General features: G+C 41.3%; 4 protein-coding genes across 7 annotated transcripts; 3 read left to right on the top strand and 1 right to left on the bottom strand.

Moving 5' to 3' along the window:
- Positions 1-35,919: 35,919 nt before the first annotated feature.
- Positions 35,920-42,898, top strand: commd3 (COMM domain containing 3). Of its 2 annotated transcripts, none has more exons than XM_038973098.1 (8): positions 35,920-36,058; positions 37,144-37,255; positions 38,692-38,755; positions 38,859-38,893; positions 41,032-41,092; positions 41,193-41,249; positions 41,340-41,402; positions 42,679-42,898. In XM_038973098.1, the coding sequence occupies exons 1-8, from the start codon at positions 35,920-35,922 to the stop codon at positions 42,736-42,738; spliced, it is 591 nt and encodes a 196-aa protein (XP_038829026.1). In that variant the 3' UTR covers positions 42,739-42,898. The 2 variants fall into 2 exon arrangements, with proteins under 2 accessions (XP_038829026.1, XP_038829025.1); XM_038973097.1 differs by lacking the exon at positions 38,859-38,893 and adding an exon at positions 38,395-38,489.
- An 870-nt stretch (positions 42,899-43,768) lies between these two features.
- Positions 43,769-52,805, top strand: bmi1a (bmi1 polycomb ring finger oncogene 1a). 2 transcript variants are annotated; one of them, XM_038973095.1, is made up of 10 exons: positions 43,769-44,092; positions 48,069-48,199; positions 48,468-48,564; positions 48,797-48,852; positions 49,162-49,212; positions 49,635-49,743; positions 50,224-50,269; positions 50,851-50,949; positions 51,219-51,299; positions 51,574-52,805. In XM_038973095.1, the coding sequence occupies exons 2-10, from the start codon at positions 48,082-48,084 to the stop codon at positions 51,904-51,906; spliced, it is 990 nt and encodes a 329-aa protein (XP_038829023.1). In that variant the 5' UTR covers positions 43,769-44,092; positions 48,069-48,081; the 3' UTR covers positions 51,907-52,805. The 2 variants fall into 2 exon arrangements, with proteins under 2 accessions (XP_038829023.1, XP_038829024.1); XM_038973096.1 differs by lacking the exon at positions 43,769-44,092 and adding an exon at positions 47,154-47,271.
- A 3,007-nt stretch (positions 52,806-55,812) lies between these two features.
- Positions 55,813-56,897, bottom strand: LOC120027946 (type I phosphatidylinositol 4,5-bisphosphate 4-phosphatase-A-like). Of its 2 annotated transcripts, XM_038973040.1 has the most exons (2): positions 56,083-56,897; positions 55,813-56,049 (listed from the first exon to the last, which is right to left on the bottom strand). In XM_038973040.1, exons 1-2 carry the CDS (start codon positions 56,869-56,871, stop codon positions 56,041-56,043), a joined length of 798 nt encoding a protein of 265 aa, XP_038828968.1. In that variant the 5' UTR covers positions 56,872-56,897; the 3' UTR covers positions 55,813-56,040. The 2 variants fall into 2 exon arrangements, with proteins under 2 accessions (XP_038828968.1, XP_038828967.1); XM_038973039.1 differs by having other exon boundaries at positions 55,813-56,897.
- Positions 56,898-66,793: 9,896 nt separating this feature from the next.
- Positions 66,794-70,741, top strand: spag6 (sperm associated antigen 6). The gene is made up of 11 exons (XM_038973341.1): positions 66,794-66,818; positions 66,952-67,047; positions 67,214-67,380; positions 67,717-67,900; positions 68,075-68,280; positions 68,497-68,670; positions 68,836-68,988; positions 69,591-69,782; positions 69,963-70,079; positions 70,407-70,552; positions 70,678-70,741. Exons 1-11 carry the CDS (start codon positions 66,794-66,796, stop codon positions 70,739-70,741), a joined length of 1,524 nt encoding a protein of 507 aa, XP_038829269.1.
- The last annotated feature ends 1,348 nt before the right edge of the window (positions 70,742-72,089 follow it).

The raw sequence follows: 72,089 nt of genomic DNA, 5'->3' as shown, positions 1-72,089 counted from the left end.
ATGAAAAGATGACACACTGACTCTCTCACTATATCGTTAGCTGTCTTCTCTCGCTCTAGTGTTTAACAGTTTCTGCATGCTCATTTTATAGTGGTCCAGGGTCCCTTGCCCCGGCACATACACACACACTGTGCTCCCCTGTCCCTGATGACTTCCTGCTGCCTAGCAGCGTGTGGGTGTGTGTACAATTCTCCTACATCTGTTTCTGCTCGGGGAAATTAAAAGCTCACTTTCCCCTCATCTCAGCCCCCCAGCAACTCTTAAAACCCCCTCTTCCGCACACCCTCTATCAGCCCTGTCACTCAAGTCCAGGCTGTTTAAACATGCCCCCTCCCTACCTCCTTGTCTACCACTTTCATTCTCTCCTCCCCTGTCTTTCTTCTCGACATCACCCCTTTCTCCTCTCCTCTCCTCCCTCTCATTCAATCCATTCACAGCATTCCCGTTCAGGAGTGGGAGCAGAGCTGGCGTCCATCATTGATAACCTCCCAGCAGCCACTGCTTCCCAGGAGGGGGGGGGGGGGGGGGGGTGTAACAGCTGAGGGAGGACAACCATGCTGGCCAAAGAGATGCCTGATCAAAAGTCAAACACTAAGCTCCAGAACATGAGGGGTGCAGCTTCACACACAATTGAGCTTTTTAGTCCAGGAGGCGGCTCATCTGGGCCCAGGGAACTCCCCAAATGTCCAGATGAAGAGCTTAAAAGAAGTCCTAAGTAATAACAATTAAACATGCATTTAGTAATTTATTTAAACAACAGTTATTCAAATGAAACATTAATTTAGCCATTCAAATTAATCATATAATTACCAGTTAGAATAACTTGAGTGCGGCGGAAAACCATTAGCAGCTGCAGTTTGGTTTAAATCATTATGGGATGGGAGTCGAGAGGGGGATGACCCACTGAAAACTGCCTGGCCAAGATTCCTGTTCAGAATAGAACCAGATCACTCTGACAGAGGTGTTTAGGGCCAGGAACAGAGAGATGGAGGAAAGGAGAGGGGAAGGGGAGGAGGAGGTGATAGAGGGAAAAAGGAGAGTTGAAGAGAGGAACGCACTGAAGCCTTCGGGAGCAGCTGACGGGATTCCCATGGAATGTTGCCGGCATCAGACGTGTGTATGTGTATAGGCTACCCCCCACAGGTTCCTCTCCTGTAGGATAATGGCCCTGAGGAGAAGCAGCAGGATTCTCCCTCATCCCTCTTCACACACAGACAGTCTGTATTCTTCTGCTGACTGACACTCCTTTGTCTATCCCCCCATCCTACCCCTCTCCATACTCCTCTCTTCCTATACAGTTGAAGTCGGAAGTTTACATACACTCAGGTTCGAGTCATTAAAACTAGTTTTTCAACCACTCCACAAATTTCTTGTTAACAAACTATAGTTTTGGCAAGTTGGTTAGGACATCTACTTTGTGCATGAAATAAGTAATTTTTCCAACAATTGTTTACAGACAGATTATTTCACTTATAATTTCACTGTATCACAATTCCAGTGGGTCAGAAGTTTACATACACTAAATTGACTGTGCCTTTAAACAGCTTGGGAAATTCCATAAAATGATGTCATGGCTTTAGAAGCTTCTGATAAGCTAATTGACATCATTTGAGTCAATTGGAGGTGTACCTGTGGATGTATTTCAAGGCCTACCTTCAAACTCAGTGCCTCTTTGCTTGACATCATGGGAAAATCAAAAGAAATCAGCCAAGACCTCAGGAAAAAAAATGCAGACCTCCACAAGTCTGGTTCATCCTTGGGAGCAGTTTCCAAACGTCTGAAGGTACCACGTTCATCTGTACAAACAATAGTACGCAAGTATAAACACCATGGGACCAAGCAGCAGTCCTACCGCTCAGGAAGGAGACGCTACAAAACCGCCATATAAAAAGCCAGACTACGGTTCGCAACTGCATATGGGGACAAAGATCATACTTTTTGGAGAAATGTCCTCTTGTCTGATGAAACAAAAATAGAACTGTTTGGCCATAATGACCATCGTTATGTTTGGAGGAAAAAGGGGGAAGCTTGCAAGCCGAAGAACACCATCCCAACCGTGAAGAACGTGGGTGACAGCATCATGTTGTGGGGTGCTTTTCTGCAGGAGGGACTGGTGCACTTCACAAAATAGATGGCATCATGAGGGAGGAAAATTATGTGGATATATTGAAGCAACATCTCAAAACATCAGTCAGGAAGTTAAAGCTTGGTCGCAAATAGGTCTTCCAAATGGACAATGACCCCAAGCATACTTCCAAAGTTGTGGCAAAATGGCTTAAGGACAACAAAGTCAAGGTATTGGAGTGGCCATCACAAAGCCCTGACCTCATCCTATAGAAAATTTGTGGGCAGAACTGAAAAAGTGTGTGCGAGCAAGGAGCCCTACAAACCTGACTCAGTTACACCAGCTCTGTCAGGAGGAATGGGACAAAATTCACCCAACTTTTATTGTGGGAAGCTTGTGGAAGGCTATCTGAAACGTTTGACCGAAGTTAAACAATTTAAATGCAATGCTACCAAATACTAATTGAGTGTATGTAAACTTCTGACCCACTGGGAATATGATGAAAGAAATAAAAGCTGAAATAAATAATTCTCTCTACTATTATTCTGACATTTCACATTCTTAAAATAAAGTGGTGATCCTAACTGACCTAAGACAGGGAAAGTTTACTGTCCCTGGATTAAATGTCAGGAATTGTGAAAAACTGAGTTTAAATGTATTTGGCTAAGGTGTATGTAAACGTCCGACTTCAACTGTAACTACTACTAGTGTATGTGTCCTGTACTTCTTCCCCTCCATACACACACAGACTTCTGTCATTTCTAGCTATTTACCTATACGACTGAGTGAAGGATCTTGGTGTGTATGTACAGTACAAACAGTATGTGATGCTTCCATCTGACACTCATCTATCTCTCCTCTCTTTTCTTAATCTTCATCTGTCAGTAGTCCACTCCTGAACCCCAGCAGGCCTCTTCCAGAGCTGGGGGATTTCCCACCCACTCTGCCTGCTCAGGGCTCACAGAGTGGGAAGAGAGAGTGAGAGGGGAGAAGGCCTCTATCCCTACTCTCTCATTCTATAACATCTAGCAACAAGAAACATAAATTGTAAGGGTTGTCAATACTTGTAATTTTTAGAATTTGTTGAAATATTTAGGAAATGATCACTCAAAACCTTGAGGATGTGCCTTCAATTATTAAGCTTTGTTATTGGACAAATACATTTTACAAACACTAAATCTAATGATGTAAACTCAATTATAATAGGCCTATTTTAAATATCTTAGTGAAAACAAATATTTTAACTTTGATATTTTTCCTGGCAAAAGTCTAAAACACATTCACGGTAAAGTATGCATTTAGGCTGTATTAGTTGGATTTCTAAATAGGATATTTTCAGAGTGCAACGTCTAAATTTAACGTAAAATAAACACATACATTTCAGAACAAAATTTCTGGTTAATTGTAAGGCTCTGTGGGCTACTTTAAATCACAGTTTAGTGGTGTGTTTTTCCATTTGTCAGCGGGGTGGAGTTGGTCTATAAACCGAGCGAGGTGCAGCAGACTGGTTATAGCCCACAGCCGAACCGTTGACTTCGGGTCCAACATGGAAAACGAGACACTGAAGACCGATCACCGTTAGTCAGTCCGTGTCTAAATTGTCTCACAGTTTAAAACAGAGGTGCACTTTAAACAAGGAACATATATTCTAAAAACACTATGTTTGTTTTATTTCTGCTATTCCCCATCGCAATGGGGAAATACAGGCAACGCGGTAAACACAAACGTGAGACAACGCACTGTAGAAGCAGGTTAGGTACGTCTCTAGACTGAGTTAGCCAACGCTACACGCATCTATTTATAGGCATTTTCATTAACTGTATCTACTTTGACTCTGAGCACTCTGACGAGATTATATTAGGCTACTTTTTTTGTAATGCTTTCACGTTTAGTTAAGGTCTAATGCAGTCCAGAGCCCTTTATTGTAGAAGGCTCTACTGTAGTCTATCAACTGATGAAGATTTCAAATAATATTCGAAGGGATGGTTCAGCTGAATTACAAATGTACATATTTCTTTCCTTACCTTGAAATCAGTCTATGGACAACGCAAGACTGAAATCCATGCTTTGGTTTTGTAGGCCCTACCATAGTGTTTCCTAACCAAAAACCAATGCAAGTAAATGTTAGCAATAGCATGCTTTTAAATTCTCCCCTGTGAGGATCAACATTAATTGATTAATCAATTGATTACTGTGTTTGGTGGATAAATAGAACGTATCACATTATGAAGTCAGTGTAGGCTGCATGGGTGAATGGGTCTGTTTACTGGGTCTGGTCGGGCTGTGTATTTCTCGGTTCAGGATCAGGATGAAAGATGGACTTTCATGACCCAGACACCCTAGGATGGCAGATATTAATGTAATCCCGCATGGTTATGATGAATGTGACAGGATATAGATCTGAGATCATCAGGTAAAAATAGACACGTCATTGGCTCATTACTGGACTCATAATAATGAATAATATAGCCTAGTCCAGGAAGGGCCTGAGTCGTTCCTATAAGGCTATGTTAAATAATTCCAGCTGTAACGGATGTCAGGGGGATAGGATTTAAATTGGCTGTAATCTCCAGACACGAGGAGGGCCATCCATTTTAGTCAGGCACCCGCAGGCTGCACCAAGCACACAGAGACCCATTCACCTGCAGAAGCGTGGGAGTTCATTTATTATGGAGATGCAGGGAGGCCCTGTGTGTATGTTTTGGGTTTTACTGTCCTTATGGGGACCTGAATTCCTGACAAGGATAGTAAAACAAGGAAAATACATTTTGCCGGTCCCCACAATGACAAAATGTCATTTTAGGGTTAGGGTTAGTGGTTAGGTTTAGGGTTAGGAAAAATAGTATTTTGAATAGGAATCAATTGTTTGGTCCCCACAAGGATAGTAAAACAAATGTGTGTGTGAGAGAGAGGGAGTATTGCTGTGTGAATAGATTTTGTGCATAAATGCAATTTTCCATGTTTATTTTGCAGCCTACAATCTAGGCCTTGTAACACCCCCTCTCTTCTCTCTGACCCCTCCCCCATACCCTCCACCTGTCACCCGACTCTGTTCCACCTCAAGGGTGGGGAAAGGCAGCACTACACGAGGTCCAGTGACCCCAACACATACACACAAATGCACAGAAAGAGAGAGATAGATACTGAGAGCACAGCGCTGAGAGTGGAATGTTGTCAAAAACGGGGGAGGATCAGTAAAGAAAGGACATGAGGGAGAGAGAGAGAGGAGGGAGAGAGAGAGCAGGTGTGTGTGTCTTTAAAGACATTAGTTATTCTAATTAACTCTTTGTAACTTCCATATTCAGGAACTCAGGCTGCCCTTTCTGTATTCCAGTATATCGCTGTCCTTGATGAGTCAGCCCTTCCAACAGTATGGTTGTGTCACGTTGGACCTTGACATCTGTTAGCATACAGAAGACAAGCGCTATGGTAGAGAAACACTCACATCCTAATCATGTTCTCCCTCCAAGGACACACACAGATGATGGAGATAGAGTGAGAGTTAGGGTTGGAGAAACAGAGAAAGAGAGAGAGCGTGTGAGAGAGAGCGAGAGAGAGAGAGAAAGAGAGAAAGGAAAGAGAGAATCAATGCCATAAGGAAGAAAGAACACACCAGGCCATGCAGGCTTCTAGAGGTTAGTGTTGATATTTGTTCTTCTTTGACTCTCTGAAAGGCAGCAGTGTGTTTAGGTCAGGTTAGCTGGATTAAGATGACCTTCAGCCCAACTGAGATTCTGTATCACATCCGACCGTGATTGAGAGGCCCATAGGGAGGCGCACAATTGTCCCAGCGTCGTCCGGGTTTGGCCGGGGTAGGCTGTCATTGTAAATAAGAATTTGTTCTTAACTGACTTGCCTAGTTAAATAAAGGTTAAATAAAATACAAAAAAATTATACTGTTGCCTCCCTGTGTCACTTCACTACCACAGCCTCCCCCAAGCCTCTCAACAGACATTAACGGTAAAATCGTATCATTAAGCTTGTGTCTAATCTCTAAATATTCCCAATTCAACAAGGGGGTTAATGGAGGACGAGGGGGAGAAAAGTAATCTAAGGGCACCAGGTGGACCTTTTGTCAACATAATCTACAAGCCCTTGAGACCACACAAGCATGCAAGGACATACACACATACACTTCAACTGGACTAAGACCAGTGGATCTCTCAGACAACCATGGACACTAATCAGTAGAGAACCTGGGAGTTAAAGAATTGAACCAAACCACAGATCCTGAAGACTCACCCTCCAATTAGGAAGATTCAATGAGAGCTGGAAAGTGCATTACTCAAATTAGAAGTTTGATATTGTAACGTGTGTGTGTGTGTGTGTGTGTGTGTGTGTGTGTGTGTGTGTGTGTGTGTGTGTGTGTGTGTGTGTGTGTGTGTGTGTGTGTGTGTGTGTGTGTGTGTGTGTGTGTGTGTGTGTGTGTGTGTGTGTGTGTGTGTGTGTGTGTGTGTGTGTGGGGAGGGAGGGAAGGAGATGTATACCATGTATTATTTGTATTATGTGGGAGAGTGCAGGGCAAACCTGAGGAGGAGAGGAGAGCAGAGTGAGAGATGGGGAGAGAGGGAAAGAGAGAGAGAGAGTAGTGGCCTTTCAATGGCCAGACAAAGGGAGATGGGAGTAGGGGGTACCAGAGGGGTGGAGGGGAGGGGGCGTGCTGCTATGGGGATGTGATTGCATAACTTATTAAACAAAACGGCACTTCAAGGAGAACAGTCTACTAATGAGAGATCATCAGATAGAGAGAGAGAGAGAGAGGAGCGAGAGAGAATTGAGAGTTACAGTTGAATCTTTCAGATGATTCTGAATTCTGTGTCTTATTCATTATTTTAAAGACGCCACTTCTGCACCCCCACACCCACCAGCCAGGTCAACCGTGATACCAGTCAGTATTCGACGTCTATCCATGTCTGAGGACATTGGGAGATTATGTGGAAACCGGCCACCAGGGGCAACAGTGAGTGTTGTGGACAGGGATGGTGCATAGGTGTAAGCATCTGCTTCTGATTCCAAAGGTTGCAAAAAATGTACGATTCAAAGGTTGCTCGTTCGAATAACAAGCAGTGATAGCAAGTTGTTTTAGCAAAAACAATGTTTTAAACCTATCCCAAACCTTAACCCTTACCTGAACCATTCGGAGGTAATGCCTAACCTTAAGATTCCTTAGTTAATGCCTAAACTTAACCCTAACCTTCAAAATTAAGAGTTAATGCCTAAAGTTAACCTTATACACGTCAATATCTGATGTTTGCAACAACTTTGAAATTTGACGTTTGAGAAACATGGATGAACGTCTAATTCTGACATGAAACTGTGAGAGCTAGTTGCACCCGCAGTCAGTTGGTTAGTCAGTAAGTCAGTCCGTCAAGGACAGAGCTGTTTCTTATTGTGATTTATCATTATTTGCGCACGCACACACACACACACACACACACACACACACACACACACACACACACACACACACACACACACACACACACACACACACACACACACACACACACACACACACACACCCAACAGCTGGTTAAGCAGGGAGTAGAGGCGTGGAATGGCAACGAGGGGAGTCTCTATCACCTCAGATATAGAGCCAGAGAGAGACAGAGATCGAGGGCTTAATAGTAATGCTTCTATTCACAGTTATAAGGCTTCATAAAGGCTTCGTAGGCTTTGAGCTGCTGGAGCTACAGCTGTCTTTAGCAGCCGTAGAGCGTGTGTGTGTGAGGCAGAGAGAGAGAGATGGGGGGGGTTCCTTTGTTCTGTGAAGGACTTACCCAATCAGAGTGTACAGTGTGTCAGGAGCACACAGGCATATATCAACTTCAATCTCTTTTTAATGAAAAATCCTGCCCTCTCTAATATGTGCAAATTAACCTCCTCTCCTCCCTCCTCTCAGAGGCCCCTTCACCCTCTCCTTTCTTTTTTTCCTCTTCCACTGTCCCACCCTTTCTCTCTTTTTTTCTCTCTCTCACTAGTTCCCCCCTAATTCTGTCTCTCTCACCCCACCCCCACCCCCCACCCCCACTCCATAATCCATCTCCCTCTCTCTCATTCTCCACTTTCTCTCCACTTGCTGTCTCTCATTCAGGGGTGGAGAGTAGAGAGATTGACAGAGGGGTGAAGATTGGAACCCAGGACTTTTAAGAGGGAGGAGGAGAGAGAGAGAGAGCATTTGCACATTGTGCATAGGCAATGTGCAAATGTATATAACATGTAACATTTTAAAATGTTTCTCTTTTAAAGCTTTTGTGATTGTAATTTTTACTTTTCATTTCTGATTGTTTATTTCACTTTTGCTTTGTCACTTGCTTTGGCAATGTTTTATTTCACTTGCTTTGGCAATGTAAGCATATGTTTCCCATGCCAATAAAGCCCCTTTGAATTTAAATGAGAGCGAGAGAGAGAGAGCGAGAGAAAGAGAGAGAGAGAGAAAGAAAGAACCATTTTTTGAAAAGGAAAGGGGCTACCTAGTCAGTTTCACAACTGAATGCATTCAACCGAAATGTGTCTTCCGCATTTAACCCAACCCCTCTGAATCAGAGAGGTGCGGGGGCTGCCTTAATAATCAATATCCAAGTCATCAACGCCTGGGAAGCAGTTGTTGTGGTGGGTGGTTAACTGCCTTGCTCAAGGGCAGAACGGCAGATTTTGGTTCCAGGTAGAATCCTTTTTGGTTCCATGTAGAACCGTCTGTAAAAAAGGTCTCTGCATGGAACCCAAAAGGTTTCTACCTGGAACCAAAAGGTTTTTTCCTCAAACCAAAAATGGCTCTTCAAATGGTTCTCCTATGGGGACAGCTGAAGAACCCTTTTAGGTTCTAGATAGCACCTTTTTCTGAGTGTAGAAGTTACCCTTCTTCACAGATCTAAGATCAGCTTACTCTCCACCAAACCGTAATGTACCCAATAGAGTGGGACAACTCAATACTGACCTTAGCTCAGTGTCTGGGGACTTCATACAACTCCTCTGTACTTCCAGAGGCCTTACTCGCTCCCTTCTCTCACTCCTTGCGCTTTCCTTTCTCTTTCTCTCTCTTCTTCCATCCTATATCTAACTATACTCCCAGTTATTCAGTGAGTCTGATATTCTGCTTGTCATTCTGGCCATGCTGCTGATTGTAATTTATAAATTACAGTTAATGAGGGATTTTTGAAAACATGGCAGCCGTCTGTATTCCGTGCTCCGTAGTGTTCCCAGCTCTAATGGATTTCCTGGTATGGAATCTATTCTTCCCTCATTGTGCTCGGCAGGGGGTTCAACTGGCTACCCCCCTCCCCTCCTCTATCTATTCCCTCCCTACCTCTCTCCCTTTCCCTCTCTCTCTATTCTCTCCATCCATCCCCTTCTCTCTATTTCTCTCTCTTTCCCTCCCTCTCTCCATCTCCCCCCTCCCTCTTCACTAATTTCACTGGCTTAAGCGGTGAAGTGTATGAGGTCAGATCTCTGACAAAAAAAATGATTCTGATAAATTGTTTCGTTAAGTGTCAAAGTACTCATTTCTTTTCTTTCTGAAATGTTTATGAGTTTGACAATGAAGCATCACCAGTGCATCTTCCAGTGATGTTAGCGTAGATTCTCCAGGTGGTAGAATAATCAATATAACGTCTAATTGTTTAAAGTTTTTACTAAGCGTTTTGTCTAGTGCAAAGTCTGCACCAACTGTGTTCCTAAAAAATTAAATAATAAAAACAATAAAGAGAAAAAATAAGATTAGACCTTAAAGTTGTGTGTGTGTGTGTGTGTGTGTGTGTAACCAGGAGAACACACACATGCAAATCAAACCCATCAACAGCTTGTGATGAAGTGAGACATTGCGTAAACAGAGTGTGCCGTTACCATGGTACCCAATGTCACCTCAGAGAGAGAGAGACAAAGAGAAAGAGAATTATATGTTTAACAGTGACAACAGAAACCAGCTATGTATATCATTGTAACAAGTAAGATAGAACTTTATGAAAGTCTCCAGACTCCAGTCACTCTCTCCATGCATATTCACACCAGACAAGACTGATATGAGAAGTTTACCCAAATGTTAACATAACACTGTCATACACATGACATAACATTGCCGTACACATGACATAGCTAAATAAAAAGTAAGTTAGTAGCCAGCATTCGCCTTGCCCTTATGGGAAACAGAACACACCAAGGCCTGGTGATTGAGCGAGGAAGACCAAAGTCTAAACCGTTTTCCAAGCAACAGAAACATGTAGCGAAATGCTTGTGTTCCTAGCTCCAACAGTGCAGTAATATCTAACAATACACAACAATACACACACATCTAAAAAAGTAAAAGAATGGAATTAAGAAATATAGAAGTATTAGGACGAGCAATGTCGGAGACTGGAGTATAAATATATATATATGATGGGACGTGTAGATATTATGGACAGTATGTGGATATAATATATAGTATATCTGAAGAATATGTGGATAGAATAGTATATGTACAGTAATTCAGGGGTACATTGTCATCATGCATCATACTGTTGGATGTCTAAAAACCTTTACCTGCAATGTCAGACACATATTTCTCTGTAATGATAATAAATGAATCATGTTGTCCAATGAAAAGGTTTATCTACCTGATGTTCTCTCTGAGACCCCCCAGGACAGGAGTGGGTTGTGTAACCTTGCTGACACTCTGCTCTTTGGGTTGTCCAATTTCCTCAATAAAATGCAGTAGTAAACAACACTGTGCTCTCTGGGTTGGCTCGGGTCAGTCTGTGATCCTTCAGTTGAGCTTTGTTTCACTATAGAATTACAATTGATAGAATATCATGAATAGAACTGTTCATTTCCATTCTTGTCATTCTAGAACTGTGGGTTCTCAGGGACCACAGGGTAAAAAATGTCCTCTACCTCAGAGCCCCATTAGCCGCTGTCTGTCTGAGAAACATTGATTTTCCCTTCCCCTTCTTTTACTCTTCTCCTCCTCATTTCTCTTTCTCCACTTATTTTTCTCTTCTCAGGTTCTAGGTGTAGGCTGATCAACTTCTCTAGTCAGAGAGAGAGAGGGAGAGGGTAAAGGAAAGGGAGAGGGAGGACGAGGGAGAGGGAGAGAGAAGAGAGACAGAGGGAGGGTATTTGCTGAGCTACAGAGGCCTAATCATCTGAAGATCTTTCTCTCAAATCTTCTCCACCTCTCTTATTCCTGCTCTTCATCCCTCTCTCCCATTCCATCCCTCCCACCTGCCTAATCCTTCCTTTCCTTTCTCATTCTCTCATTCACTCTCTCCAATTTTCGCTGTCTTTTGGCTCTCCCTGTCTTCTTCCTTCCTCTGGCCTTCTTCCCTCCAAAACTCATCTAATCCTTTCTGTCCCTCTCTCTCTTTCTCTCCCTCCCTCTCTCCCTCTTTCTCTCTCCCTTGGATCAATGCAGCATTGATTTTCCTATCAATGGACATTAGTATGGATCAGACCTCTGTCGCACTGCCCTGCTTTACACACACACACACACACACACACACACACACACACACATCCCTCCTTCATTGTGGATGGAGGCCGGGGATGGACGGATGGACAGAGTGATATGGACAAAAGCAAAACAGCAAGAGAGAGAGGGGGGAGGATGGAGTGAGACATAAAGGATGGATAGATTGATGGAAGAGGGGTTGAGGCAAGGAGACACGGAGAGATCGATGAACAGACAGTGAAAGAAACAGGAGAAAATAGAATGACAGAAAATAGATTTTGTTTGTTTCCATCAGAAAGAAACATATTGTTGCTTTATCCTAAACCCCCCCACGCACACACACACACTTCATCCTCTCCTGTGGCTCTATTCACTATGCAATCTACTAGTAGAATCTGTGGGGGTTTGTGACTGGGACCATATTCACTCTAAAATCTACTGGTAGAATCTGGGGGATATTGTTTCTCCTCATATCGACCATATTAACATAGTTTACAAAGTCATCTTCCTTTAGCGATTCAACAATGACATAAAATATTTCCATTTGTAACTATTGTTATTTCTGGTTCAGCCCAGACTACTGTGTAGAGGAAGAAGCATTTAGAATGTTCCTCTTTCACATCATAAATTCAACGTATTGTTTCCAAGCCTGTCAGGACTAGTGGGTAGTCACATTCATTTTCTGAACAAAACAACAAAAATGTAAGTGAAACATAATACCAGTTAGTGAAACATAATACCAGTTAGTGAAACATAATGCCAGTTAGTGAAACATAATGCCAGTTAGTGAAACATAATACCAGTTAGTGAAACATAATACCAGTTAGTGAAACATAATGCCAGTTAGTGAAACATAATACCAGTTAGTGAAACATAATGCCAGTTAGTGAAACATAATACCAGTTAGTGAAACATAATACCAGTTAGTGAAACATAATACCAGTTAGTGAAACATAATACCAGTTAGTGAAACATAATGCCAGTTAGTGAAACATAATACCAGTTAGTGAAACATAATACCAGTTAGTGAAACATAATACCAGTTAGTGAAACATAATGCCAGTTAGTGAAACATAATACCAGTTAGTGAAACATAATGCCAGTTAGTGAAACATAATACCAGTTAGTGAAACATAATACCAGTTAGTGAAACATAATGCCAGTTAGTGAAACATAATACCAGTTAGTGAAACATAATACTGTACACATAATACCAGTTAGTGAAACATAATACCAGTTAGTGAAACATAATACCAGTTAGTGAAACATAATACACATAATACCAGTTAGTGAAACATAATACCAGTTAGTGAAACATAATACACATAATACCAGTTAGTGAAACATAATACACATAATACCAGTTAGTGAAACATAATACCAGTTAGTTAAACATAATACACATAATACCAGTTAGTGAAACATAATGCCAGTTAGTGAAACATAATACCAGTTAGTGAAACATAATACCAGTTAGTGAAACATAATACCAGTTAGTGAAACATAATACCAGTTAGTGAAACATAATGCCAGTTAGTGAAACATAATGCCAGTTAGTGAAACATAATACCAGTTAGTGAAACATAATACCAGTTAGTGAAACATAATACCAGTTAGTGAAACATAATGCCAGTTAGTGAAACATAATACCAGTTAGTGAAACATAATACCAGTTAGTGAAACATAATACCAGTTAGTGAAACATAATGCCAGTTAGTGAAACATAATGCCAGTTAGTGAAACATAATGCCAGTTAGTGAAACATAATGCCTGTTAGTGAAACATAATGCCAGTTGGTGAAACATAATACCTGTTAGTGAAACATAATGCCAGTTAGTGAAACATAATACCAGTTAGTGAAACATAATACCAGTTAGTGAAACATAATACCAGTTAGTGAAACATAATGCCAGTTAGTGAAACATAATGCCAGTTAGTGAAACATAATACCAGTTAGTGAAACATAATGCCAGTTAGTGAAACATAATGCCAGTTAGTGAAACATAATACCAGTTAGTGAAACATAATACCAGTTAGTGAAACATAATGCCTGTTAGTGAAACATAATGCCAGTTGGTGAAACATAATACCTGTTAGTGAAACATAATGCCAGTTAGTGAAACATAATACCAGTTAGTGAAACATAATACCAGTTAGTGAAACATAATACCAGTTAGTGAAACATAATGCCAGTTAGTGAAACATAATGCCAGTTAGTGAAACATAATGCCATTTAGTGAAACATAATACCAGTCCAATACCCTGATAATAAGTGTTATATTGTAAGTTTTCTTCCTCTGCACAATTTACAAGCTATCTAGTCATCTTCATCTTTAAACGGCAAACTTGTATTTTAATTCACAAAATGTTGTAAAAGGATAATAAATTCTACAATTAAAAATAGAAACACCATTACACACACACACACACACAAACAACCCCCCCCCCCCACACACACACACACACACACACACACACACACACACACACACACACACACACACAGGCAGCAGAGATTATTGGGGAAACAGAACAAAGAAACATCCTTCTTTCAGAGCACATGTATGAAAGTTGATCCCCCTGCACAAGGAACCTGAGAGGCCCGGGCGTCCTTCACCCTGCCTGATTGTAAAAGCACTTTAATTTGGGCAGCAGTGGACGCCTGCCTATGAGGGAGAGCATGGGAAAAGCATGCTTCCTTTTTCTCTTTCTCTCTCTCTCTCTACTACCTCTGAGAGAGAGAAAGAGAGAGACTGAACCAGAGCCAGAGAAAGAGAGAATGGATGGGTTTGCAGCAAAATAATAAGAAGAAGAAGAAGAAGAAGAGAAAATAAACACCTCCATATAAATTATTATTCACAATGTTCCCACAGAGAAAATATATCAATAATCTTAACATTTATAGGTATAATATGTGGGACTTTAGATGCAGTTTTTGCATCTAAAGCAAATAGTGGTATTGCTTTGAATCCGTAGTATGCACTTTGGTTGGGGAAACACAGGTAGGCTATGCTACAGTTTGTTAATGCAACGTACTTCAAAACAACACTGTACATAACCCAAGAAGATCTAAATGCATATTTCCTTAAAACTGATTGAGATCAAATGGTGGCATGCAGATGCTGCATGGACATTTCACCTGTAAAATTTGAAGAAATATCATTAATGATTGACAGTGAGAAATGTGAAGGTATGGTGATGGTGCAGGCAGATCGCTCAAGAGTGACTTCGAAATTGGATGTCTATCCATGTCAATCCATAAAATTATTATTTTATTCAATGTTTATAAAAAATATATATACTAATTCAATAGAGAATTTTTTTTTTTTTTTAAATAGTCCAAATCCTATGTCTCATCCATGAATATATGGTTCACAAGTTACAGATGATTTACTCAGAGAATTTAGCATGATTAGAGTCAATAGAATGTCATCATGGCCATGGTCAAAAAGTGGTCACTGCTCAATAGAACTCTGTCACTTCTACAAGGGCAGAATGGTGCTAACTTCGAAAGACAACTGACAAGCTAGGTAGTGGCTACAGGTTCCTGTGCGATAACATGGTTTTTTTCCCTAAATGAAATCCACAGAATACGAAACAAAATTGGGTGTATATAATTATACATTTTACAAAGCTAACAGACTGAATTTCAATATCTAACCTCCCAGAAGACAATCTGTTCCAGTTTTCATGGTGTATTTTTGAGTCTTTCCCTTTAAAATGAAATGGCCCCTCTCAACATTGATTGACAGGGTTAGAGGAATAGAAAGCCACACATCTGGTGATGAAAATGAGAAGGGTATCAAGTTGATTTTGATTGGTCCAAACCGCAGAAACACCTCAAATGTTACAACCTCCCAAGGCAGGAAAATGGTAGAGATACAACCAAGAGCTGGGTGGTTTAACTAGCAATGGTCACAACAAACTGACTTTATTATTTAACCAACACTGTTAAGCACATTAAGGTTATAATAGTGTAGAGAAAAATGGAATGAATAGTTGAATGTGATTCATGATGATATAGGGCAAAGAAAACAATGTTTAGACATTCATTTAGTTGCACCCTCTTGAATTTATCCGTATTTCACTACATTCTAGCAGTGAGTGAAAGCCCTACAGGATGTAAAAAACACTTTGAAATTTGACCTTTGAAGCAACTTTGTAATGTGATGTTTGGAGACACGTGGTTAAACGTTTAATTCTGCAGTGAGACTGTGAGAGCTTGTTGTGGATAGTGACCACAAATGTGTGCATATAGTAGATGTAAAGAAACACATGCGCAGAACGTAAATCAGACCTTTAGCTCTGCAGAAGAAGGTTAGGGGTGCGCAATTGATGCCTCAGCCATTGTTTAATTTGGTCGGAATCGCATTGAGGCCTATCATTAGCTCCCGAGTGGCGCAGTGGTCTAAGGCACTGCATCTCAGTGCTAGAGGTGTCATTACAGACCATGGTTTGATTCCAAGCTGTATCACAACTGGCTGTGATTGGAAGTCCTATAGGGGCTCGCACAATTGGCCCAGTATCATCCGGGTTAGGGTTTATTCTTAACTGACTTGCTTAATAATATAAAAATGATTAAGTCTAGAGATGTGAGTTCACTGTTTGAGGAGGGAGAGCCGAAAGGTGCAGACGTAGCCTACCTACCCCACTAGCCTCTATAAAGAGGTAGGCGTACAGCCTACACATCACACCCGGCTTCCATTTTGTCCAACAGCCCCAGTCAGACCGACACCCACAGAGCCGGTAGTTGGCTAACCTTCACCCGGGGAACATGCACAACACCGGGGGCAAGTATCGCCCGAGGGCGGAGGTAATGACTGACACACACACACTCACACACATTGAATGAATGAATGAGATTTCAGATAGCCTATAGCATACCAAATTTTGTTCATTTCAAAAGTATTTTAGGACTCACAGACAATGCAAAGGAAAGCAACTGTTGCTTTTGGAAAATACTTTAAATTAACGCAAATCCAATATAAAATATAGGCGATAGGCTTCATTTTCACACAAAAAATGTTTCACACTACAAAAATATAGGCCTATGTAAAACGTGACTTATTTGAGTTATTTTGGCCTAGGCCCTATATATTCTTTATTTATTTATTTCCTTTTTGCGCACATTTTTTTGATACTTTTGTCCAACATTTTCTTCAGTAGATAAAACAATCATGGTCCTGACCTTGTGTTAGCCCATCTGCATGAGCGGCCCATGCAGCCCGGTGTGCACCCGCGAGAATCGGCTGCACGTGCGACAGAAATTATGCCAACGTGCCTTACGACTGTGAATGGAGAAAGTATAGCGGTGGATCGAGGGATATGTCTCAAATCTGACAACATGTAGGCAACTAAAACTATTCCTGCAGGCTTGACACAGGCCTATATCACTGACGGCCGTGTATTTAGACTATTACACAGTGGAATGTTCCGTAAAGCGGTAAAGCTATATAGGATTTCACACCGAGATCTGTGCGTGCAAGGGAGGCTGCTGCGAGAAGCTAGAGCCGGGAAGAAAGCTGCTTTTCCCCAGCTAGATCGAGAGAGGAAAAACCGCTGCGGAAAAGAGGGGGGAAACAAGTTTTACTCTGTGAAAAAAATAAATGACCTAATGGATATGATACAATGTCATGACGGTCTTAAATAAATCAGATAAACAATATGCTAAAGCATAATAATAAAACAACTATAGGCCGTAATAGCAATAGCCTATCGGTAACTTTATAGTGCCTATTATATTATTATTCATATACTGATAATAGTCCTCATGATAATAATAATAATGACAATAACCTAATAAAAATAATAATGTAACCATTATTTCAAAACATTTAGACTACATTTTAAAAAATACAGGTCAAATATTGTGTGCACTGGTTGGATATTTAGGTGCATTAAATGAGATATTATATTCTGCATTAGGGGTTTCACAAAATCCATGCCTATGACCCGGCCAGTGCAGCTCGTGTCCTCCTTGACCAAGACTTCACGGTGAATACTGGCTTGTTGTTGTGTCCTACAGTAGGCTAGTTGTCTATGCACAGTCAAATGATAACATCATGGGCTCCTTGTTTACTGATTCATACACTGATGGGATTTTCATCTTTAGCTAATCTAAAGAGATGGTTGTATAGGGCCTAAATCATTAACATTATAGGCCTAGGTCTAAACATTGAAACCTGCCCTTTCAAAGTCCTTGATCTCTATATGCTGTATAGGCTAACACAAATTAGGCCATAAATAAGTGCAAGCAAGAACTGTTCGTCGCTAATCACCAGTCCACAACTATGTTTGTCTGTCAAACCATTGAACTATTGTAGTCTACAGGCCTACTGGCAATGCACCCCTTGTGGAAATGACGGTCTTAGTGTGTGTGGAGAGCAATCTAGACAGTGCACCAGTTCGATCAATGATGAGAACTTTGGAAACATATTCAAATTCCTGTCGATCAAGTCCCTGCTCCCCCTCCCCCTCTTCTCTCCGCTCTTTGTTCCCCTCCATTGATTCTCTATACAAGCCGAAAAGAGAGAGAGGTAAGGGGGAGGGGGTGGCTGGCTCTCGCTCATCACCCAAACCACACCACTGCCACCCAGCGGCCACTAGCGCGTGCGTGTAGTGCGTGTGTGTGTTGCATGTGCGTTCTTTGTTCACTCGGGCAAGTGGTCTACACATGATCACATCCTACTGTAAACGAGTATTTACAGATATATAGCCTATCGGCTACTGTAGCCTAATGAAAATGCATACAAATCGACTATATTTGAAGACAAAGAATGCCGGATTCAGCCGTGCGTATCCCTTGTTCTCACCACGCATGCGTCTCTTTGTGGTTTTCACCAGAACAATGAAGGCGGAAGCAACTTTAATAATAAAGGCTTCTGGTGTAATTCATATAATTTAATTAGGCTTAGATATGTTAATGAGATATTTGACGAGGAAACGGTAATTACCGTTCCTACATCTCTCTCAATTCAAGGGGCTTTATTGGCATGGGAATTAACATTGCCAAAACAAGTGAAGTAGATAATATACAAAAGTGAAATAAACAATAAAAATTAACAGTAAACATTACACTCACAGAAGTTCCAAAAGAATAAAGACATTACAAATGTCATATTATGTATATATACAATGTCGCTCTCTCTCCCTCTCTCTCATTGCATTTTTTCATCAGATACATAAAATGTCATTTAACATGATTAGCCATAATCATCCATCTAAATGTCCCCCTAAATGTAATAAATATAAATCCCTCTCTGCCTGTCTGTCCCCAGATATCTAATGGCTGCTTGGATGACAACGATATTTATATCGTATGACTTGACGTTTCATTCACAAGGATCAATATAAAGGATAATATAGGATATGACCAGAATATCCATTTCAAGGTTTTGTGGAACTAGGCCTACAACAGAACTGTGGAAATGAGTCGTTGGCATTACAGTGACAAATTAAACACAAAGGCTATAGACAAATTAAACCATTAGGGGCAAGAAGACATCAAGAAATTAAAAAGTATAACTTTAATTAGGCCTATACAGACTTTAATAGACAGACAACTAATATACCCTGCTAGAATAAATTACTTTTATTTATATGAAATGATTTGGAGAGAGAAAGAGAGAGCAACACTCAGAACCCGTAGGGGGCAGAATCACTGCACAAAAAACCTCTCTCTCTCTCTGACTCTCTCTCAATTCAAGGGGATTTATTGGCATGGGAAACATATGTTTACATTTCCAAAGCAAGTGAAATAGATAATAAACAAAAGTGAAATAAACAATAAAAAATGAACAGTAAACATTACACAAAAGTTCCAAAAGAAAAGACATTTCAAATGTCAAATTATGTCTATATACAGTGTTGTAACGATGTGCAAATAGTTAAACTATGAAAGGGAAAATAAATAAATATGGGTTGTATTTACAATGGTGTTTGTTCTTCACTGGTTTCCCTTTTCTTGCGGCAACAGGTCACAAATCTTGCTGCTGTGATTCCACACTGTGGTATTTCACCCAGTAGATATAGGAGTTTATCAACATTGGATTTGTTTTCAAATTCTTTGTGGATCGGTGTGTTCTGAGGGAAATATGTGTCTCTAATATGGTTGTACATTTGGCAGGAGGTTAGGAAGAGCAGCTCAGTTTCCACCTCGCTTTGTGGGCAGTGTGCACATAGCCTGTCTTCTCTTGAGAGCCAGGTATTCCTACGGCGGCCTTTCTCAATAGCAAGGCCAACCGCACTGAGTCTGTACATAGTCAAAGCTTTTCTTAATTTAGCGTCAGTCACAGTGGTCTTTTTGTTTTCTCATGATTTGGTTGGGTCTAATTGTGTTGCTGTCCTGGGGCTCTGTGGTTGTGTTTGTGAACAGGGGACTCTTCTCCAAGCTTGCTTAGGGGACTCTTCTCCAGGTTCATCTCTCTGTAGGTGATTGCTTTGTTATGGAAGGTTTGAGAATCGCTTCCTTTTAGGTTGTAGAATTTAAGGTCTCTTTTCTGGATTTTGATAAAAGCGGGTATCGGCCTAATACTGATCTGCATGCATTATTTGGTGTTTTACGTTGAACACTGAGGATATTTTTGCAGAATTCTGCATGCAGAGTCTCAATTTGGTTTTTGTCCCATTTTGTGAATTCTTGGTTGGTGAGCAGACCCCAGACCTCACAACCATAAAGGGCAATGGGTTCTATAACTGATTTGAGTATTTTTAGCCAGATCCTAATTGGTATGTCGAATTTTATGTTCCTTTTGTTGGCATAGAAGGCCCTTCTTGCTTTGTCTCTCAGATTGTTCACAGCTTTGTGGAAGTTACCTGTGCCGCTGATGTTTAGGCTGAGATATGTATAGTGGCAGAGCTAGGGTGGTGTTTGTCAGATCATGAGACGTCCCGAAAATCGGTCTTCTCACAAAATCGTATGTAGCGTCTGAACGGTTTGGCCTATCAACTTTTATAACCACTCTATTGAAAGATGAGACTCTCACGACCACGATGGTGTTCTCCGTTTTGCCCACAATTCTCACAAGACTCTTCTGAAGTATATACGGAGATAGTTTATTGCTCTGACGAAGGCCGTGAGGCCGATAGATAAAGCTTAAGAGCAGTGTGTAGGTTTCTTCTTTTTTCTGATAGTTTATTGACTAAAATAAGGGGATAAATTCATCTTCTGAAGGTCCCAGTACCAGTTTAAAAAATGAATGAAAGTATATATGTGACCGACTGGCTCGATTCAGTCTAATGTAGCAAAATTGTGATTTTTTACATTGGATAAAAGTAGAGACTAGAAAATGGTATAGCATACACTAAAGTTAAGGAACAATGGGAAAGTAATTCTGCTTTGAAAGTTGATAAACTTGTAACCTCACTTTTGAGAAAATGGTCCTTGAATGTTTTGGTACCTACTGGAAAGCTCTTCTTTGTCTACACCCATTCAGCATCGTTCACACCCTTTTAAGCTTTAGCCCCACCCATCTCTTTCAGGATTCACATGTGAGGCTATGTACTTAACAACTAAAGATTTCAAGACTAAAGGCTGGTTTATACTACGAATTTGTAAATTTAATCTGGAGTGGCAGAGTGTGCTCTGGGCGTTCGTAAACTCAGAGGGTTGTCAGATTGGCCGTTCGTAAATTCGGAACTTTTCGCTCTCAGAGTACACTCTGGTCGAAAAGTAGGGTTGATCCAAGCATCCTGGCCTAACAACAGCAGTCAAGCACCCAAGCTAACTGGCTAACATTGGCTAGCTTGCTAGCTACTTACAGACACAAATGAGAGAACAGCTCACTGACCATTTTACTCGCCCTAGCAGAGCTGGTTAGGCTGTTTTTATGTTATCCAGAGCATTGGTGACTGCAACTGTGCTACTGGCAACAATTTTATAACTATTTCTTTGCCAACGTTTACTGACACCGGCCATATTCAATGGATGTTGAGCGTTCGTAAATTCGTCAGTTATTCTGCACTCTGGCACACTCAGACGAGAGTTCTCTGAAATCGGAGTAGATAGCCAGAGCGAATTTACCAGCTACATCTATCGACAGTTGTCGCAGTGACATCATAAACATTCTACTGAAATAGTTACTTGCATAGTGGAGTCTTTTGTTTAGACATGTAGCTAGGTAGCTAAACAATGAATCATAATCCCAACTCATAACGTTACTACCCTGCATGAATCTGCAGGTAGCTAACCAACCAGGTTCAATGTTAGCTAGCTAACATTAAGCTATAACTAGCAATGCAAATGGCTCTGAGATAAAATAATATTACTACACAGATCATACACGTAATGTTAGCTAGCTATCCAGCCAGCTAACATTAGCTAGCTAGCTAACAGTTCACTTTAACTTGAAATGAAAATGATTTTCTAACAAAATTAGAAACGTGTAATATCTGAAAATGTAGCTAGCTAGACTCTCTTACCCGTATACATAGACGGACGCTTCTCCCTCTCTGTCACGGATGCCATGGTTGCCCTTAGTTTGAAGATGTAATCCAGAGCCTTCTGTGTTCTCTTTTCGACTCTGCATATTTGCAATCAAACGCCAGCATTTTCTCAATTTCCTTAGCTATCATACTCTAATTCCACTGATTTCAAAACTTGGTTCTCCAGAAAGTGGAAAGCCACACTTATGCAGTTCTACTACGTGATATCTTTCAAAAAAGCCACGTTAGAAAGGATTACCTACACATACTGTCCAGCTCATATTATAGACTGAAGCGTGCTACATGGCAGACCAATCCGAACTCATCTCTCGACATGTCCAGCCCACTCATTATCTCAGCCAATCATGGCTAGCGGGAAGGTTGCTGACTTTTTCCATGGCTAAACCAACTAGGCTCGTAATTTAACAATTGTAATCGTATTTATAGATGGCATACAAGTTTGTTATTAAGGCACATGAAAGTTTCCAAGTTCCAGAAGGCATTTCTGCAAAAAAAAGCATTTTGATGAAAAAAATAAGTTTATGTTCAGATGGCGCAAGTAGTGACATGCACATAGACCTAGTTTCCTCAAACGAGTCACATATGGAGATTGTTTATTGCCTAAAATAAGGGGACAATTACATGTAAAAAATAAATAAATATGTTTCCTGATCTTTCTTATATCTCTCAGATATAGGACAGACACTTCAGAACAAACTTCCTTTATATTTTGGGGGGGACTATCTGTTGTTCCATGTAGTGAATCTGGTATTCAGTGCATTTCTATTGGCTAATAGCAGTAATGCCAAATTCAGTGTTTCATCCAATAATTTCTTATATGTACTTTTTTAATACCTTAAGGGGTGTTATAAAAATTCAAAATCAAATAGCTAAATCATTTTTGATATGACCATCTTAAAACAAATCCATACGTTAGCTTAGAATCCCCCCTCCCCCAGTTTAGAACCTAGAGGGTTCATACCTAACCTTAAGAATTTGGAGTTAATGCCTAAACTTAACCCTAACCGTACAAATTTGGAACTACTGTCTAAACTTAAACTTAAACCCTTTGAAATTTGACATTTGGAACAACTTTGAAATTTGAGGTGTGAGGAACATGGATGAATATCTTATTTTGACATGAGACTGTGAGAGCTTGTAGAGTATTTACAGCCACATCCATATATGATTTGGTTTTACCTTCCAACATAAATTGACACATTTACATGCATTTCACTACATTTCGCTACACCCACAATAACATCTGCTAAATATGTTTGTGACCAATAACATTTGATTTGAATTGATTATGAGGTAAAAATATAGAATTTTACAGTGCTCAGCAGTTATCAAACTACAGTATATACACTACCGTTGAAAAGTGTGGGGTCACTTAGAAAGGCATTTCCAGCTACAATATTCATTTACAACATTAACAATGTCTACACTGTATTTCTGATCATTTTTATGTTATTTTAATGGACAAAAAATGTGCTTTTCTTTCAAAAACAAGGAAAATTCTAAGTGACCCCAAACCTTTGAACGGTAGTGTGTATGTAGGCCACGTTATAGCTTAAACTCCATGAGAGTATGATTGAGAGCAGGACGCCAACCCGGAGGCACGACGCATCCCCTCACTTTGTTTGCTGCCTTGTGCCTCACAGAACGCACAGTGCACTCAGAAATTAGAACAACTCTGAATCTGTACCTCATTGTTGAACAAATATATTTTATTAACACATATTTGTGTTCAGACCACATAATAGGACAACAATATGTGATTTTACAGCTCTACAAATCACATTGTTTGTCCACATAATTGAAATAACATTTTCATTTGCATGAGACAAAATCCACTCAATCAGTAGTTATTGTTCTAGTATCCTATGGTGCCTCTGGTGCCAATGACATCTACAGTGCCACCAACTAGTCTGGGGCAGCCATCTAAGGTTGCAGTGACCATATTCACACAACTTCCAAGGACATACACTGAGTGTACTAAACAGTTTCCAGTGTGTATCAAGAATGGTCCACCACCCAAAGGACATCCAGCCAACAAGACACAACTGTGAGAAGCATTGGCGTCAACATGGGCCAGCATCACCGTGGAACGCTTTCAACACCTTGTAGTCCATGCCCCAATGAATTGAGGTTGTTCTGAGGGCAAAAGGGCGTGCAACTCAATATTAGGAAGGTGCTCCTAATGTTTTGTACACTCAGTGTATGCATAAAGTTACTCATAACATTCCATGGCCCAAGTGGCCCAGTGGTCTAAGGCACTGCATCTCAGTGCAAGAGGGGTCACTATAGACCCTGGTTTGATTCCAGGCTGTATCACAACTGGCAGTGACTGAGAATCCCATAGGGCGGTGCACAATTGGCCCAGCATTGTCTGGGTTTGGCTGGGATAGGCCGTCATTGTAAATAAGAATTTGTTCTTAACTGACTTGCCTGGTTAAGTAAATAAAATGTCCATTGGTTCAGGTAATATAGCCCTGGTGTGATATGGTGCCATCTAGGGGTGTAGCATGTCTGACTTTGGTTTTACAAATTTGCAACTAATCATTCTCAAATTTATTGGAGTCTAATTCATTGAGTACATATATCAAATTTGGAGTCAATCTAACTTATGGTTCATGAGAAGAAGATAAAAAATGTTTTAGCATTAGCATATGTGCTAACGTGCATCTACACTGTTGCCATATTTGAACGTAGCAACAATTTTTCTCCAAACTATTACAGACTAACGTTGTAACGGCTTTCTTCCTGGGATGAAGGAGAGGACCAAAATGCAGCGCAGTTAGTGTTCAACATGTTTAATTAAACAATAAACAATGAACATTAACAAAATAACAAAATAACAAACGTGAAAGCCGAGACAGTCCTATCTGGTGCAGAACACAAACACAGAGACAGGAAACAACCACCCACAATCCCCAACACAAAACAAGCCACCTTTATATGATTCTCAATCAGGGACAACGATTGACAGCTGTCTCTGATTGAGAACCATATTAGGCTGAACACAGAAACAGACGAACTAGACACACAACATAGAATACCCACCCCAACTCACGCCCTGACCAACTAAACACATACAAAACAACAGAAAACAGGTCAGGAACGTGACAGAACCCCCCCCTCAAGGTGCGAACTCCGGGCGCACCCCTAAAACTCAAGGGGAGGGTCTGGGTGGGCATCTGTCCGCGGTGGCGGCTCCGGCGGTGGATGAGGACACCACTCCACCACTGTCTTTGTCCCCCTCCTTAGCGTCCTTTGAGTGGCGACCCTCGCCCCCGACCATGGTCCAGGAACCTTCACCAAGGCCCCTCCTAAATAGAGGAGACAACTCAGGACAGAGAGGTAGCTCAGGACAGAGAGGTAGCTCAGGACAGAGAGGTAGCTCAGGACAGAGAGGTAGCTCAGGACAGAGAGGTAGCTCAGGACAGAGAGGTAGCTCAGGACAGAGAAATCGCTCCGGACAAATGGCAGCTCCGGACTGAATGGCAGCTCCGGACTGAATGGCAGCTCCGGACTGAATGGCAGCTCCGGACTGAGTGGCAGCTCCGGACTGAGTGGCAGCTCCGGACTGAGTGGCAGCTCCGGACTGAGTGGCAGCTCATGACTGTATGGCAGCTCCGGACTGAGTGGCAGCTCCGGACTGAGTGGCAGCTCCGGACTGAGTGGCAGCTCCGGACTGAGTGGCAGCTCCGGACTGGAGGGCGGCTCATGACTGGAGGGCGGCTCATGACTGGAGGGCGGCTCATGACTGGAGGGCGGCTCATGACTGGAGGGCGGCTCATGACTGTAGGGCGGCTCATGACTGTAGGGCGGCTCATGACTGTAGGGCGGCTCATGACTGTAGGGCGGCTCATGACTGTAGGGCGGCTCATGACTGTAGGGCGGCTCATGACTGTAGGGCGGCTCATGACTGTCTGGCGGCTCATGACTGTCTGGCGGCTCATGACTGTCTGGCGGCTCTGTCAGCTCCTGACTGGCTGGCGTCTCTGGCAGCTCCTGACTGGCTGGCGTCTCTGGCAGCTCCTGACTGGCTGGCGTCTCTGGCAGCTCCTGACTGGCTGGCGTCTCTGGCAGCTCCTGACTGGCTGGCGTCTCTGGCAGCTCCTGACTGGCTGGCGTCTCTGGCAGCTCCTGACTGGCTGGCGGCTCTGGCAGCTCCTGACTGACGGACGGCTCTGGCGGCTCCTGACTGACGGACGGCTCTAGCGGCTCCTGACTGACGGACGGCTCTAATGGCTCGGGACAGACGGGCGGCTCTAATGGCTCGTGGCAGACGGATGACTCAGATGGCGCTAGGCAGACAGATGGCTCAGATGGCGCTAGGCAGACAGATGGCTCAGACGGCGCTGGGCAGACGGATGGCTCAGATGGCGCTGGGCAGACGGATGGCTCAGACGGCGCTGGGCAGACGGATGGCTCAGACGGCGCTGGGCAGACGGATGGCTCAGACGGCGCTGGGCAGACGGATGGCTCAGACGGCGCTGGGCAGACGAGCAGTGCAGGCGGCGTTGAGCAGACGAGCAGCGCAGGCAGTTCAGATGGCGCTGGGCAGGCAGGCAGCTCAGACGGCGCTGGAGAGACGAGCAGTGCAGGCGGCGTTGAGCAGACGAGCAGTGCAGGCAGTTCAGACGGCGCTGGGCAGGCAGGCAGCTCAGACGGCGCTGGACAAACGAGCAGTGCAGGCGGCGTTGGGCAGACGGCCGACTCTGACCTGCTGAGGCGCACAGTAGGCCTGGTGCGTGGTGCCGGAACTGATGGTACCGGACTGGAGACACGCACCTCAAGGCTAGTGCGGGGAGCAGGAACAGGGAACACTGGACTCTCGATGCGCACTATAGGCCTGGTGCGTGGTACCGGCACTGGTGGTACCGGGCTGAGGGCACGCACCTCAGGGCGAGTGCGGGGAGAAGGCACAGTGCGTACAGGGCTCTGGAGACGCACAGGAGGCTTGGTGCGTGGTGCCGGAACTGGAGGTACTGGGCTGGAGACACGCACCACAGGGAGAGTGCGTGGAGGAGGAACAGGGCTCTGGAGACGCACTGGAAGCCTGGTGCGTGGTGTAGGCACTGGTGGTACTGGGCTGGGGCCACGCACCATAAGGCGAGTGCGGGGTGCTGGAACTGGAGGTACTGGGCTGGGGCGGGAAGGTGGCGCCGGATATACCGGACCGTGCAGGCGTACTGGCTCCCTTGAGCACTGAGCCTGCCCAACCTTACCTGGTTGCATGCTCCCCGTAGCCCGTCCAGTGCGGGGAGGTGGAATAACCCGCACTGGGCTGTGTTGGCGAACCGGGGACACCATGCGTAAGGCTGGTGCCATGTACACCGGCCCGAGGAGACGTACTGGAGGCCAGATATGTAGAGCCGGCTTCATGGCACTTGGCTCAATGCTCACTCTAGCCCGCCCAGTGCGGGGAGGTGGAATAACCCACACTGGGCTGTGTTGGCGAACCGGGGACACCATGCGTAAGGCTGGTGCCATGTACACCGGCCCGAGGAGACGTACTGGAGGCCAGATATGTAGAGCCGGCTTCATGGCACTTGGCTCAATGCTCACTCTAGCCCGCCCAGTGCGGGGAGGTGGAATAACCCGCACCGGGCTATGCACCCGTACAGGAGACACCGTGCGCTCTTCCGCATAACACGGTGTCTGCCCGTACTCCCGCTCTCCACGGTAAGCATGGGAAGTGGGTGCAGGTTTCCTACCTGCCCTCGCCACACTACCCTTTAGCCCCCCCCCCCAAGAAATTTTTGGGTGAGCCTCTCGGGCTTCCGTGCTAGACGCGTCCCCTCATAACGCCAGTTCCTCTCTCCGGTTGCCTCCGCTCTCCGAGCTGCCTCCAGCTGTTCCCATGGGAGGCGATCCTTTCCAGCCAGGATCTCCTCCCATGTGTAGCAACCCTTGCCGTCCAAAACATCCTCCCATGTCCATTCCTCCTTCGTGCGCTGTCTCTCTCTCCCGTTACACCGCTGCTTGATCCTTTGTTGGTGGGTGATTCTGTAACGGCTTTCTTCCTGGGATGAAGGAGAGGACCAAAATGCAGCGCAGTTAGTGTTCAACATGTTTAATTAAACAATAAACATTAACAAAATAACAAAATAACAAACGTGAAAGCCGAGACAGTCCTATCTGGTGCAGAACACAAACACAGAGACAGGAAACAACCACCCACAATCCCCAACACAAAACAAGCCACCTTTATATGATTCTCAATCAGGGACAACGATTGACAGCTGTCTCTGATTGAGAACCATATTAGGCTGAACACAGAAACAGACGAACTAGACACACAACATAGAATACCCACCCCAACTCACGCCCTGACCAACTAAACACATACAAAACAACAGAAAACAGGTCAGGAACGTGACAAACGTAATGAATATAAATACCAAATCTGGAGTGAATATGATGTATGGTTCATGAGGAGAAGATGATTGCAGATGATTTTGAGCATTACCATTACATATGTAAATTAGTTATTAATAGTTACTTTTTTATATGTATATAAATGCCAACTCAGTGTAGTTCATCTTAGGGAGGTCCATACTAGCAATGATAAGTTTCAAGTTGATAGGACACTGTGGTGTGGATTTACAGTGGTTTAAATGGACATGTAAAATCAGATTTTTTACTTGTCAATAACTCGGCCATCTTCTTTTTACTAATCCCTTAGCTTCTCAAACTAAGAGAAGACATGCCATGGTCCTACATTCCAAATTTGGTGAAATTTGGTCCTATGGTTCATGAGAAAAACATTTTTAAAGTATCTTTTGCATATTTTAGTACATTAGCATACCAGCATCTATTGGTATAGTGTGGCCATCTTTGAATGCATCAATATTATTTTCTCAAACTCTTTAGGGACTATTTTGATGAGTTCAAAGACCACATTTGGAGTGAGAAGAAGATTTTTTATGATTATTTAAAGCATTAGCATTACATTGTCAAAAGTGAATTGTTAACAGTTTCCTTATTTTTTAAGATAGCAATGCCAAACTTAATATGGTTCACTGTGAGGATGTCTTTGAGGACCCTAAAAATGTCAAACTTTTCATTTGGAGTGGATTTACAAAGGATTTAAATTGACATGTAAAATCAAATTTCCTGATTTACCAATAACTGAACCATCTCTTAAACAATCTTTTAACCAAACGAATTTGGTGTTATTTGGATTATGGTTCACGAGTGTAGGTTTTTCAAAGGTTTTCCAAAATTTCCAAGATGGAGGAAAATCTATCCTGATGGACCTAATGGGTCCTTGATACAAATTTGTTCAGCATGAGGAAAGACTCCTACATACAAAGTTTCAAGTCTCTACGCCAAATGGGGCGACGGATATGAGGGTTTAATTGAGAATGCTTATAACAGCGCCACCTTTAGTTACTCATGACTTCTAGTTTATGTGTGCCAAATTAGAAAAAAGTGACTAATCTATTCTTGGTATTTGACCATGTCAAGGAAAACCAATAAGAACAATTCAGAATAACGATAAGTTTCACCGCTGTGAACCCCTAGTTATACAACATGACCATAGTCTCAACCCCAATCAATGGAAACATTAGGAAAATGTGAAAGTTCCAAGGGTGGAAGTCCCCCCCCCCCCCCCCCCCCCCCTTACCTTATTTACATAAGTATTCAAACCCTTTACTATCAGGTGCATCCTGTTTCCATTGATCCCCCTTGAGGTGTTTCTACAACTTGATTGGAGTCCACCTGTGGTAAATTCAATTGATTGGACATGATTTGGAAAGTCACACACCTGTCTATATAAGGTCCCACAGTTGCCAGTGCATGTCAGAGCAAAAACCAAGCAATGAGGTCGAAGGAATTGTCCGTAGAGCTCTGAGACAGGATTGTGTTGAGGCACAGATCTGGGGAAGGGTACCAAAACATTTCTGCAGCACCAAAACTCTTCCTAGAGCTGGCCGCCCAGCCAAACTGAGTAATTGGGGGAGAAGGGCATTGGTCAGGGAGGTGACCAAGAACCTAATGGTCACTCTAACAGAGCTCCAGAGTTCCTCTGTGGAGATGGGAGAACCTTCCAGAAGGACAACCATCACTGCAGCACTCCACAAATCAGGCCTTTATGGTAGAGTGGCCAGACGGAAGCCACTCCTCAGTAAAAGGCACATGACAGCCCGCTTGGAGTTTGTCAAGAGGTCTGAATACTTTCGAATGCACTGTATTCACAAATTGTGGAGTTGATAAACATCAACAAATATGGAACTGGCAGCTGTCGGTGTAGCTAGCTAGCATGCTAATCTTATCTAGCTAGCTAGCTATCTATCTTGCTAGTCTTATCTAGCTAGCTAGCTAATGTTAGCTGTTGTTGCTCAGTTCTTTTTAACTACACCATATTCAAAAGATTAGCTAGCTGGCTCTGTGGCTGGTTCTGGAGCTGGATTTGTCATAAACCAGCAGCATACTGCCCTGCATCCCACTGCTGGCTTGGATGTTAAATGGGTGTCCTGACTCTCTGTGGTCATTAAAAATCCCAAGGCAATAATTGCAAGGGTAGGAGTGTTGCGCCAGTGTCCTGGCTAAATTCCCAACCTGGCTCATTTCCATCATAACCACCTAAGCACCCCCGTCATTCCTAATTAGCATATACAGTATCACTCCTCTCCACAATGCTAGCTGATGTGTGGTGAGTGTTCTGGCATGCATCACCCAGGTGGGTGCCACACATTGGTGATTGATGAGGTGAGTTCCCCCCTTACTATGTAATGTGCTTTGAATACCTCAGTTAGTAGAAAGGCGCTATATAAATCCAATCCATTATTGTTATTATAAAGATTGATTTAGGGAAAACTTAGCCACAGATGGAAACCACTGGCCTTTCTTTGACTTCGCCACCTACTCTTATTTCCAAAGTTTGGGCATATTCCATAAATTGTATCTGCAAATCTGCCATAGAAATAGTTAGAAAGAATTAGATGAAGCTCTGGTAATATGGATAACTATTGAAAGATAGCTCATATGCGTTTTTCTACATTTTAATGGACACGGTGCACCCTTTGGTAGGCATAGGCTGCTGGCAGGCTTTGGCTGCGGTACAGCAAAGCCAAGTCTGCCTGTGCCCATGGTTCTCACAGGGGAATTGAAATTATAGGCTACAATCACTTTGCTCATCATCATGCATGCTGCAAATGACATGTAGCTAGCTATAAGTTCCTTGAATCTTCTTTTGTGTGCCTTTTCATTATCTGGAAAGACACTTGTGGTTTATATTCTTGTATTTATTTTTTTATTTTTTTAACCTTTATTTAACTAGGAAAGTCAGGTAAGAACAAATTCATATTTACAATGACGGCCTACCCCGGCCAACAACGACGTTGGGCCAATTGTGTGCCACCCTATAGGACTCGCGATCAAGGCCTGTTGTGATACAGCCCTGGTTCGAACACGGGTCTGTAGTGACGCCTCTAGCACTGCGATGCAATGCCTTAAACTGCTACGCCACTCAGGATACCCAAAGAGTTAACTTTACACCAATCAAAGCAGAGAAGCTTGAGGGGAAGCAAAGCTTTCGTGGTCAAAACCAATCATCATATCACGCAATTATGCTATTTATAAAATGGTAATATATATATATATATATATATATATATATATATAATATATATATATATATATATATAGAAGAATATATAGAATAATAGTGAAGACATCAAACAATGAAATAACACATATGGAATCATGTAGTAACCAAAAAAGTGTTAAACAAATCAAAATAGATTTTAGATATTAGATTCTTCAAAGTAGCCACCCTTTGCCTTGATGACAGCTTTGCACACTCTTGTCATTCTCTCAACCAGCTTCATGAGGTAGTCACCTGGAATGCTTTTCCAACAGTCTTGAAGGAGTTCCCACATATGCTGAGCACTTGTTGGCTGCTTTTCCTTCACTCTGCGGTCCAACTCATCCCAAACCATCTCAATTGGGTTGAGTTTGGGTGAATGTGGAGGCCAGGTCATCTGATGCAGCACTCCATCACTCTCCTTCTTGGTCAAATAGCCCTTACACAGCCTTGAGGTGTGTTTTGGGTCAGTGTCCTGTTGAAAAACAAATGATAGTCCCACTAAGCGCAAACAAGATGGGATGGCATATCACTGCAGAATGCTGTGGTAGCCATGCACGTGTGCCTTGAATTTTAAATAAATCACAGACAGTGTCACCAGCAAAGCACCCCCACACCATCACACCTCCTCCTCCATGCTTCACGTTGTGAACCACACATGTGGAGATCATCCGTTCCACTACTCTACATCTCACAAAGACACTGCAGTTGGAACCACAAATCTCAAATTTGGACTCATCAGACCAAAGGACAGATTTCCATCGGTCTAATGACTATTGCTTGTGTTTCTTGGCCGAAGCAAGTCTCTTCTTATTATTGGTGTCCTTTAGTAGTGGTTTCTTTGCAGCAAATCGACCATGAAGGCCTGATTCACGCAGTCTTCTGAACAGTTGATGTTGAGATGTGTCTGTAACTTGAACTCTGTGAAGCCTTTATTTGGGCTGCAAACCTTTGACTGGTACTGTATATTTTATACAGAGTAGCTCCAAAATAGGTGAACATTTACAAATTATCCAATGAATTATGATACTTTTCTGGAAAAAAATAGTGGAGGTGCAGAAACATAAATTTGCACACCCTACTTTCATTTGCTCCATGGCTCAAGCGGTCAAGTGGACAAAAGTCTCACCTCAGTCGCAATCAGGAATAACTTTGCAGCTGTTTCTGATTAGTAAACAATGTGATACTGGTGGGTGGTAACATTCAAATAAAACCCGGCCCGGAAACGAAATATAGGCTGAAAATAATGTGTACATCATATCATAGTAAAATACTATGTGAATTTTACTATGTGAATTTGCACGAAGTGGGCAGTTGTCACTTCAAACTCAAATATATCATACTTTGACTAAGACGATGACTTATTGACCTAAATCCTTGTGCAACATCATAGGTAAGTTCTGGCCATCGTCTTTCAGCTCGAAAAAGTAGATTTCTACTGGTGTGGACGTTTAAAACCCCTCAGAACTTTTCACTTTCATCCAAAACTAAACATAGTAAAGATATTCACATTAAGTCATAATTAATCAATTTGATCATTAACAGATAATTAACACATACCTATGTGTCGGCTAGGTGGTTAATAAAGACAATTTATATTAATGTGAATAAATAATCGTTGATTTATTTATAAAGCCATCCACCAATGTCACATGCCATGATTTAATCAACACTTTAGAGCATTGGTTAAAGTATTCCAAGACCATATACTGTTTAGGCCTATCTTCAATTAAAACGTTTTGAGTTGATTGAAACGCATGGGCTGTCTTTAGATCAGTAGTCTAATTGAACTTTCATTACTTTTCATTTAATCATATTACTTAGATTACGTTGAACCATATTAGGCCCAAATGCATGTATTTATTCTGGGTCCGTGATACCTGCCGTTATTGACCAACCCGACACGTCTCAATTTATGCCACAGAGCTTTTGTCCTTCACTGATTATGGGATAATAGTTACAATTTACGATACATCATCATTAAAATATAATAACATCTTTGAAAACTAAAGGAGCAAATGAAAGAATCTTATATTTAGCACAGTAGGACCCCTTGTACGTTTCCACTAGTTTTTTTTTCTACACTCGTTTGCTTGTAGACCTATTTAATATATATTTCACATGTTGTCGAGTTAATACTCTCTGGACCCGCAGTGTGTAGGATATTTTTATTCTGATTAATGTGAGTGAGGTTAGTTTGGGTTGTCAGAACTATTCGATGACCCCTTACTATTTTTTAGCTGATGAATTGAAAGCGAAATAAACCATCCATTAAACAACGAGATGATTATTAGTCATCGACTTGAGAAAAACATTCGTATAATATTTTGTTTAAAAGAATATAAAATATTTTGCTTCTTGGTTTGATAAAGGCAATATGGACAAACAACATCTCTCTCTCTGTTCCAGCAGCCAGCCAGCCAGCCAGCCAGCCAGCCAGACATGTTCATGGTTCCAAAGCCCTATGTTTGTTTCTTGATTTAAGAGTATAAAAGTTAGAGTAAAAGTTATAAAAAGTTAAACAAAAGACATAAAAAACCTTCATACAACTTGTTGATCTCTACTTTCACATTAGCAGCTGTTCTCCCGAGTCCTAGCCTCTCCCAATCATGACTAGGCGACTGAAAAATACTAAATTAACGGTTTGGAAAGGTCTATTATATTCAATGACTTTAGTTTGTGTATGGTCAGTGTGGCTAAACTGACAACGGCATCCTATAAAAGAATGAGCTGTGGTTTTGATAAATTCAGATTTAGACAAAACACATTTCATCAGTGATATCCAACGTTAAATTACGATGACTTGAGGCACCAATTGAAATGAATTAACTTTTTAAACGAGAACTTCTACTAAAAAACAGCTTTCAATTTTGATATTAACACTATATGCCTACCTTGCTTTATCAAACCAATCGATATTCTTCTGTTGGTTTGTCCAGAAATAGGAGCCGTTAGAATAGGCTATAAAGGCCTCTTCTGTTTGGGGAATCACCTGGAAACTTTATCATGCAATATTTTACCAAACATCTAACAGCAAAAAGTAATATATGAAGTAAACGGATGTGAATGAATTGTTTTGACTTTACCGCTGTTTGGATGTGGAGAGCATAGTCTATTGATTAGGCTGTAGGCCTACACCCAACGCATTTTTTTTCTTTCTTTGAAAGTTATTATTATATAATCTTGGCAAGTTAGAGAGGATATAAGGCGCTGGGACGGAGCCAGAGACAAGTAAAAAGCTAAATAAGAAGTCCAGTGTCAAAAACGGGTTTTGCTGAGATTTGTGCCTATAGCCCCGGAGACAAAAAAAGACAAGGGTTAACAACTCAGGTTGTTACTGAGTAAAACAAAAATAAAACTAGTTCTCATGAAGACATAAATACTTCAGTTATAGCCTATTTCCCTGAAAAGAACAACAATACAATTTGCAATACTAAATGTTTATCCTATATTTGGATATTGGCAAATAAAAAAATTAATGTAAAAAAAAGTTTGGGGGCCTTTGCACTGTCTGGGATGACACCTGAGAGCCAGCCAGATGAGAGGTCATGAACTTTGACCTTGATCAGCTCCATGTTGTCTTTCTAAACCCTAGACACACTGCTCTGGTATAGGTGTCTGTCTGATGTCAGTCCAGTCCTGGACAACCCATTCTTCCCGTCTGCATCAGAAACAAGGTTTTTCAGAGAGAATTTAAAATATCTATATTGTCTTTGGGGTGGTTTTCTGAATATTGTTTAACCACCAGACTACCTTCAATCAATGCAACTCACTCCTTAAAATATCTATTCAGATAGCCTAATTAGTCTAAACATGATGGGCCTTCCTCTGGGTTAAAAAACAGATTTTCAATGAAGGGAAACAAAATCCCTGTAAGGATCCAATAGAGTTTGGGGAATCCCTGCCCTGTCTTCAAAAGCATGCTACACTTGTACCCCGTGTATATAGACAGGTTATCGTTACTCATTGTGTATTTATTCCTCGTGCTATTTTTCTATTATTTATATATTTTTCTCTCTACATTGTTGGGAAGGGCCGTAAGTAAGCATTTCACTGTTAGTCTACACCTGTTGTTTACGAAGCATGTGACAAATAACATTTGATTTGATGATGCAACAAAATATGCAGTGGCTCCATCCTGTAGCCTCACATGCCCAATCCTGCAAATTATTTAGACCTACTTGAGAATAAACTATACCTATATATATTTATTTTTTTTGTTCTCAATGAAAGATACTCTAGCCTAAATTAAACAAACAGACGTAATACATTGTGGAGCTGTAGATTTTTTCACTCCACCACGAGCGGTGAATGAACGCTGTGTGAGCTTTGCCCTCTCCTCTGCATGCAGTGTCAGCTGATTACGTCACGTGATCCGGTTTCGTGGGTTGTTTCTGTTTCAAAATGGAGTTGTCTGAGTCGGTGCGGAAAGGGCTGCAGTCTCTAGCAGACCCGACGCTTTTTGACCTGAAGACCTTCTCCGTGTTGATAGAATTAGCCTTTCGCAGCTTGCTAACCGCCCATGCCGACCGTAGTGTTCTCGGTAAGCCCGCTCTCTCTCTCTCCACCGTCGCCTTTTATTTCTGCTTCTTTCACAGCTTCCGGTTTCTACCCAGTTTGACTTGAAGGCTCGTTTTGAAAAATGTGGAATGCACGATAGATTTTTTTAACACCCGTGGATCTGAAATGAATCAAATGTAACAGTGTTTGCATCTTCTATGTTTCAAGTGGTAGTTATAGGAAATATGACTATTGATCAGGCTACAACAACGTGTACCCAGGCGAACAGTGAGTTTGCTCACCAGTAGTAGAGATTTTGGGGCGGCAGGTAGCCTAAGTTAGTGGTTAGAACTTTGGGCCAGTAACCGAAAGGTTGCTGGATCAAATCCCCGAACTAACAAGGTAAAGATCTGTCGTTCTGCCCCTGAACTGTTCCCTGGTAGGCCGTCATTGTAAATATGAATTTGTTCTTAACTGACTTACCTAGTTAAATAAAAAATAACTGAGAATGCAGGCTAGGCTACAGTTTTAAAAATATAGGTTAGAAAATGTAGGAAGCAATCTAGGACTATAAAGGTGCTCCCTAATGACTAAATGTGATTTTAATCATATATTTCTAGTCGTAGCCTAAATTGTTTAATTAATTGTGTGTGTGCGCACCTTGCTGTTTGTAATTTGCGTCCCTTTGTATGTATAAACGTTTAGGTGATTATAACTGGATGATACACTTTAACTAAGCAATAAGGCACGAGGGGGTGTGGTATATGGCCAATATATCACGGCGAAGGGCTGTTCTTATGTAGGACGTAATGCGGAGTACCTGTTTACAGCCCTTAGCCTACCACGAACCTCCAAGGTGCCTTATTGCTATTATAAACTGCTAACCTTATAAACTGCTCGTGCCTTATTGTTTAATTAGACCCACTATAAAAGCTTGCAGAGACATTCGGCTACAGTTAAAGGAAAAATCCTCTCAAAATATTTAGATTTTTTTTTTTCATTTGTCCACTTGATAGGTATTAACAGTGGACATAAATAAATATATATTTCGTTTTTGAGTGGATTTTTTCCTTTATGATATGTGTGATGAATAAATAACTGGTCAATGTTTTTTTCTCCTGATCATAGATCAACCTGAATTGAAACATATTGACCAGAAGTTGCTGAAACATTGTCACACAGCTGCCACCACCTGCATACTAGAGGGGGTCAAACAAAATGTGGACAAATCCACTATAAGGTAACGCTTGGTTTGTCCTGCTATATTATTGCTAATGGAGGTTGACCTCTCTGAAGTTATTAAATAATTAATCTCGTCCCCCAAAGACTAGGGTTGAGTTTAGAAAATAATACATTTACATTTTAGTCATTTAACAGACGCTCTTACCAGAGTGACTTACAGGTAGTGCATTCATCTTAAAGGGCAATTCTGCCACGTTTCAAGCCCCTATTTATTATCTCAGCACCATACCAGTGTCTACATATGTGAAAACAGCACGTTTCTATGATCTGTGGTTAAAAAGATAAGGGCCCTAAAAAATGGTTAAAGAGAAGAATGTTTCCATCTACACTTTTATGTGAGTAAAGTCATACTTTATACCCCAAAAGATCAGGACAGCTGTGATGGAAACTGGGAAGTTTTGGTACAATTTCATAAATGCAGACAGATAACTTGTTCCTTTGACATTGTGGGATATTTTTGTTAATTATGTGAGAAATGGAGATGGAAACGTTTTTATGCGTAAATATTGAAATAACAATCATATCTAAGTTAAGTGGTCCTCTCACTGTAACTCAGGAAAGCATGCAGTTGATTAGGCTACAGATGAAATATGTTATGGGAGACTTCACAGAGTGGTGAAAGTGCATGGTGATCTTGATCCTCCTTTCCAATAAATATCGATGGTCTTATTCTGGTGACAAGATGATGGATGCTTGACTGCTGTTTGACAAATAAACATTCTTGCTCTTATCCATAATAATCTCATCATGTAGACTAGCCTAACCACACAGTATCTGCGAGCTGTTGGCTAGAGCGCAGGTGCCAAGACTATAGAGTAGGCACATTTGCTATTTAACGCAACCGTTTTTGTGGTGGGAAAATTTGCATATTTCCTTAATGCGGATTTTTAATTATTTGCATGACAATCTGTCGCCAATTGAAACCTAGCTTGTGTTATCACAAGGTATGATTAAAAGTGGGGAAAAAACTCCCTCTGATTAGAAACTCATTGCAGTTTTCTTGCTCCCAACATCACTGTAAATCTGTTTGACAATCACTGTTATAACTTTTGATCATTTCATCGAGTTGAACTTTTTAACTTTATTGTTTTCTACAAAATGTCTAAATACACAATTTTCTCATGTATATGTACACAGTGGTATTGTGCTGGAGATAATGAAAATTAGGTTGAAAAGCGGTGGAATTGCCCATTTAAGACAGCTAGTTGGGACAACTACATATCTCTGTCATAGTAAGTACATTTTTATTCAATTTAGTAGCTATCAGCAAAGTTAGTCCTAGTAGAAAAAGTAAAGTGTGAGTGTGGAGCACTCTGTTATCAAGAGCATTACACATCACCTGCTAAATAAAATCCGTAGGCCTACATGAAAGTGAAAGTGACTTCATTATGATTAATGTATTGATAAATGATTGAGCTAATTTTGTCATTACAGCTTGTGCCTGGAGGATGTTAGGTTTGATGCAGAGAGAACAGATGTATTCTACATCACATACCAGGTGATGACTACCTTATTATGTTTATAACACCTTAATGACCTTATTGCAAAGAAATGCAAATCCATACCAGATCTCAACCCCAAACTGACTCTTTGTTCTCCAGAAATATAAAAGTGATGTGGAAATTCTATTGTCAAGGTAACTTTTTCTGATGTTTTCATTTCCAGTCGGCCTATTTGAAATGCCATAACAATTCATGACTATGGGGTTATTGTGGCTGAAGCGTTGACTGGACAAATATACTTGATTTTAAACTATTAGATTTAAATATAAAATACTACATTGTCTGTTTGTACAGAAAGGCTTCTGGGTCACCCCAGTACAGAGATAGTAGTTTGTAAACTGTGAGAACATAGTCACATTCTAACACATGCCAACAATACAGACAAGACCTTATCGGAGCCCTACATTTTTGTTATGGGTTCTCTATATGGCTCATGGAACATCACTTTGACCATGTAGTTTACACTTCATTAACATCTGTAGATCTACAAATGTTATAAATCCACGCTATTGAACTTTTCCAGTAATATTATATATCTTCCCCGATACACACATCCATTCCCATTGAAACATCAAGTACAGCCTAAAAAAATAGTGAACAATAAAACAATATAGGGGGTGTTCATTATATATAATTAAAGTTTGTTTGAAGTTGGGGAATAACAGTTTATGGTTTTTATTTCAAATGTATTTAACTGTTACATTTAAATGAACCACCGATTTTTGTTTGAAAGCTTTTGGTGTGTCATCAGGAAATATAGATACTATATTTTCATAAACTCAGATGAGTCAATTTAATAATCTTGCTTTGCATTATTTGCAGTTATTTGACACATTTAGCTCACTGAACAAAAATATAAACGCAACATGTAAAGTGTTGGTCCCATGTTTCATGAGCTGAAATAAAAGATCCCAGACATTTTCCATATGCACAAAAAGCTTTTCTCTCAAATGTTGTGCATAAATTAGTTTACAATAAATGGCCACTCTAAAATATGCAGTTTTATCACACAACACAATGCCACAGATGTCTCAATTTTGAGGGAGTGTGCAAATGACATGCTGACTGCAGGAAGGGCCACCAGAGCTGTTGCCAGATTATTGAATGTTAATTTTTCTACCATAAGCCGCCTCCAACGTTTTTAGAGAATTTGGCAGTACATCCAACTGGCCTCACAATCGTGGACCACGTGTATGCTGTTGTGTGGGGAGAGCGGTTTGCTGATGTCAATGCTGTGAACAGAGTGCCCCATGGTTGGGTAATGGTATGGGCACTACTGACAACGAACACAATTGTATTTTATCGATGGCAATTTTTTTTAAGGTATCTGTGACCAACAGATGCATGTCTGTATTCCCAGTCAGGTGAAATCATAGATTAGGGCCTAATGAATTTATTTCAATTTACTGATTCACTCATATGAACTGTAATTCAGTAAAATCTTAGATATTGTTGCATGTTGCTTTTATATTTTTGTTCTGTGTGTGTATTTATGTATATATTATTTAGCAGATGCTTTTATCCAAAGTCACTTAGTCATGTGTGCATAAATTTTACATATGGGTGATCCCGGGAATCAAACCCACTACCCTGGCTTTACAAGCATCATGCTCAACCAGCTGAGCTACAAAAAGTTTATAGAAATGATCAATGTGCTGACAATATCTCTTCAATTGTTTTATGCTTCACTTTCATAGAGTACAGCACACTAGGGAATGGACCTAGCCTAAATCGGGTCACATTTATTTGTGACGTATTTTGACCATGTATGAACTCTTAACCGTTTTAAGATTAGTGAATTAACCTGCAAATGTGACATGACAATTTGTTTCACAACTTTGAATCGGTTTATTTTCCTTGGAGAAAGCGCAGTTCTTTTACGATGAGCGTTTGTTTGTAGCGCATTGATAGTTGCTTTTACATTGTAATTAATCACCACGATTGTCCCCTTTTGTCTTCCTCCTGACAACCAAACTTCAGAATGCTGAAAAGTGTTGCCCTGTTCCCCATAGGGCTCCAGCCGCGACAAGACGTTTTGCTGTTTGATTTTAACACACGTAATATGATCACTTAGCCTAATATGTGGAAGGACTCTGGGTTAAATAAACAAAGGTTTTTAATGCATACGGTTACCGTTGAACAGCCTATATAAATCGATATTCATGGGATCCTGTATGCATGCTTCTTGCCTTGTAAATATATTTGTTTAATATAGGCCTATTGTGTGCCTCTGTAGCACATTGGTAATTCTGTATTTTGGTTGTCCTTTTAGTATAGGGAGATGCCCTCCTCATATCAACGACGTGTCATGGCGTCTGGAGTACCTTATCAAGGTATTGGTTGGTAATAATAAACTACAATAGAATCAGATAATGATGGTTTAGAGGTATTATGGTTACTCCGTAGCCCTAACAGATTTTGTTTCCATGACAGAACGGGCATGTGCATAAGGTCAACGAGCCGTCCTATCTGATTTCATTAAACGTTGAGGTATGTCCCTTTCCAGAATCCAATGATCTAAAACTGTTTTGAGTCTGTTAAATGTGTCATCATTACAAACGTAAGCCTATACTTTTACAGAATACCAACAACGGAGGATCGACGGAAGAAGTCAATTTTAGCTGCACTATGGAACAACTTCAGGTAGCTAATGTTTTGTTGCAGCCTATATATAATGTGGGGTTCACCATTAGTTGAATAAGGTAATTTCAAAGAAAGTCTGTGATAATGTTTTACATGCACTCTTGAACGTGGCAATTGATTTAAACAGATAGCCTACACTGTATTTTTCAAATCAGCATACTTTACAGATCTGTATATAATTATTGGCTAGCTGTTAGGTCCACGTGAATGAGTACAAATAAAGTCATGTTAGTTCTATTTGATGTTTGTTAAATGATTATTAAACTTTTTCTTGAATAGCATTTCTTTCAACAGTGTTCTGTGTTTAGATAGATGTACTTCTGCCACATTGAGCAGAGATTAAAACCTGAATTTGCAAATAGCTCCAGTGTATTTTAATCGATGTGTAGTAATCTCATTCAATAGTGTTGTGCAGACTATTTGTTTCATTTTTTTTTTTACACATTTGTTCATTTATTTTAAAAATTCATATTTAACAGAAAAACAATAGGGTATTTCGTTTTTTTGTTTTTTTTTATTCACTCGAATTGTGTATTTCCAAATCATCCATTACTTTCTGTGTGAATACTGATGCCAAGAAATAAGCATAACCGCTGAGTGACAGGGCAGGCAGTGATGTCTCGGGATCTAAGTGTAGCCTATGAACTTATCCTAAAAAAGTCTCGATTTGTTACATGTTATTTTTACTTTTCCTCAATTGAGTTCGACGTAAACAAAATCCCGTATGTTTTGTAGGCCTATCTTCACTGCGACTTGAGGTTGTCTGCTTCAACGTGTCATCTCCTGCAGTAGCTATCGCTTCATGGCTAGTTTATGAGTATTGAAATAGGGGGCAGAAAAAAATATATTTAGAAAAGTTTTTACCCTGTTGCCAAGACACAGTTCTGAGGGAGGAAGTTTGGTAATGTGTATGTTCGGGAACACTCTGTCTATCCTTCTTTTGGGTATGAGGTGAACCAGAACTGTTGCCTTACATTTCAGTTGACCTGAACATCCTTATAATTAATCAAAAATATATTCACAAATGAACGAATTGTACTCAGGCCTATTATGATGACTTTAAATGGAATTGACTCTCACGCTGGCAGGTTTCAGTGTAAAATATCCTGGTAATCTGATTGACAGGATTCAGACTGAGGCAAGGTTATAATTTACACTCAACAGTGCTCCAAACTCCTCCAGTACTTGAGGGAAACCATTAAATGGTGTGTGATTCAAACTCTCCGTCATTCTCTGTTTGGAAGAGTACCGACTGTGTATGTGACTTTGTTTTCAGGATTTGGTGGGAAAGATGAAAGACGCTACCAAGAGTCTTGAAAAGGCTATGCAGTTGTGACCTTAGCCTACTCGAACGGTGGAATCCGGTTTCTCACGTGATCTCGTCTGCTTCCTTCATCTCCTGAAAGCACTGAAGTTCAGCGATTTCAAGCGGCGTTGATATCCGCTTTGTATTTTATACTCATTTAATTCGTCATTAAATATATTTGTATCCGTTCAATGATGTAGGCCTATTTTTTTTTCAATAAAACAGTTCAATGCATGCATGGTAATTTGCAGGCATAAAATAAGAGCCAAATTATATTAAAGCTATATAGCATACTTGTGTCCCCATAGTCCAATGCATAGTTCATATCAACTCTAGATGTGTAGTCTATGCAGTCTCCGACTGATAGGAGTTTTTGTCTTGTGGAAATAGATTTTCCACTGCAACATGACGGTGAATGGGTGTGTTTGTGTCAAATAAATTATCCACATTGGAGAGAATATCGTGCCGAAGATGAGAATGTGTCATATCTAGTTTACAAACTGGTGGCAATGCATTGGTTAAATCATATTGCGGCTCACCAGAGGGAACGGAACCACATATAGTTTACGTACAGAGCCTCCTATAGTAGCCGACCTATTAGCGATGCTTTAATTTCCTAAATGCCCCAGTTTTCAGGACGATCATGAATTAGTATTGTATGTGGTCGTTGGCCATGGAATATCAACACAGTAGCCCCAGCTTTCTATCGTCTTTGGAAAGTGTATCCTAACCAACGCATGTATGACAAAGATGCATTTTGCCAAGCTCATGTCTTTGGAAAGGGACACAGCAGAGGCACATAATAGAAACGTGGTTGGAAAAACGCACACTGGCTATTGTTTAGAAACATCAGTGATGTCTTGAGTGACACAACTACAACGTTTGAAGCAAATTACGAGATCATGATGGGCTTTGGATAACATATTCTTTGTGTCATTTTACGAAGCATCGTGAATTGGCGAGCCCCCCGAATACACCGACACTAATTTCCAGGCCACCCTTAAGGAATGATACCACGTGACCAAAGCGGGGCGGTCGAACTACAAGCCATTTTGGGGACGGTGTCAGTTTCCACTGAGCCACACTGCTGCATTTTTCGAAGAGACTCATTGGGAACACAAACACACCGTTCGGAACGCACAGCCAAAAGGCTGAAATATTAGACAACAGAGGACACTACGCGCCCAAAGTGCATAGAAGGAGAACAATACGATTTTTACGCATCTGAAATGAGCCCCGGGTTGCCTGGCGCTCTATGCAATTGACAGCGTCTGCAGCTTGTTTCAAGATGGCGGCTGAGCTCGTATTCATTTTCTGCTGATCGCCTCCTAACTTTCATTGTCTCTCCGTCTCCAATATCGCAGATCGCCAGCCGAGTCTCTAGGTATGTATTATTCGATATATTTTCTTACCAACGGATGAATAATGATTAAGTTTTCGCCGCGTATATGTGTTTTTCTGCGGGTTTAAATGGGTTTCCAGCCCGTGGTGGATGGGGCTTTGACGGTGTCTCGCACTCACGGACGTGGAGCTCTGTCCTCTCACGGCTTCTAAAATTGTGTTCCCTTCTTGCGCAAGCCTTGGTTTTGCGCTCAACAGACCAGCGCATTGAATTCTTTAGTATTTAATGTAATTATCTGTTATGAGTGTCCATTGAGAGTGTTTCTGGGACATTGGTTAGATTTCCACAAAGCCAGTGATCTCAATCGAACAGGACCGAGATTGTTGAGGTGTTTACGGCAGCACACAGTCCAATGGTTCTCCTGGTTGGTTTGGTTCCATATACTGTCCCCATTTTATAGAAATATGATCTTTTGGATGTTGGGGACAGATCAGCGTGGTTGCATTACGCACATGTCATCAAGTGTTGTTTTTATGAACTTAACTTCCCTCTTGTTGAACCGGTCCTCTGTAGCCTGGTGGAGGGTAAACCATTTCAATCATTTACTGAAATATCATCACGACCAGTTAGTTGTTAAAGAAGGATTTGAATGTATAGGTCTACACGCAAGTTGATAAAGTAACGATATTGGCGCACATTAATCATGCATAAAACCAATTTTCAGATTTTTGTTACCATGATGTCAAGATGGTACAAAGGTCCATTGACTGATTCAGAACAAGGGTCCTCTCAATTACCCAACCATCTTTGAATTCTCTGTAAAAGGCATATATTTACTATTGAGTTTCGTCACGACTTTATTGCGCAGGCTATGTGCCTCCATCTGCCAACATTAGTTTTTTGAGGATTTGTAATTTTCCCCCCACTTTTGGAACCAACAATCTGACCGCATATTGTTAACTCACAATGGCGCATAAGTTTATAAAGCAGGAATATGCGTAAAAACCAACCATGCAAAGATCAAACATGTCAGACGGTTTGCACGGTGGTGGAATATTCTGTTGCTTGATTGGTTTGAAATGTGTTTGTCTGGATCCATGGTGTCTGATATTTTTATGCTTACCCTCTTAATAATCTCGTTATGACCAGGTTATCAAGTGTGAGATTATGTCATGTGGAAGGGAACTGTTTGGTGGGAAAGATAAATAGCCTAACGTTGTTTGACAGTTGATAACCTACCCACAGAGGATTTCTGTGAGATTAAAGTTGCCAATGTCGGTGCTAGTTGAAATTCTGGTGTAGCCTGATTTGTGTTGATATAAGGTTTCTGTTTGTGATACTTGTTGGAATGCAACTTTAACACACAGCCAGGTAAATAGAGATTTCGACATTGACTGCTGACTTCTTGATGAATTATATAAAGTGAGGCCTCCTCTTTCCCATGTAGCGAAGTCTTCTGAAAATGGTGATGGAAATCTAGCTTTGATGAATAGATTAAGGTTCCATCCAAAAATAGAGAGACTGGGGCAGCATATATAGACCAAAACAACCACAGCCCTCAAAGACTAGCCTGTCTTTATGGAGAAAAATGTGACATGCATCTTTATCCATACTACATGAAGATGTTGTAAATTGTATATAGATTATACACAGACGAGTCCCCACATTTTTTGAGGAAGGAGTCGCCTATTCTACTTCCCATTTTCAGCCATTCATTATAGCTAGATGGAGAAACCCTGGGTTGCACCATGCAGCACACAGTTCATGGCCCAGAAGGTTGAGCTGAGTACAGTAGGCTAGATAGAATGCAATTGGGAGCAAATCTGGCCAACATCGTTATTGATAATACCCTGTTCTATGAGTCTCTCAACTACTTTTTTATTCAGTGCTTTATTTGTTGTTTGGCTGTGTCCTGTACGGATAAATGTGTTCCATGATGATACTTGCAGATGAAGTTGCAATATGCATGTTAAAGCCTGGTATCATTTACTCTACAAAGGCTCTGCTATATTACCAGTGGTAACAGTTGTGCAAACATCAGTAGTTAATCGATTGGTGGCGTAACAGGCTATCTGTTTGCATTGCAAACACGATGCGTGACAGCCACTGTAATGGCATTGTGGGGTCCTCCACTGCGTTACATTCAAATACACATTTTTAAGATATTTTTTTTACTGACAGGAAGAGCTGGGATATTCCACACCAGTGGCCTGTTGGCAGAGCCAATATCGGTGTTTCTATATATATATTTGAACTAAGGTGCATCCTTATAAAATGACGATGGTTCTGTTTGCAAGGTTTTTTTTCACCATAGGCTACACGCAGGATCCGTTTAAATGTATATAGCGCCACCATGCAACATATTGCGCGGGTCACCTTTGATGCAGGCATGACCCAGTGCCAATCTCACTATGTTTCTTGTTTTGTCATGAGTTTTATTCCTAGTGCTAGGAAGCCAAAAGCATCTGACACGCAGAATCAGTCATTTCTCCCCATGTTTTAACTGACGGCTCATGTGATCGTATCCTATGTGTGGCAGAAATACAAAAAGCCATTGGGAAGAAGAAAGATGTCTAGGCTACAAAAAGGCGTCACAACTAGACGAATATTGTGCAACTTATTTCATAATTTCCCTCCAGACAGTCGTTGTTAAACCTCTTTCTACACCACATTGCTGTTGCCTGCTGGCTATTTGAATCTAACTGTTATGTGGCACTTCATTAGTGATCCATGTCGCGTTGGCTGAGCAGTGGCGAGGTTTCTCTCGGGCTTCAACTTCATACGCCCAGAGAACATACTTGGTCGAGTGATGTTGTTATTCTACTGTGCTGTGCACGCACACATGCTTTGTGCAGACGGAAACGACACAAGCAACGGAAAACGATTCGATTTATCCAAACTAATGCACAAAGCATGGGTAGCCTATACGGCTGGCGACATAGGAACTGAACGTAAACAGGCTTCGGTGTGAAAATATGTTAAACCCTGTCGGGAATTGCACTATGATTTTCGAGCGAGACGTTCTTTACAAAATGGCAGCCATGGTGCGGGGACGGACTGTAGTCTATTCGCTTCGCGAGGGAAGGACATATATTTATTTTCATATTATTCGCAGTCACATCATCAACGCGAGCGGTGATCTGGTCTTGGGCGAAGCAAATCTCTCCGTATTGGTCCCTGGCGAGATGCCAAGTAGTGGAACCTAAGTTGCCATAGAAACGGTAAGACTTTCCAAGTGTGTGTGGTTACACCTGACGCCGAGTCAATTAGCTTACGGTCTCCCGCATCCCCGAGAGTTGAAAGATTAATTCATTGAAGAATGTGATATGAAATGTTGCAACTGGCCGGAATGATGTTGCTAATCATCAGGTTCCAATATTAGAAAGTAAGAACCCCTCTGTGTTTTGGCACTTCTACGCTGAATCGCTTTAGAATAGATACCCTGATGTAGGTTGGATAGGTCTACAGCGTTTCTTCGTTTTATAGGACTAGGGTACTATCACATTTCCTGAGCGACCAACGACCTCCGTTCTCCCATATCTATCTATAGAGGAGCGCTGGGAGGTAGGCTATATGAACCATCCCAATGAAAGGATTGATTTATGACAACGCAGCTCTTTCGGCTGTAGCTGTGCCCTCGACAAATCCACACGGATCGACTCCCACCAATTGTTAGCTATCAATCAACCTCTGGGTCAGCTTCTGAAAAACGACCAACCCCTTCCCTGGTTATTATACTATTATCATAAAGTATGGGTGTTTCTCTAACAGTAGAACAACAAAACATCCTTACAAATGGGTTTAAAGTGGTTTAATGAACGACCACTTTATCAAGCTGTGAAAGATCTGTAGTCCCGATCCAATGATAGGCTTTCATTGTTGCTCTCTGTTTTTTTGCTGTCTGTTTTTTCTCCTCAAAAGTATCCTCAACTTATAAAGTCTAAATTATATTTGTATTAACACGATATAGACTACCTTCCTGTCAGATTGTGACTCTGTGCTCCTTTCTCCCTCGCAGGGATCTTCCTTCCATGACGATGCATCGAACGACCAGAATTAAGATAACTGAGCTGAACCCCCACCTCATGTGTGTGCTGTGTGGTGGATACTTCATCGATGCCACAACCATTATAGAATGTCTCCATTCATGTGAGTGACACTTGGCTGAATGCAGACATGGGAATTGGACCAATCATGATAAATATGACTGTTGCAAATTCACACTAATAGGTAGCTAGTTAATTACTCAAGTTTTTTTTAACCAATTTCACTCTCACATTCTCTTCTCACATAATTGCATTGGCTACACTATTTATGTCTAATTCACTAGATGCTACAAAAGGCATTTTTCATCGTTGGACTGTAGGGTATTGTTATCCACTGAGAAACTGATCCAGTTTTTCCCCTTGGGTTTCAGTCTGCAAGATGTGCATTGTGCGCTATCTGGAGACCAGCAAGTATTGCCCCATCTGTGACGTGCCAGTACACAAAACCAAGCCTCTGCTCAATATAAGGTAATTAATCACTTTGTTTCTTTTACATTTGTTCTATAGCCTTACATTGTTTTGTCGCATTTCTGCTGTTTCTCGCTATTATCCAATCCACCCAATGCAGTTAGATGTCATCAAAGGATTGGTCTAGTTTCATAAACATTTTGCTACTTTCTCAACATCCGTCAATTTATTAAAACCTCATAGCATGCAATGAGTTCTGGGTAAATATGACTGATTATGAACATTCTTCAAGGTCTGACAAAACCCTACAAGACATTGTCTACAAGCTGGTCCCTGGTCTCTTCAAAAGTAAGTGGAATGTGTTAAATCCCTCTTATCAGTCATGTCATTGTCTTGTTCTCTGTGACATATGTATTCTGTATCTACTAAATTGTTAATCCTGAATGGTTGATTATCCTGTTTCAAATCGGAGCTGCTGGCTTGTCTCCCCTGGAAAATGGTTTAAAACCCACCCGTGGACTGATTCTGGAAATGGGTGCTATATAGTTAAAGCATGAGGGTGCAATGCATCAGCCGATTGATAATTCAATTTTTCAATTGTATCTCTATCCCTATTCAAATAAACATTTGTGACAGTTTTTTTTTCTCTCCCATTAGATGAGATGAAGAGAAGGAGAGACTTTTACGCGGATCACCCTTCTGTAGATGGTGAGTCTCTGCACTCTTTGTTGATAGTTGCTTTATTTCAGATTTTTTTAAACTTGTATGACTGTGATATATGGTTGTCTCACCTAGCTACCCTATAAGAGCATATGCTAAATGACTCAAATGTAAATGTTAAGAAAACGGTTCATGACCTTTCTTTCCTAGGTCAGATAGGGTGTAAGTCTACTGGAGATGTAAAAAGTGAATTGTCATTAAGTAGTTTTATTTCTAACAACAAAAATAATGGTCTATTTATTTCCTGCTCCAGTAAGATTCTATTGGTTTTCCCTCTACAAACCCACTAAAAGTAACTTCAATATTAGCTGATGGTATTCTCCTATAATGATAGGATTTCTAAGCTTTCACTTTCACGGTTTTACAAGTTTTTGGGAAATCTCATGCAACTTGTTCATTTGTGTCTGTAGCTACGACAAGGTCTAATGAGGATCGAGGGGAGGTGGCGGACGAGGACAAGAGAATCATCACAGACGATGAGATCATCAGCCTCTCCATTGAGTTCTTCGATCACAACAAGTACGTCAACAAGTCTGTTACAGCCAGGCTTTTAAAAAATTATTAAATCTAGTTCGCTATGGATTCATCATAAGGTCTAAGGAAGACAATTATGTTAGAACATTTATAGATGTATACTTATATTTATTAATTCAGTGTGTTCAAAAACCGTTTAGGTCAGTTGTGTGTTAGTGTTTATTATTTATTATTCTGTAGTGACCCTGGTATATAAGCGTGTATATCGACGTTGCCACTCGACCATGCTTTTGTGCACTGGGCTTGGGGCCAGAAGGTTGATGGTTTGAGCACCATTCCCTGCCTGTTTCATTACAATACATTACAGTATATGTTTTCCTTTCTATAGTCATTTTCATTTTGAGACTTTGGTTTTACTAGTTTCTGCTTTTTGTACATGAATTGCCAACCATGAAAACCTTGAGCGCATTATCAAGATGTTTTCTAACACATTTTGTAAAACAAGTGTAACATTGTTTTTCTCAGGGCTGAACAGACCGGCGTGGCTGAGGACCAACTGACTAAAGAACAGGTAGGCCGCTACGGCTGAAGCTCAGAAGCATTCCATATCAGATAGTTCTAACACTCTGTTGCTGCACAGAGCCTATTGCTTGGTTTCTGATATAAGATTGTTCTTAATTCTGGACCCTTAAGAGCTTGTCTTCAAATCTCACTGCATGTCTCATCTCCATTTTCCATGTTCTTTTATACTTTATTGTAAATAAGGGTACTGTATAAAGTGCAGGTTAGCCTTTTTTCAGCATGAATCTTGTTCTGGAGGCAGCTCTGCAGAGTGGTCACTAGCTGGCATAGCCACAAAGTCCCATCTGATTTTAAACCTAACCTTAACCAAAAAGCAAATTTTTCTTTGCATACATTTTTACAAAATAGCCAAATTGCTCAGTTCTGCCTCCAGGACAAGACTCATGAAAATAAACATCAACCTCCATATAAAGTCCCTCAAATTAAATTGTCTTTAGGAACTGTAGCTACATTCTTTTCTCTTGCTATTTTATTGTGTATTTGCTGCAGACAGCTTCAGTTTCCTGTTCGAGTTTGGTCTGTAGTAAAATGGAGATTTGAGCTGATCTAAATGGCTCTGCCCTCCTCCAGGTGAACAATAAGAGGTATCTGCAGTGTCCAGCAGCCATGACCATCATGCACCTGAGGAAGTTCCTCCGCAGTAAGATGGACATCCCCTGTACCTATCAGGTAAAAATTTGTTTGGTTATATGAAATGACACAAGGGCAGCCATAACGCTTGCATCACCATTTTTTATTATTATATATATATTTTTTAATTAAGATGAATTTAACGACATTAGTACATATCACTGCAAGATCATTCTCTCATATGCTTCTCTTGAACCAATAAAAAAGATCAAAGATATTCAGCAATTCTTGAAGGACAATGGAAGTTCAGTAGAATAAGTACTTGTTGGCCTATTTTTATAAATCATTTTGTAATTTCTACAATGTAGGTTGAAGTGATGTATGAAGACGAGCCACTGAAAGATTACTACACATTAATGGACATAGCCTACATCTACACCTGGAGAAGGGTAAGGAACATGATATTAAAGGGGAAGTTTGTAAAAACATGCAATTAAAGGCAATGTAAACGTTTTTAACAAGTTGAAAGTAATGTTTTTTTTGTAAATGATTGCATGACTTTTTATTTCAACCTTTGGCTCTGTGATGTTTCATAGGCCTACTTTAGAGTGTGGAATGCATGAAAGTTCGCAGTTCAAAAGCTTTATTATCCATGAAGGAAAAAATCATGATTGCCCTGCAAGTTGAGACAAAGTAGCTCTAAGTATTACAAATATTTTTCAGAATGGCCCTTTGCCATTGAAGTACCGCGTCAGACCTAGCTGTAAGAAGATGAAGATGAGTCATCTGCAGCAGGAGGGCCAGAACAGCACTGGTCGGTCCGCTGAGAGCGACTCAGCCAGCGACAAAGCCTGCAGCCCTGCCGCTGTCCCCTCCACCTCCACCTCCTTGCCCAGCCCTGGCACCCCGGTGCAATCGCCACACCCACACTTCCCCCACATCTCCAAGCCTGTCAATGGAGCCTCCACCTCGGCCCCAGCCCCTACCAGACCCTTCCCCTTTGGAAAAAAACCACGGAAGGCCTCGCTGAATGGTTCTTCTGCATCCTCGGGATGACTGGCCTGAAATCCGGGCCGACAGCCAACGCCAGACCGCTCAGCTAATATCTTCATGCCAATGTAGTTCCATTGTTGTAGACGCTCTCTTTTTGTTATCGTTGTTGTTATAAATATATGATATCTGTTTAAGTAGTGGAAGTGAAGCATTTCAATAGGAACATAGCAGGGATGTGACATTAAGTTGGTGAAAGGGATGTTGGTGATAGATGAATGGTCGAAAATGAAAGCCCCCAAAAAGCTGTGTTTTATTTTACAAATGTGACTGAAGATGGCCTTTATATTATTTCCTTTATTTTTTTATTTTTTTTTCCCATATCAAAATATACATGTGTTGACTCTTGTAAGTGTGTATTTCAGCCTGTTGTTGTCAGATAAAGCATGGTAGAAACCTATAGGCTTTACTAATATTTGAAACGTTGCATCTATTGTTCTTTCGATTGGCTTTTGGAAAGCGTTTCACAGAGAAATATAATAATCAATATATTATGTGGAGTCAACTATTGTAGTATTGGGCCCACGATTTTATGAGAAAACATATGAAAGATCTGCTAAATGTACAGAGCTTTTATTAGGCTGTAGGCTACTCGGGGGGGAAATAATTTTTTAGCTGCTGTGGAATCGAATTGCTTATAGTCTCGACATCCCTGAACCCTTGAAGCAGCCAAGCAGTTCAGAAAGTCCACACACACACCCATGTATATAGCGAAATATATGCATATTTAAGCAGTAATTATGTCAAATACTGTCCTGAACAACCCCCCCCCCCCCCCCCCCCTTAATTTCATGCTAGATGACAAATGTTTTTTGATGTCTCCCATGTTCTGCGTATTTGTATCGCTCGATTGTATGGACAACTATTGTATTGTTACTGTTGCACAGTATAACATCTAAATAAAACATTTTACACTTAAAGACGTTTTGGGTGTGTTTTTTTAATTTTGTGATTCATACATCTGGTATTGTCCCCTCTTTGTAGGTATTTTGAAAATGTCTGTCATTTGTACAAATTTTCCTACATTTAATCTATTTTAGTTTCATTCATGCATTGTTAAGTTAAATATCCGTTTTTTTTGTTTTCGAATAAGAAAAAATCGCAGACAAAGCAGACCTCCAAGGACATTTTGAAAAGATGTCTTGTGCTGGCGCAGCATTGATTTAATTTAATTCACCAGAAACCACTAGTCGCAAATATATTTTGTGTTTTGAATAGGCCTAGAACATCCTTGACTTAGATATTTTCCGTCGCGCTCAATATCTGTAGCAAGGATTATACTTTTAATGGGTGAAAGAAATTGCTGCTAACAAATTGAAAGAACACAGCTTTTCTTCAAATTACAAAACAGGTTTTCTACAGAAATCTACAAATTTATTTAGGTGCATTTCAGATCGAGAACATTTTGTCAATTGCTTGTGGACTAACATGGAATATTTAAATATTCCACTATTTTCATACCTTTCTTCGTCTGCCATCGAAGTGAACATTTCTCAATAGCTAAGGATTTAATGTTGAGGTCATTTTCCGTTGGGTGCAAATAGATGCTATAAAAGACGTGTCATTAATTACAGTACACTGATGTCGCTTCAAGCGAGATTCGTCTCCCCCACAAAAAATAAACAGGTTTTTATTTGTTTACATTTAATACATTAAAAATATGGATTAAAATATAAATATTAACCTAGAAACGATCAAGTTTTATAAAGCCAATTTTGCTCGTGGAGGAGAGACAACAAAGTGGTAACACTGGTCAAAAGAACCAGAAAGTGGTTAACGTAGCCTAAAGCCACAATCCAAAGATTTTCCAAATGTCATTCAATAATTTTACAAACTCATTTGTGATGGGTTTATAGTCTTGGTAAATGTGAGTAGTTTTACATTTCCATATAACCTACATGTAGCCCTTGTTATCATCCCATATTCTTACTGAGCTGAGAGATATTGGGAAATCTTGCTGCGTTCACGTGCTAGTCGAAACTATAGGAAACTCGGACATTTCCGACTTGCTAACTGGTTATATATAGCCTAAAGGTGCGACTTCAATCAGTTAGGAAGTCGGACATGTCCGAGTTTCCTAGTTCCAACTAGCATATGAACGCAGTATTAGTCCTCGGTTTATGGTGGTGAGTTAAAGGTATTGTATTCAGATTGGGACGTTGATGTTGACTTGCAGATGGCATGATGTGACTTAATTTTACACAATTTCGTGCAATAGACAACATTTGGGTGTGTGTGCTGGTTTACATTTTTTATGTAGCCTATATTAAGTAACTGGTGTTTTGTTTTACGTAGCCTATAGGCCTGCTGGCATGATGCATAGGTACACTAAGTGCATAAGTGCCATAATATGGATTTGGTCTTTAACCAAATAGCGCTATCTTCTGTATACCACCCCTACCTTGTCACAACACAACAGATTGGCTCCACACATGTATTTTTGTAACACGTTTTTGTAAAAAAAAAAGTACAAAAAAGTGTTACAAAAATCTAAATATATTTTATATTTGAGATTCTTCCAAGTAGCCACCCTTTGCCTTGATGACAGCTTTGCACACTCTTGGCATTCTCTCAACCAGCTTCATGAGGTAGTTACCTGGAATGCATTTCAATTAACAGGTGTGCCTTGTTAAAAGTACATTTGTGGAATTTATTTCCTTCTTAATGTGTTAGAGCCAATCTGTTGTGTTGTGACAAGGTAGGGGTGGTATACAGGAGATAGCGCTATTTGGTTAAAGACCAAATCCATATTATGGCAAGAACAGCTCAAATAAGAAAAGAGAAACAACAGTCTATCATTACCTTAACATTTACATTTAAGTCATTTAGCAGACGCTCTTATCCAGAGCGACTTACATTTAACCTTTATTTAACTAGGCAAGTCAGTTAAGAACAAATTCTTATTTTCAATGACGGCCTAGGAACAGTGGGTTAACTGCCTTGTTCAGGGGCAGAACGACAGATTTGTACCTTGTCAGCTCAGGGATTTGAACTTGCAACCTTTCGGTTACTAGCCCAACACTCTAACCACTAGGCTACCCTGCCGCCCCCATATCTCCCTCAGTAGCTCTCTCTGTTCCCCTCCATTTCAGGGGTTCTCTGTTTTAACTCGGGGTCCCTCTCCCAGCATTGAGGAACCCCCCCCCCCCACGTATATTTCTATGGGTACAAGCTCTGTTCATGACACAAACTGTTCACATCCCTCTGGTTGGTGGAGAGAATTTTGCAGGTTTAAAGTATAGTTCCTGAAATTCTACACATTTTGTCATGTGGTGCAAAGAAAATGTTGCAGTTTTAAAGCATTTTTTGTTGTTGCTGCAATTCTATACATTCTGCAATTTTTCTAATGTCTATTCATGTGATATTTGAGTGACTAAAAAAATTACAACAATATCTATGGCCTAAAAAAACCTTCATAAAGAAAATGTTAGCTGACATGGGCTAGTTGATCTGGACATTTCTGACACGTTACACATATCTCTCTAAGGTCTACGATGATGACATGACAAGAGGACCTGATGATGTACTACCCAATTTAGAAACTGTACCTTGTGCATTCTACTATTATAATTTTCAAGAGTTTAGTTTAAAGCAGGACCCCGTGCCGCCCCCTGTCGACCCCTCAGTTTGAGATCCACTGCTCTATGTGATGTTCTGTACGGGCCCCTCTCCCCTCTATGTGATGTTCTGTACGGGCTCCTCTATGTGATGTTCTGTACGGGCTCCTCTATGTGATGTTCTGTACGGGCTCCTCTATGTGATGTTCTGTACGGGCTCCTCTATGTGATGTTCTGTACGGGCTCCTCTCCCCTCTATGTGATGTTCTGTACGGGCTCCTCTCCCCTCTATGGGATGTTCTGTACGGGCCCCTCTCCCCTCTATGTGATGTTCTGTACGGGCCCCTCTCCCCTCTATGTGATGTTCTGTACGGGCTCCTCTCCCCTCTATGTGATGTTCTGTACGGGCCCCTCTATGTGATGTTCTGTACGGGCTCCTCTATGTGATGTTCTGTACGGGCTCCTCTATGTGATGTTCTGTACGGGCTCCTCTATGTGATGTTCTGTACGGGCTCCTCTCCCCTCTATGTGATGTTCTGTACGGGCTCCTCTATGTGATGTTCTGTACGGGCTCCTCTCCCCTCTATGTGATGTTCTGTACGGGCTCCTCTCCCCTCTATGTGATGTTCTGTACGGGTTCGCTGATCTTCAGACAGCCCCAGTAGATCATTCTGCACATGCTCAGTACAGTCAGGAGAATCAGGAAGACCCAAGCGGCATAAATCCCTCTGTGGAGCAAGGCTGGTTTACACGTTCCCACCACTAGTCCTGCCGTGCCGCCAGAGAAAACCAAAAACAACAGGAAACACCACAAGCCCCGCCTCCTGGGGTACCGCCGGCCAACAGAAGAGACTTTTCTGCAGTGGGGGCATCTGGCTAACGTTCTGTCTGAGAAATCAGTCCACAGGAATGTGTTTCTGCAGTGTCCACAGACCACTCTGACCCCAGCGAGTTGTTGAGGTTCTGGACTGTCTGAACCCGACCCGGCAGCACGCACCAGACCCAAGTTCATGACACGCTTACAGTAAAGTCGGGGACAGGCGATCCTCTGTGAGGTGACTTTACAGATGAGGAGACAGTTACAGGGGCAGCGGACATACTTCTTCCCTGCTGGAGCATTCTTTATAGGCGTAGCCTCATTGCAGATGATGCACTTGACTACGTGTTGGTGTGTCTTTCCCTCCACGTTGATGGCACTCTGACACACCCTACAACTGATGATGGGGGAGCTGCCAATGTCTGGGCTGCCCAGGGGAGAGTAGGGAGGGGGGGCTTCACCGAACAGGACTGGAGGGGGGGCACTGGGGCTGAGGAATGGAGGGAAACTCTGTGGCCTCGGGGGAAAGCCATACGAGGCACCATTCGTCCCGTCGTGCTGGTCCGAAAGCAACGGGCTACGCTCTCCATCCGACATAGCGTAGCTAGTGGGAACCAGCGCAGGTTGTAGCGGGGTGTCGAGTGCCCAAACCGGGGTAGTGTGTATGGCCGGGACGACTGAGTGAACTTAGTTAGCTGAAGTATTCACATGATCACGGGAAACCAGGAAGAAGGAAGCCTTCTTTTTATTTAGAATTCAAGGCACACTGAACCAGCATGGCTACCACAGCATTCTGCAGCGATATGCCATCTCATCTGGTTTGCGCTTAGTATGACTATCATTTGTTTTTCAAACGGACAATGACCCAACACACCTCCAGGCTGTATAAGGGATATTTAACCAAGAATGAGAGTGATGGAGTGCTGCATCAGATGACCTTGCCTCCACAATCACTGACCTCAACCCAATTGAGATGGTTTGGGATGAGTTGGACCGCAGAGTGAAGGAAAAGCAGCCAACAAGTGCTCAGCATATGTGGGGACTCATTCAAGACTGTTGGAAAAGCATTCCAGGTGAAGCTGGTTGAGAGAATGCCAAGAGTGTGCAAAGCTGTCATCAAGGCAAAGGGTGGCTACTTTGAAGAATCTAACATTTAAAATCTATTTAAATTTGTTTAACACTTTTTTGGTTACTACCTGATTCCATATGTGTTATGTCGTAGTTTTGATATCTTCACTATTATTCTACAATGTAGAAAATAGTAAAAAAATAAGAAAAACCCTTGAATGAGTAGGTGTGTCAAATCTTTTGACTGGTGCTGTGTATATATATATATGTATATATATGCAATCGCTACTCCTTCCTTCTACTTCAAGGCACTCCACACCTAACTGGGACAGAGCTGATTGGGACTTCATCGGGTTCTCAAGTGGTTTTATTTTGTTTTACGTAGCCTATAGGTCTACTGGCATGATGGGCAGGTGCACTGTAGGCAAGTGGATTGCATTAATGCATGGGTCACCCAACAATCCTTCACTGGAGAGGCCAAGGTTTAGCCTTTAAAATGTGACCAGTGCACATCAAACATCATGTGTGCGTGCCATGGTGATGATATGTTACTCTACATGTTTTTCAAGGCCGTTGATTTTATCAAAGGTAAATTACATTTGAAGAGGCATTGAGTGGTTTCAAGCTTTATCCTTTATGGCGAACACATATTGGTTGTGGCAGCAGAACAGATAATATGGACATTGTTATAAGAAATAAAATAAGCTCATATTCTTTGATTTTACTTAGAGATGAACTCAATGAAATAAAACTACAGGGTTCAGATACTGTAAGGTAGTATCTCATCAACTGTCTGGTCTTCCATGCGACAACACTCAATTTAAATCAGACAAAATCTCTATTAATATAGCGCATTATAAAACATTTGAAATATGCTTAAAGATGTTAACCTATTTTATAAATCTTCAGGCTACTGTATGTAATGTATGTATGTTCAGTCAACTCCTAAATGATTGGCACCCTTGATAAAGATGATAAAAAAAGACTGTATAATACAAATGCCGAGCTAAATTGTATGCTCAAAGGATTGGAAAAAGTACATTATGTTATACTAATAGGCCTACAATTACTCAGAGAAAGAGATTTTGTTTAACAAGTAAATAAAAGGTTTAAAGATAGGTGTCAAAATTATTAGCACTCATTCAAATGATTCTAAATAAAATCAAACAAAATAAAATCTGTATTATCATTCTAGTTTATTCAAGTTAATCTGAGCTTCAGGAACTGTATTGTGGACTTCCATGGCTTCCTGTTTCACTGGGGTATAACAATTAGGTAACACGCATGTAAAATCCCTTTATCATCCATCCCCATGGGGAAAGGTAAAGAACTCACAAATGAAAAGAGACAAATGGTTGTTGACTTTCATAAATCAGGCAATGGGTATAAAAAACAACTGAAAAACGAAATATACCACTTTCCACTATTAGGGCAACAATTAAGAAGTTTAAAACCACTGGAACAGTGGTAAACTTGCCTGGTAGAGGGCATGTGTATTTGTCCCCATGCACACTATGGAAGATGGTTCAGGAGGCAAAGAAAAGTCCAATAACCACAGATGAATTACAGAACTTGGTCGCATCTTGGGGTCACTAAGTCTCCAAATCTACAATTACACGGCACCTCCATGCCAATAGGCTATTTGGAAGGGTTGCCATAAAACAGCTTTATTGAGAGCAAACAACTAATGTAAATGCCTGGAGTTTGCTAAACGGCATTGGCACTTGGACTGGAACCAGGTACTATGGTCAGATGACATGAAAATAGAGCTCTTTGGCCAAGCACACAACTTGTGGGTTTGGCCATGCAAGAAGGATGCATATGCAGAAAAGAACCTCATACCTACTGTAAAATATGGTGGTGGATCTTTGATGTCACAGAGCTGTTTTTATTCCACTGGTCCTGGGGCCCTTGTTAAAGTAAGCTACATCATGAAATGTACAAAGTACCAGGACATTTTAGCCAAAACTTGGTTGCCTCTGCCTGGAGGCTGAAACTTGGCTGCAAGTGGATCTTCCAGCAAGACAATAACCTCAAGCATACATCAAAATCCACAAAGAAATGGTTAATTGACCACAAAATCAACATTTTGCAATAGCCATCTCAGTCTTCGGACTTAAACCCCATTGAAAACCTGTGGTTTGAATTGAAGAGAGCAGGCCATAAGCGCAGATGAAGGATATCAAGGATCTGGAAAGATTATGTATGGATTGGTGTAAGATCCCTCCCAAGGTGCCTTTATCCTCGCAAGGGGAGGGTGCACAAGGTATTTGAAACAGGGGTGACAATCATTTTGACACATCTTTGTTAGATCATGTTTTTATTACACTGAACAAAAAATAAACACAACATGTGAAGTGTTGGTCCTTGTTTCATGAGCTGAAATAAAAGATCCCCGAAATGTTCCATACACACAAAAAGCTTATTTCTCTCAAATTGTGTGCACAAATTTGTTTAAATCTCTGTTAGTGAGCATTTCTGCTTTGCCAAGAGAAGCCATCCACCTGACAGGTGTGGCATATCAAGAAGCGGATTAAACAGCATGATCATTACACAGGTACACCTTGTGCTGGGGACAATAAAAGGCCACTCTAAAATGTGCAGTTTTGTCACACAACACAATGCCACAGATGTCTCAAGTTTTGAGGGAGCGTGCAATTGGCATGCAGACTCCAGGAATACCCACCAGAGCTGTTGCCAGAAAATGTAATGTTAATTTCTCTACAATAAGCCTCCTAATTCGTTTTAGAGAATTTTGAAGTATGTCCAACTGGCCTTGCAACCGCAGGCCACGTGTAACCACGCCAGCCCAGGACCTCCACATCAGACTTCTTCACCTGCGAGTCGTCTGAGGACAGCCACCCGGACAGCTGATACAACTGTGGGTTTGCACGACTGAAGAATTTCTGCACAAACTGTCAGAAACCGTCTCAGGGAAGCTCATCCGCATGCTCGTCGTCCTCACCAGGGTCTTGACCTGACTGCAGTTCAGCGTCATAACCGACTTCAGTGGGCAAATGCTCACCTTGGATAGCCACTGGCACTCTGGAGAAGTGTGCTTTTCACGGATGAAAAACCGGTTTCAACTGTACCGGCCAGATGGCAGACAGTGTGTATGGCGTTGTGTGGGAGAGCGGTTTGCTTATGTCAACGTTGTGAACAGAGATATGCCCTGAAGAGATCCTGAGGCCCATTGTCGTGCCATTCACCCCCCACCATCACCTCATGTTTCAGCATGATAATGCATGGCCCCATGATGCAAGGATCTCTAGACAATTCCTGGAAACTGAAAATGTCCCAGTTCTTTTGTGGCCTGCATACTCACCAGACATGTCACCCATTGAGCATGTTTGGGATGCTCTGGATCAACGTGTACGACAGCTTGTTACAGTTCCCGCCAATATCCAGCAACTTTGCACAGACATTGCAGAGGAGTAGGACAACATTCTACAGGTCACAATCAACAGCCTGATTAACTCTCTTTGAAGGAGATGTGTCGTGCTGCATGAGGCAAATGGTGGTCACACCAGATACTGACTGGTTTTCTGATTCACGCCCCTACCTTTTTTCTTAAGGTATCTGGGACCAACAGATGCATATCTATATTCCCAGTCATGTGAAATAATTACTGTGTCAAATAATTACTGTAGAATGATTTTTTTTTTTAAATGCTAGGTGTTAATTTAATGTAATTACCATCAATATATGAAAATTCCATATAAATAGGTGTGTGTCTTATCAGTGCAACAATGGAAAGGGCAATTTTGATATTGATTATAATGACTTATAAACATTTATTTTATTTTATTATGTATATTTATAGGCACTGCACAACTTTAAAACGGTGTCTGTGAAGATTGACGGTTTTGAGTGCTCAACCACAAGATCCCAAGAAAATTGTATTTGCAATTGCCTGCTGGTTTGTAGTTCTGTAAGCTATACACCATATTGGCTGTATAAGTTTCTCAGTAAATCGACAACAACCCCTTAAGTAATTAGACTGCACTAATGCAGATGTTTGAGATCACTATTTTCATGACATTCAAAGGTCATTTTCAAAGTTTATTTTTTATTTTTTATTAATTAATTTATTGCATGGCTGTTTCTTTGAACCTCTATCCCCACTCATTCCTTATCTGACCAAGAATTAGATTTACTGAAAATATATGTAAATGAATTTGAATCATGCTAAATTTCGACAGATTATTTCCCAAATGGACAGAAATTAGGCCCGTGCATTAGCCTAATATTGTTTATTTTAACATTCTGCTAAAATATCTCGCCTAGAAACGACTTAGCTTTTTTACTTTTTGCTTTTTATTTAATAATAAATGTTTTTAATCGTGACAAAATACAACATTTATTAAAAAGTTTCAAATATATGATTTCTCTTGTAGCCTTGTAGCCGACATGGTAGAACTTTGGTTTCATTAATTTGTTTAATATGTGAGAAACTTTGGAGCTGTGCATATTGGTCTGACAGGTCTGAAAGAACGTAGGTTATGCACACTGTCAATATCGGTTAGTATTTGGGTGGTCCACCAGTTAGGTGCCTTTTGCGTAGTGTAACTTGAATGAAAAAAAACGTTTTATTTCACCAAACTTTTACATTCTGTCATGAAGAGCTGTTATTATGTTCAACATAATAACATTAAAAAAATTCCCATCGCAAGAGGTTAAATAAAATAAGTACTATAGTAAGTGCCTATTTAGTGACAAATAAGGTAACTGTTGACAATAACAGGGTTGACAACTTAATCTTAAACCATCCATAAATCCTCTTGTTACAGAGGGAATAGAAACTTGTTGTGTGCACCATGGAGGGGCAATAAAATGCAAGCTTTCACCCCCAAAATTACATTGTTAAAACATTTCTAGCCTGTCTTTCTATGGGTAACAGGGTTGACTTGCTATGCTCGACCCTCTAACTTTTCCACCACAAAACACAAAAAGATGGCCAAAAAGAGTAGAACCAGCTCACCTGCTTTAACACTATGATTTGACTACTAGATGTTCAATGTTTCTTAAAAAAAATATTTAAAAAGGAATAGTTTCACCATAAAAAAACAAGAGTTCAGTTTATGTAACAGGGTTGACCTTAAAATGATGCTTGTTTTTATGAATCACTAATCACATTGAATAAATCATAATCTTCAGAAGTAACAAAATAACTAGGGCTTTACAATGACGGTGAAAACTTGGAGAAATTATGGGGTTAAGTGGGTTAAAATCTTCCTAGAAGTCAGAGGATGCTTAGACAGACATGTCAAAATGCTGAACTTTGGCACTTTAGCAAGTTTATTCATATTAAAAATCGTATTTATTGAATATTTAATGTGGTCTATATTAAAGGGCACTTTATTTAATATAACAGGTTTTTAAAATGCAATATTTGTGTACAATTTGTACTTTAAATATCTTAGGGATGCAGAAGGAACTCATTTCATGGAACAACCCATTTCCCTTATGATTAATAATAATAATAATGCAAATCATATATGCATTTTATATAGCGCTTTTCATTATACAGATTAAAAAAACAAACGCAGGCTACATGTAGTTCTTGGGCTGGACAATGGTCTTCAACAGAGGCTGGCTCGTCCAGGTCATATCCAACTCCGGTGCGCTGCATACAGGCCCAGCCTACTACCACAGAGTTTCTGAACTAAGAGGCGCAACATCGCAAGACTTCCGGGAACGCCTGCGAAACAGACCAAACAGACCAGACCGTTTTTTTTTTTTAAAGTCAATGACAGAAGTTAAGCATTATTCCTTAGTTGTTAATTTTCTCAAAGTCTAAAGGAACAAGCTAGATTCGAGACAATGTCTTAAGTAGTTGAACATGTTACTACTCCAACCTCGTGAAAGTGACAAACTGAAACGTTTTAATTTTCGTCAAAAACAACTTTATATCAAGTGTCTTTGATTTAACGGCCTGCACACGCGCATTTCAGGGCGCCAGACGACCGTTAGACCCGGTGACTTGTTCTACACATGAGCTTTGCTAGCCAAAGTCGCTATGACATCGCCTACACGTTTTTCGATTGGAGAAACAGTTTTAGCCTGTCTTCATAACGTACTGTCTATGCTACAACCATCTCCTGAAAGTTAGTCTAGAGTCTTCACTCTCCCCCCCTCAGCACTCTCCTTTGTCACGCTGTTCTCAGCTCCTCTGATGCCCTAAAGCAGGCTTGAGGAGAGGGAATCAAACCTAGTCATTCATGCCAGACTTTTGAAGATACAAACATATATCTAAATAATTATCAACTTACATTACTTTAATTTCCTGCTTCGATTCATGTCAGACTTTTGAAGATACAAAAATATATCTAAACAATTACCATCTTACATTAATTTAATTTCCTGCTTCGATTGGAGAAGCAGTTTTAGCCTGTCTTCATAACGTACTGTCTGTGCTACAACCATCTCCTGAAAGTTAGTCTTCACTCTCCCCCCTCAGCACTCTCCTTTGTCACGCTGTTCTCAGCTCCTCTGATGCCCTAAAGCAGGCTTGAGTAGAGGGAATCAAACCTAGTCATTCATGTCAGACTTTTGAAGATACAAAAATATATCTAAACAATTACCATCTTACATTACTTTAATTTCCTTAGCATAAAGCTTAATTTCGGAATAAAAGTACTTACAATCAACCGTAGCTAGGCATATAGCCTAATGTTTAATGTAGGCTATGGCATAGCATTTTTCTGTCACCATATAGACTAAGCATATATATTTTTTTATTATATCTATTAGTGCGTATATATAAAGCCTATAGACCTATTGGTTCAATGGAGATGCACCACATGATATCCCCACGGTGGCTCATTGTTGCAAACTTGTTGCAAACTTTTGTGTAGATTCTCTCTTACTTCAACGTTTCAGTGTAGGCTAACCATTTGAAGCTTCAAAGTAACAATGTTGTTATTCTATAATTAGCTTTTTTATGTGCGTGAAGGTGCGAGCCAAGTCATCAACGACTAAATTGATTATTTCACCATAGAAAAAAATCATACTGATTCTCTCTTACTTGGGTAATATATGTTTGCGGGAGCGAGACAATGGAAAGCAGAAGCAGAAGGGGCGCACTTTTCACGTTGTTTCTCTCCGTCGGCATGCTATACTTCAAAGTGCAAGAACTGTCCGATGCGCGTCCACGTTCAACCGAGAACCCTCCGCCTGGGACCTCATTCATAAATTAAGATATGGTGGGTTTAGCCTATATATAGTTTACAATTACACTTTCATATTAGTACATTTAGCTTGATTTGAACCAACGACAGCTAGCTACCATGTGGCTGGACCAGTTTTCCCAAAAGCGTAACATGGGTAACTTTTTGCCTGCTATCCAACCAATAACGTCAATGCCGCTACCAAGCCAATACACGATATTTACCTGAGAATTAGATTTACACATATTTCACTGCGATTGATTAGTCAACATGCAATAATAGGCTACCTGCAAATAATTCATCTCAGTGATTGACAACATACAGGTCCTGTATACTGTCAATCAGAGATGAATTATTTGCGTTGCTGGCTTCATAAAAAACTGTTTATCTGATGGATTTCAGACATCTCTTTGGTTTAAAAAAAATGATCTCTCTCTCTCAATTCAATTTAAGGGCTTTATTGGAATGGAAAACACATGTTTACATTGCCAAAGCAAGTGCAATAGATTATAAACAAAAGTTAAATAAACAATAAAAAATTAACAGTAAACATTGCACTCAAAAAAGTTCCAAAAGAATAAAAACATTTCAAATGTCATATTATGTCTATATACAGTGTTGTAATGATGTGCCAAGAGTGTGCAAAGCTGTCATAATGGCAAAGGGTGGCTACTTTGAAGAATCTAAAATATATTTGGATTTGTTTAACACTTATCTGGTTACTACATGATTCCATATGTTATTTCATAGTTTTGATGTCTTCACTATTATTCTACAATGTAGAAAATAGTACAAATAAAGAAAAACCCTTGAATGAATAGATGTGTCCAAACTTTTGACTGGTACTGTACATATACACTACATGACCAAAAGTATGTGGACACCTGTTTGTGGAACATCTCATTCCAAAATCATGGGCATTAATATGGAGTTGGTCCCCCCTTTGCTGCTATAACAGCCTCCACTCTTCTGTGAAGGCTTTCAACTAGATTTTGGAACGTTGCTACGGGGACCTCAATAGTGAGGTTGGGCACTGATGTTGGGTGATTAGGCCTGGTTCGCAGTCAGCGTTCCAATTCATCCCAAAGATGTTCGATGGAGTTGAGATCAGGGCTTTGTGCAGGCCAGTCAAGTTCTTCCACACCGATCTCGACAAACCATTTCTGTATGGACCTTGCTTTGTGCAAGGGGCCATTGTCATGCTGAAACAGGAAAGGGCCTTCCCCAAACTGTTGCCACAAAGTTGGAAGCACAGAATCATCTAGAATGTCATTGTATGCTGTAACATTAAAGATTTCCCTTCACTGGAACATAATTGTACACTCACAAACTCGACCAAAAACGAGGGATGACGGGCTTACTTTGCCAACTTCCATTGCTTGGATAATCATTTCGACCCACGACAAAGATGGCCGCGGGGATTCCCCCAAGGGCATAAGGTAAGTGGAGGAGGATGTGTCTTTTAATGAGTTTGAAACGCAGCCATTAGAGTATGCATATTCATGTAAAGGCTAGTAGCATAGCATCTATCTCAATTGAATACAGGCGGTTGACGTCAACAAATATAATCGAATATTCAAAACAAGATTTACAATAATGAGATGTATTCACTCATCCAAAGAAAGGAAAGGCGGGAGCTAGACAGCTTGTGGACAACGACTCCCATTGTGAGGGCTAAGAGACGTACACTTTTATGAAGGTCTTACACTATTGTGGAGAGATGTACTGCTTGGATTCTTTACCTACGATAGGAATAAGCTGAAACATTTTTATGTAATTCATTTAATTATTCTTTTGGCCAAATTTCATATTCACAAATGTAAATTTACAAACACAAAAACACATTTTCTTACCCAACAAAAAGAAATTGAACTGTATTTTAAGACCATTAAATACTCTACTAACCAAAAAGCTGTTAGAATTATAAGTGTATGTATGTCCCTTAAGGTCTTTGTGTAATGTAATACTGTACCATCTAGCTCAATTGTCCATTGTATATAATCTATATATACTTGTGTTCCCTCGTGTACTCTCTGTATTGATTTGTTGTTTAAAAAAAAAAAGGTCTAAGAGACGTGTATCTCGTTACAGCTCAGTGACGCAACCTGCTTTTGCTTCCGGTTTGTTGCTACAGCAACAGTAACACGCTAACCCAAACTTGAGGCTGCGAGAGTTAGATGCTGCATCGCACTGTTTACTGCTGCTTTTCAGGGAAAACTCACATATTTATTAGAAATTTATTAGAAAAGTGGAGTTCTTTAAAAAAAAATCAAATTGTAATCATGAGTCAACGACAGGTTTTACAAGGTAAGATCATTCGAAGTTGCATGTTTTCACGACTGTTTTCAAGACAGTTTTGATTGAACCCCAAGCAGTGCCAGGCAAAACTTGAAGAACACGATGACTCATTTGTTGAAATATTAATGGATCTATTTTTTAGTGTTTGAGCAGTATCAGAAATCAAGGACACAGTTTGTGCAGACTATTGCTGAGCTTGCAACAAGACCACAAAACATTGAAACTTTACAAAATGCTGGTAAGTTGGGACTTGAGTCGCCTACAGTACCCGTTTCTCTCTAAACCAATATCCTCTTTTAGGTGACTTTCATTGATGTGCTTCTGATCACATTTCTATAGCTAAAGTTAGCTCTTATAACAAGACACAAGTCCTTCCCTACTGTACCTACCTGTCCTTCCTCTAGGTGTGATGTCCCTGCTGAGGCCTTTACTGCTAGACGTGGTTCCTACCATCCAGCAGACAACTGCTCTGGCTCTGGGACGGCTGGCCAACTACAATGACGACCTGGCAGAGGCCGTCGTCAAGGGAGACATCCTCCCACAGCTCGTCTACTCCCTGACCGAGCAGAACGTATGTCTCTGTCTGTGTATGTGTGTATGTGTGTATGTGTGTGTGTACACCTACATACCCTCCCTCATTCACCATGCTGAATGTTGTCCCTGACACTGAGAGTCTGTTGGCATTCTCCCCTGGGAAGGGGGCCACTGCAGAGCCTAAAGCACCTTTCACACCACAGCAGGGCCTCTCTCTCTATCTGGTATCTACCTTCTCACAGGGATCTGGGTGCTTGGCCACTGCTCTGAATGTATACTCTTGCTAAAGAGCATCTGCTAAATGTGCATTAAATATTTTATTCTCCCATCGGTGTGTTTGTGTGCGTGTGTATGTGCGTGTGTGTGTGTGTAGAGGTTCTATAAGAAGGCAGCAGCGTTTGTCCTGCGTGCGGTGGCCAAGCACAGCCCTGCTCTGGCCCAGGCCGTGGTGGACTGTGGAGCGCTGGACGCTCTGGTCATCTCTCTGGAAGAGTTTGACCCTGGGGTTAAGGAGGCTGCTGCTTGGGCTTTGGGATACATTGCACGCCACAATGCACGTAAGGATATCGTACACGCACACGCACGCACGCACACACACACACACACACACAGACACACACACACACACACACACACACACACACACACACACACACACACACACACACACACACACACACACACACACACACACACACACACAGTAACAACCCTCCCCTTTCTGTATGTAGACCTGTCTCAGGCGGTAGTGGATGCGGGGGCCGTTCCTCTGCTGGTGCTGTGTATCCAGGAACCAGAGGTGGCCCTGAAACGCATCGCTGCCTCGGCCCTTAGCGACATCGCCAAGCACTCCCCTGAGCTAGCTCAGACTGTGGTCGACACCGGCGCCATCGCACACCTGGCCCAGATGATCCTCAACCCTGATGCCAAACTGAAGGTGAGGGGGCAGGAACACTGAGACAAAATAAGGCCTACCTAGACAGGTTTGCAGATTAAATGTATGTCATGTGGAAAGACATAAACGAGATTAGGTTAGATGTTACAGTCGTCTCTAAAACCCTGCATCCCACTTTCGTTCTTTCCTCCCTCTCCTCTTCTTCAATTCCTCTCCCTCCCCATGTCCCCCCCCCCCCCCCCCCTCCCCTCCATTCAGAGGCAGGTGTTCTCTGCCCTGAGTCAGATCAGTAAGCACTCTGTGGACCTGGCTGAGATGGTGGTGGAAGCAGAGATCTTCCCTGCTGTCCTGGCCTGCCTCCGAGACCCAGATGAGTACGTCAGGAAGAATGTTACCACACTGATGAGAGAGATCACCAAACACACACCTGAGGTACACACACACACACACACACCAAACATCAGAGGTACACAGATGATACACACACCACACTTCAAAGCACACATTCATCTACACCAAACACACCACACACTAGAGGTACCAAAACAAATTCTCACCTGTATCCCTACCCTCGCCTGAATGTGTGTGTGTGTATAGCTGTCTCTGATGATCGTGAACGCGGGTGGTGTGGCGGCGGTAATTGACTACCTGGGTGATAGCCGTGGTAACGTGCGGTTACCTGGGATCATGATGCTTGGATATGTGGCCGCTCACTCTGAAAACCTTGCCATGGCCGTCATCGTGTCTAAGGTGTGTGTGTGTGCACTGTGCATGTCTCCAAGGTGTGTGTGTGCACTATGCATGTCTCCAAGGTGTGTGCACTGTGCATGTCTCTAAGGTGTGTGTGTGCACTGTGCATGTCTCCAAGGTGTGTGTGTGTGCACTGTGGATGTCTCTAAGGTGTGTGTGTGCACTGTGCATGTCTCCAAGGTGTGTGTGTGTGTGTGTGCACTGTGGATGTCTCTAAGGTGTGTGTGTGCACTGTGCATGTTTCTAAGGTGTGTGTGCACTGGGCATGTCTCCAAGGTGTTTGCTCTTGCTCCCTGCTTCTCCTTCATAACCTCTCTCCTCCCTCCTTCCCTCTCCTTCCTAACCGCTCTCCTCCTCCCTCCTTCCCTCTCCTTCATAACCTCTCTCCTCCCTCCTTCCCTCTCCTTCCTAACCTCTCTCCTCCCTCCTTCCCTCTCCTTCCTAACCTCTCTCCTCCTCCCTCCTTCCCTCTCTTCATAACCTCTCTCCTCCCTCCTTCCCTCTCCTTCCTAACCGCTCTCCTCCTCCCTCCTTCCCTCTCCTTCATAACCTCTCGCCTCCACCTGTCCTCCCTGGTTGTTGTTGCTCCTCCGGCCCTGTAGGGGGTGCCCCAGCTGGCCATCTGTCTGTCTGAGGAGCCAGAGGAGCACATCAAAGCGGCCACAGCGTGGGCGTTTGGCCAGATCGGCCGCCACACCCCGGAGCACGCTAGGGCCGTGTCCACAGCTAACGTCCTGCCCAAGCTGCTGGCCCTCTACATGGACACGGACAGCTCAGAGGACCTGCAGGTCAAGGTAAGGTGTCATAGGTCAATGTTGTCACAGGTTACACAAAACCTGTGTAGTAGGCAGGGATGCTACTGAAGATCTTACTGAACAATTCTGAGGGTCATAAGAGCTGCAGACAGTAAGACCATAACGTATTCTCTATCATCCTGAGTCCTGACATCTCCCCTCCCTGCTTCTGTCCCCCAGGCTAAGAAGGCTCTGAAGAGCATCCTACAGAAGTGCACCTACCTGCCTGCTCTGGAGCCCCTGCTCTACGAAGCTCCCAGCAACATCCTGAAACATGTCGTCTGCCAGTTCAGCAAGGTGGGGGCGCATTTGTCAACACTTATTTACATAGGCCTCTTCAGACTACTAGGTATCACAGAAAATATTCTACAAGGGCCCCACACAGCCTAATACTCTTTTCAACTTGGAAATCAGAATGTTTTAATACATATAAGTTTAGGACATTTTTTAAAACATGTTTGAGAAACATAATTTTCATCAGTCCAGTTTATAAGTGCAAGACTTGATTTAATCTCTGTCTGGGAAACCAGCCCTGAAGGTTTTGTTCAGACAGCCCAGGGTTTCAAAATCCAGTGCATTCTATTCCTTGTATCCTCCCCTCTCCCCTTCTCTCCCCCTCTCCAGGTGCTGCCCCATGACAGCAAGGCTCGTCGTCTGTTTGTAACCAGCGGAGGCCTGAAGAAGGTTCAGGAAATTAAGGCTGATCCTGGATCTGCCCTGCAGGAGTACATCAACTCTATCAACAACTGTTACCCTGAGGAGATAGTCAGGTACACACACACACACACACACAATCTCACACAAAAACATCATATTCATCTAGCATGTTTCGACTACCAGGCATTTCCTCAGCCCCAAGTGAACCCTAAATGTGTCCTCTGTTCTCTTGCTGTAGGTACTACTCCCCTGGCTACTCAGAGACTCTGCTGGCGCGGGTAGAGAAGTACCAGCCTGTCTGAGGGTCTTAGCCCAGCTTACTGGGGGTTACGGGCTCACATACCTCTATTACTGATTTGACTATTTCACCCCCGACCATGAATATGAGGACAGCAGACCTATATAAAACAATCTCTTATTATTGCAGTGATTATGTTGTCTGTCTTTGTCTCAATGGCCAGTACATTATCATATGGACTGTATATGCATTGTCATAGCTGTGTAGGTCTGTGTTAGCATTTGTTAAGAGGAATGAGGAATTGCATCATTAACTTGCTCAACAGTGTAGTCTGTATGCCTAAACAAGTCACTTATTAGTATTGAACCATTGTATATGCAGCTAATATTCATAGGTTTATTTTATATTTATAGGATATATGATTGTTTCCACGAGAAATGTAATGTTGTGTGCATTATTGCTTTTCATCCAGCATGCAGGTCTTTCAAAAAATAAAATAAACATTATAGTAAATGAAACGTAACAAGCCTAACACCATAAATATTTTTAATTAAAACAGAACAGTGAAAATAAAGATATACTCAATTTTAGATACGAACTCTGCATTGTTATTTCCATATACAGTATTTCCTCCTTAAAATAATGTTTCCTAGGATATCCTAGGACCTGTAGATGGATCGTCTTATAATGTCTTCCTAACGATTCCTTTGTTGCACCTCATCTTATAAACTAGTACTCAGTTGAATGTCAATAAATTAATTCTGATTAATAAGATTAATTTTTTTAATCTGCCAGCTGCCTTTGCGGTTGTTGTAGGTTACCGCACAGACCCATACAAGTTGTAACCAGCTCTCTGCTGCTCCCTGGCGGCCGCATTCTCCTTCCGTCTCACATTTCATTTTCCCAACAGTTGTGCAGCACATGGCGACTGTTTGTTTACTGTCCGTGACATGGGTTAACTCCAGATTACGCTGACGGTAAAAATATGGTTGGTGTATGTGCGAGTCTTTCTAACCACTACTGGGCTACATGATGTGCAGAATGATTTGGGGAGGCAGGTAGCCTAGTGGTTAGAGCTTTGGACTAGTAAGCGAAAAGGTTGCGAGATCGAATCCCCGAGGTGACAAGGTTAAAATCTGTTGTTCTACCCCTGAACAAGGCAGTTAACCTACTTTTCCCATGCCGTCATTGAAAATAAGAATTTGTTCTTAACTGACTTGCCTAGTTAAATAAAGTTAACATAAAAAAAATAGTCTGCTATTGACGTATATGGGCGAGGAGCCTTATTACAGGACCACCAGAATATTTTGTATAAAAATAAAAATAAACTTGGGTATAGAATATAATGAAAATAGTTGCTGTTGGGTTGGGTAAGATGTCAATTTGGATTGAATTGAAATGGCCCGTCGAAT

This window comes from Salvelinus namaycush, chromosome 33 (genome assembly GCF_016432855.1).
Source record: "Salvelinus namaycush isolate Seneca chromosome 33, SaNama_1.0, whole genome shotgun sequence".
Lineage (NCBI taxonomy): Eukaryota > Metazoa > Chordata > Actinopteri > Salmoniformes > Salmonidae > Salvelinus > Salvelinus namaycush.
Note: the sequence above shows the minus strand (reverse complement) of the source record. Positions and strands in the feature narration are given on the sequence as shown.

Excerpts from the sequence above, each read along its gene's own strand:
- commd3 (XM_038973097.1), top strand. The coding sequence starts at position 35,920 with ATGGAGTTGTCTGAGTCGGTGCGGAAAGGGCTGCAGTCTCTAGCAGAC. Across the intron at positions 38,756-41,031 it reads TATTCTACATCACATACCAG|TATAGGGAGATGCCCTCCTC; the intron begins GTGATGACTACC and ends TTGTCCTTTTAG. Across the intron at positions 41,403-42,678 it reads GCACTATGGAACAACTTCAG|GATTTGGTGGGAAAGATGAA; the intron begins GTAGCTAATGTT and ends CTTTGTTTTCAG.
- bmi1a (XM_038973095.1), top strand. The coding sequence starts at position 48,082 with ATGACGATGCATCGAACGACCAGAATTAAGATAACTGAGCTGAACCCC. Across the intron at positions 48,565-48,796 it reads AAGCCTCTGCTCAATATAAG|GTCTGACAAAACCCTACAAG; the intron begins GTAATTAATCAC and ends ACATTCTTCAAG. Across the intron at positions 51,300-51,573 it reads ACATCTACACCTGGAGAAGG|AATGGCCCTTTGCCATTGAA; the intron begins GTAAGGAACATG and ends AATATTTTTCAG.
- LOC120027946 (XM_038973039.1), bottom strand. The coding sequence starts at position 56,871 with ATGTCGGATGGAGAGCGTAGCCCGTTGCTTTCGGACCAGCACGACGGG.
- spag6 (XM_038973341.1), top strand. The coding sequence starts at position 66,794 with ATGAGTCAACGACAGGTTTTACAAG. Across the intron at positions 67,048-67,213 it reads TGAAACTTTACAAAATGCTG|GTGTGATGTCCCTGCTGAGG; the intron begins GTAAGTTGGGAC and ends TCCTTCCTCTAG. Across the intron at positions 70,553-70,677 it reads TACCCTGAGGAGATAGTCAG|GTACTACTCCCCTGGCTACT; the intron begins GTACACACACAC and ends CTCTTGCTGTAG.